The sequence below is a fragment of the Entelurus aequoreus genome, linkage group LG01 (assembly GCF_033978785.1).
Source record: "Entelurus aequoreus isolate RoL-2023_Sb linkage group LG01, RoL_Eaeq_v1.1, whole genome shotgun sequence".
Lineage (NCBI taxonomy): Eukaryota > Metazoa > Chordata > Actinopteri > Syngnathiformes > Syngnathidae > Entelurus > Entelurus aequoreus.
Window position 1 is genome coordinate 24,031,732 of NC_084731.1, and position 72,089 is coordinate 24,103,820.

At 40.1% G+C, this 72,089-nt stretch overlaps 1 protein-coding gene across 1 annotated transcript; it reads right to left on the reverse strand.

Moving 5' to 3' along the window:
* Positions 1-15,530: 15,530 nt before the first annotated feature.
* lrrn1 (leucine rich repeat neuronal 1) lies at positions 15,531-34,301 on the reverse strand. The gene is made up of 2 exons (XM_062046047.1): positions 34,094-34,301; positions 15,531-18,578 (listed from the first exon to the last, which is right to left on the reverse strand). The coding sequence occupies exon 2, from the start codon at positions 18,431-18,433 to the stop codon at positions 16,280-16,282; it is 2,154 nt and encodes a 717-aa protein (XP_061902031.1). The 5' UTR covers positions 18,434-18,578; positions 34,094-34,301; the 3' UTR covers positions 15,531-16,279.
* Positions 34,302-72,089: the final 37,788 nt, after the last annotated feature.

A 72,089-nucleotide genomic window follows, 5' to 3' on the forward strand; every position in this document is an offset into this window, starting at 1 on the left:
TATATATATATATATATATATATATATATATATATATATATATATATATATATATATATATATATAATTTGTGTTTAACTGAGTGTTACCGAGAGTTGTTGAAGGTGCGTGTTGAGCGAGATGTGGAAATCCAGGGAGGGCAAGGCAAGCTTGGAGATCCGTAGGCAAGCGAGAGGTCAAAGGCGGGAAGGAGCGAGGCGTCAAGGTCCGTGTCCAGGCGAGAGGTCGAGATCCGGGAAAGAGAGCCAGAGGGAATTCGGGGAGACGAGACACACAACTCGAAACCATGAAATGGGGGAACGCTGCGGGACGACAACACGGGACACAAGACAATGAGCACAGAGGAGGGGAAACACAGAGAGAGCGAATGCACATAGGGAGAGAGCTAGAGACGTGTAGGCCTACAGTACTGAGACGGGTAGCTACGTTCTGGCACTGGAACGCAGGACGCGCTGGCTTATGAAGGGAGTGGAGTCCTCATCAGCGTCAGGTGTGTTGATTATAGATTACCTGCAGAGGCGGCAGGAGCCTGAGCCATAACAGGCCTCCTGGTAACCTCTCCATGCAGAAGATGGGGCAAAAAAGAGAAGCGGCAGGTCAACTGGTCTAAAACACGGTCCATTTAAAGGCTAGAGCATGTAAATTAGTTTTAAGTTGAGACTTAAATGTTTCTACTAAGACTGCATCTCAAACGGTTGCTGGCAGGGCATTCCAGAGTACTGGAACCCGAATAGAAAAGGCTCAAGAGCCTGCAGACTTTTTTTGGGCTCTGGGAAGTTGTCTACTTGGAACGTAGATTTCTGGACAAGGGTCAATCAGCGAGATAAGATTAATTTAAACACAATTTCATGCAGGTAAGGAAGCGCTGCTCCATCTCAATTTGGGGGTCCTGAAGACTTCTGATTTAGAGTAGAGATGTCCGATAATATCGGACTGCCGATATAATTGGCCGATAAATGCTTTAAAATGTAATATTGTAAATTATCGGTATCGGTTTCAAAATTATCGGTATCGGTTTTGACTTTTTAAAACGCCGCTGTGTACACGGACGTAGGGAGAAGTACAGAGCGCCAATAAACCTTAAAGGCACTGCCTTTGCGTGCCGGCCCAATCACATAATATATACGGCTTTTCACACACACAAGTGAATGCAAGGCATACTCGGTCAACAGCCATACAGGTCACACTGAGGGTGACCGTATAAACAACTTTAACACTGTTACAAATATGCGCCACACTGTGAACCCACACCAAACAAGAATGACAAACACATTTCGGGAGAACATCCGCACCGTAACACAACATAAACACAACAGAACAAATACCCAGAACCCCTTGCAGCACTAACTCTTCCGGGACGCTACAATATACACCCCCCGCTACCCCACCCCTCCCCCCGCCCACCACCAAAACCCCACCCACCTCAACCTCCTCATGCTCTCTCAGGGAGAGCATGTCCCAAATTCCAAGCTGCTGTTTTGAGGCATGTTAAAAAAATAATGCACTTTGTGACTTCAATAATAAATCGGTAATTAAGAGTTGGGCAATATCGGAATATCGGATATCGGCAAAAAAGCAATTATCGGACATCTCTAATTTAGAGCATCAAAAAAAGCAGTTTTGGGGCTTTTAAATGGGCGAGTCCTTTAAAGGCCTACTGAAATGAATTGTTTTTATTTAAACGGGGATAGCAGATCCATTCTATGTGTCATACTTGATCATTTCGCGATATTGCCATATTTTTGCTGAAAGGATTTAGTAGAGAAAATCGACGATAAAGTTCGCAACTTTTGCTCGCTGATAAAAAAAAACTTGCCCCTACCGGAAGTAGCGTGACGTCACAAGCGGTAGTGCTGCTCACAATTCCCCGTTGTTTAAAATGGAGCGAGAGATATTAGGAGCGAGAAAGCGACGATTACCCCATTAATTTGAGCGAGGATGAACGATTCGTGGATGAGGCACGTTAGAGTGAAGAACTAGAGGCAGTGCCGGACGTATCTTTTTTCGCTCTGACCGTAACTTAGGTACAAGCTGGCTCATTGGATTCCACACTCTCACCTTTTTCTATTGTGGATCACGGATTTGTATTTTAAACCACCTCGGATACTATATCCTCTTGAAAATGAGAGTCGAGCACGCGAAATGGACATTCACAGTGACTTTTATCTCCACGACAATACATCGGTGACACACTTAGCTACTGAGCTAACGTGATAGCATCGTTCTCAAATGCAGATAGAAACAAAAGAAATAAACCCCTGATTGGAAGGATAGACAGAAGATCAACAATACTACTATCAGGAGACACCGAACCAAACACTGGACATGTAAATACACGGTTAATGTGTATTCGACGCCTGTCGAAGCCTAGCAATGCTGTTGCGAACGACGCTAACTTAACAAAGGGACCTCGTCAGAGCTATGATAAAAACATTAGCGCTCCACCCACGCCAGCCAGCCCTCCTCAGCTCATCAACACCCGTGCTCACCTGCGTTCCAGCGTTTGACGATGCGGTCGGCGGCCCGGAGACGTAGGAAGTCAAGGTGAGTTCGCCGCTAGCGCGTCTGCTATCCAAGTCAAAGTCCTCCTTGTTGTGTTGCTACAGCCAGCCGCATACACCGATCCCACCTACAACGTTCTTCTTTGCAGCCTCCATTGCAAAAGATTCACCAACACAGATGTCCAGAATACTGTGGAATTTTGTCGAAGAAAACAGAGCTCTGTGTATTGTGTCCAATATGGTCCAAACACTTCCGTGGATCTCTCGACGTCACGCGCATACGTCATCCTCCAAAGGCGTTTTGAACCGGAAGTTTAGCGGGAAATTTAAAATGTCACTTTATAAGTTAACCCGGCCGTATTGGCATGTGTTGCAATGTTAGATTTCATCATTGATATATAAACTATCAGACTGCGTGGTCGGTAGTAGTGGGTTTCAGTAGCCCTTTAATTAGTCATATTTTTTTACACATTCTCAAAGAGTGTCGAAACAAATACGAGAATTTTCTCTATTTCTCATGTCTTTCATGTTCCCATTTACTGGGGACTCATAGAGGTTGAGTGTGAGCTATAAATAAATTAATTGGGACAGCTTTGATCCACTTTACAAATGTAAAAACTGCAACAAAAAAAAACACAAAACAAACCCCACATTAAACATGACAGTACCAGTACAAAAAAATAGTCATACTAATCTATTTCAGTTCCACATCATTGTCAAACACTTGTCCCGGAAAGCTTTATGATCATGTGTTTGCATCTTTTCTTCTGAATGCCGGCATCTATTTTGAGGGAAGGAATTTTTTTGTTCTTGTTCAACCCGTGTTTGCGGCGTCTCCATCAAAGGTGTTGGTGAGACCTAAAATTGAAAGACGCCATTTGAATTTCAAACGCCTGACAGAACACGGAGCTTCTGTCAGCAGACAAAAAAAAGGTCCTCCTGACAAAAGATGCCTTCGGAATGAGTCGTCCATGCTGAGAAGCCGCCTGGATGCTGCTTCCTCAAGCCAGCGGTCGGCTCTTATTTGGACCACACGTGATTTTTATGGCGACATAAAGTCATCTTGTTGACATTGCCCTCTCTAGTCAGGCACCACTAATGCGACTCGGCTTCCACTTTTGCTCACTTTGATTTACGTGCTCAAACATCTCCATGGAGACCATCTTAAGGGCTGTTCAAGGCCGCACACTAAATGATGCCATTAAAGACAATTTATGTCTACTTAGCATCATCAGACCATGTTGGACGGGACACCTGCTTGTTGGGAGCGGTGTCTCGATACAACTTTTTCACTTCGATAACGATATTGGAGCATTACCGTATTTTCCGGACCATAGGGCGCACTGCCGATGAGTGGGTTCAGTCAGGTCTATATTCATACGAAAGGCGCACTGGATTATAGGGCGCATTAAAGGGGTCATATTACAGTTTTTTTTTTCTAAACGTAAAACACTTCCTTGTGGTCTACATGACATGTAATGGTAGTTCTTTAGTCAAAATGTTGCATAGATTGTTTTACAGACCATCTTCAAGTCGCTTTCTGTCTTATTTACGTGGCTCACCTTCGGCAGCGTTTTCTCCCCGAAGTGTCAAAAGAGGTTTTAATTACATTCAGACTTTACTTAAATCAATACCGGAGCAGCATCTCCTCATCCGTGGCTCACTAGCAGGGGCGCCGAAAAGGGGGGGGTAAAGGAGACGGATTCTAGGGGCCCATGATGGAGGGGTGCCCAGAGAGGCCCCTAATGATGATGAAATTATAATACAGGGGGCCCTGTAAAGATTCTTTTCATGGGGCCCAAAATCCCTAGCGGCGCCCCTGCTCACTAGTGCAACAACAACATCGGAAATGTGTCCCGTGAAAAAAAACGTCCGACCGGAACACTCTAATAACTAAAGTTCCTTGGGTGAATAATGTAAACTCACTACACCGGTATGTTTTAGCGCTTTCATGGCGAGTTTACTGACAGATATAAGTAAGAACTTTACACTACTTTATATTAGAAATGGCAACAGCGGAGGATGAATGTCCCATAACAAGAAGATAGAGAAAAAGAAGAAACGTATCGACGGGGCTTATGCGGATCCCAAATACAGATCAGCAGGTACCAAAAGTTAAGACAAGTTGCTTTTGCATAATATTGCGAAACAAAACGCCAGATAATATGCCTTACCTTATATATATACACCATAATAATACTCCTATGTTGAAGCACAGTACAATCCATCAAGCGGTGCGGCTTCTTTGTTTACCAAAGTAGTACTAAAACATTTTGATATATTTTTGAGCGCCGTGTGTAATGTTCTATATTTTCAATGGAACATACACAATTTTTGTGTTTACTTGAGTCATATTGCATTCTACACGTATCTCTTATGTGTGACTGCCATCATATTGCAGTCCACACGTATCTCTTATGTGTGACTGCCATCTACTGGTCACACTTAGCATTTCACCGTGTACCAAATAAAATGGCTTTGAGGTCGGTAAGCACAACCAACATTATTCCGTACATTAGGCGCACCGGGTTATAAGGCGCACTGTCAAGTTTTGAGAAAATGAAAGGATTTTAAGTGCGCAGTATAGTCCGAAAAAATACGGTAAGTATTGGCCTATACGGATATTAAACTTGATACCGTATCAGCACGAGTCATATTACATACTTTTTATTCTTTTGTAGTGTGGAATGCTAGAAAAGGTTTAGACTTAGACTTAGAGACTTCCTTTTTATTGTCATTCAAATTTGAACTTTACAGCACAGATAAGAACGAAATTTCATTACATAAGCTCATGGTAGTGCAGGATAAAAAAATCAATAAGGTGCATATATAAATAAATAAATATATAAAAATAATATATAAATATATATATAAAATAAATAAATATATATAAATAAATAAATAGATTACTGTATGGATAAATATATTGCACTTTTTCACATGCGTCCACACTTATGGATGTATGTTATATTGTCTTTTTTATTCTAGCGAGATAATCCATTTTGGGGGGAGTTGAGGGGATAGTTTGATCAAGTGAACTTAATCAGAGACTAATGATAGGGTTAAAAACACTAACCCAATGACAGATTTATGTTTTTGAGTGTAATTTGTTAGGATCCGCTGCCCGGATCATAGTTTGTTTACGTTTTGTAGTCACATGTGTTTTCAGCACCTTGTGTTTGTTCGTTTCTGTTGTCATGACGGCAGATTATGCTCAGCTGCCTCTGGTTAGTGTTCGAGACGCTCACCTGTTGTCCGGGCACTAATCAGAGGGCTATTTAGTCTTCGCCCGGGCGGCACTCTGCCTGGCTTCCTAATTTGCTTTCACGCAACAGCTAACGACCACTTTGTTTCCTGCTAGCTCTCATGCTATATTATTTTGCTTGCTAGCTCCCACGCTAGTCGTTTTTGTTTTTTCCTGTCTGATTTAGTCCCTGAATAAATCATTTTCCTACCTGCAAGCTGTGTCCGAGCCCGTCTGCATCCTTGGGAGAACACCTCGCACCACGATGCGACCCGGTCGTTACAGTAGGAAGCCAGCAAGAAGAAGTTCTCTCGCAGCGAGCATGTCGGAGGAGATGGTGCGTGGATGGTGTTGCGAGCGATGGAGGCGGAGACTCTCCGCTATTCCCCTTCGGAGCGCCAGGACCTGATATGGGGTCCTAACGGAAGGTTGGTCCCAATCCACTCCGTTTGGCCCGAGGACATCGCCACACCTCCGCACCACCGGACGCGTCAGCGAAGACGGAAGCCGCCCAAGAGGTCTTCACTTCGCTGCAAAGACGCGCCACTCCCACAGACTCCTCCACCGGTACACAGTAAGCAACATTCAGCCCAAGATTCCCCTCCTCAGATGTTTGGCAACCCTATCGACCACTTTGCCAAACATTTCACCGATTGGGCTGTCAGTCAGCGGGAGACCCACACGGATGACGTCATCCCGCCCACTGTGGATGACGTCAGAAACGAAGATTTTTTTTTCAATTCTTCTGCTCCTTTTTGTCAGCCACCTCCTAAGGACTTTAATTCTAAGATAAAACATCATCAGGACATTTTTGTGAAATGTAAATCTAGTCAGTCCCGGTCACCTGACTTTCTAGCTCCACCCCCAGTGACTATTGCTCCGCCCACTGCACATATTTTTTCCCCCTGTGCTCCCACCCAGTCTCAAGTGGGGAGTAAGAAGAGACATTTTGGACAATTTAGAGGAGAGGATTCTGCCCTCCCCCGGACCTCCCTCCACCCACCCTTGAAGACGGTTCCAATCCGCAAGGAGCGCGTCTGGGATCCGCTTTTTGAGGGGGGGGCTAGTACTGGGAGCTGTGCGAGTGGGGTGGCACAACGGCGTGCTAAGCCGCAACCTCCTGTTCGGCCACCGCCACCAGTCCGACGGCCTGCTAAGCCGCAACCACCAGCTAGGCCACCTGCACCTAAGCTAGCGCCAAGGCTAAGGCTAGCACCAGCTCCACCACAGGTACCAGTACCTGCACCTCGGCTGGTTCCCACACCAGTACCTGCACCTCGGCTGGTTCCCACACCAGTACCTGCACCTCGGCTGGTTCCCACACCAGTACCGGCACCTCGGCTGGTTCCCACACCAGTACCTGCTCCACGGCTGGTTCTCGCACCAGTACCTGCTCCACGGCTGGTTCTCGCACCAGCACCTGCTCCACGACTGGTTCTCGCACCAGCACCTGTACCACGACTGGTTCTCGCACCAGCACCGGCTGCCACGACAGCGACTCCGGCTGCCACGACAGCGACTCCGGCTGCCACGACAGCGACTCCGGCTGCCACGACAGCGACTCCTGCTGCCACGACAGCGACTCCTGCTGCCACGACAGCGACTCCTGCTGCCACGACAGCGACTCCGGCTGCCACGACAGCGACTCCGGCTGCCACGGCGACGTCGACACCTACCGCTTCCACGGCGACATCTCAGCGACCTCGAGTGGTCCGGCGGCGCAAGCGGAAAGCAGGTCCCCGCATGCAGCCCTCGAGGTCAGTGAAGGGACGCCAGTGGCGCAAACAGCAGCGACATCCAAGACTTTGCTGCAGGACTCAGAGGCTGCTGAAATTCTGGCGCCACTCACGCCCACCTTCTCGGCGGCCACGAATGTGGCCTTACCGTGGTCGCCCGCCTCGCCCGCCTCGCCAGCGGCGGCGGCGTTCCATTCGCCGCCGCCACCTGACCCTTCCCCGGTGGATTCGGGGACACGTGGCCTGGCGACCCACCACCAAGTCCTCCCCCCGCCCGCCCTTGACTCGTGAACTATTGCTTGTTTTTTTTTTTGGGTTCCAGTTGTTTTTTTGTTTTCAAGGGACATCTGGAATCTGTCCTTTTAGGGGGGGTACTGTTAGGATCCGCTGCCCGGATCATAGTTTGTTTACGTTTTGTAGTCACATGTGTTTTCAGCACCTTGTGTTTGTTCGTTTCTGTTGTCATGACGGCAGATTATGCTCAGCTGCCTCTGGTTAGTGTTCGAGACGCTCACCTGTTGTCCGGGCACTAATCAGAGGGCTATTTAGTCTTCGCCCGGGCGGCACTCTGCCTGGCTTCCTAATTTGCTTTCACGCAACAGCTAACGACCACTTTGTTTCCTGCTAGCTCTCATGCTATATTATTTTGCTCGCTAGCTCCCACGCTAGTCGTTTTTGTTTTTTCCTGTCTGATTTAGTCCCTGAATAAATCATTTTCCTACCTGCAAGCTGTGTCCGAGCCCGTCTGCATCCTTGGGAGAACACCTCGCACCACGATGCGACCCGGTCGTTACATAATTAGTGTTTAGCAATACTTTGTGGTCACAAAAATTCATTACATTAAGCTCATGACGCAGTGAATTTATGATGCGGACACATTTGTTACTTGATACTTTCTAATAAACTTCAGACTTGGAGACTTTGTATATGTAAGTAATATGTAACTAATTTGTTCATAAGGACAAATGTGTTTTCGACTGCAATAATGTTCAATTAAATGACGTATGTCTAGCTTGTGTGCTATTGTGTGCTTGGCTGTTGTGTAGCTGCTAGCTCCTAGTAGCCCATAGCCTACCGTGTTTACCATTTCTAAATAGATTTACTAATTTAGAAGAACAGACTAACCTTGTGTATTTATTGGAGGACATTTAGATGTTAATTGAGTAAGTAAACATGCTATACGACTGCTTGTATCGTACATTTGACATTTTATCAGATACTTGGTTTTTTTTGCCGATGTCAGACCAAAATGAGATATCGATATCAGATCTGGTCACCCCTAACTGCGTGTAAACTGTTGGTGCAGTTTGTTTTAGTAATTGTGTGAAGAGGGGCGCTAAAACAGTATAGAATCCAATAAAAAACAGAAACAGAAAAACATAAGTTCCGGCCTACAAGCCGCTACTATTTTCCTACACTTTGGACCCTGCGGCTTATACAACGGTGCAGCTAATTTTTTTAAATTTTTTTTTCGCTAATTCCCATACTGCTTTGTGTTCAATAGTTTTCATTAAAACTCCGAGCAGAGGGCTGAAATTGTGTGTTATTGTTGTATAGGTGTGTATAGGTGCTGCAACATGAAAAATGTACTTCCTGTTTTGCGTTAAACCGAAAGTAAAACAACACTATGGAATTCAAGAGAGAATTCATTGCAAAATATGACTCTCTTCTCCTGTCGTCTCATTCCCAACATGTTTTCAATAAAGGTAAATGTTCATTTCAAAATGTTGTAATTTGTATATGTTTCACATTGTTGTCTGCAAGTAACACTATAATCATTTTCCTTGTAGTAGTATGTTTGGGTGTCTGCAATGGATTTTTTCGTACGACTGGGATATTGTCAGACCTTTTGGAACTGTACATTTGTCATAATTACAGTACATTCTGTGAAATCCTAATTATGACATCACTTTAGTCAAGATGAGTGCGAACATGCTTCCTGTTTAGTTTGTGGTCGTCCTGTAGGTGTCATAGCTTGACATGCTTTAAAGTCCCATTGAATAGTTATTATACTGTAAGTCGGTGAACAGCAGTTTATTGTATCAGACTATAAAGCAACCAAAACAAGTGTCCTACCCCCAAGTGAGGCGACGGCATTGATTATCCTTGAGTTTACTTTGCATGACTGTGATGCAGTGATCGCTCTCTCGGGTGTACAGCCATGTCCTTGCATCCCGCCGCCATGTACAGTACGGTATACAGTATGACTTATGACAAAACATATTAGAAAAAAACTACAGACGTGCAGAATTTCAAGAGATCTGTATACCATCTGCCATCATTCAGAAGAGCAGCATGGTGGCTAAATAATTGCAACAACACAAGTCCTTGGTTGTGCTGTGGGTTCATATGACCTTGACAATAATTGCTTTCCAGGACTCAAAATTGTTTTTAGATGGAGAGGGAGGCGGATCAGACCTGCTGTTCCTAAAAAAGGAGTAGTTTCTCCGTCCTGCACTAGAAAAAAAAAAAAACAGCTTTGAAAATCAAGAGAAAATGCAATCAAAACTGGTTAAAGCCAACCTAAGATAAGCAAAATAATCTGCCACCATAGGGATGCATGATTAATTCATTAGGACTGTGTTGATAAAAAAAAGAACATTGTTAAATGGATTTTCTTTTCTTATCATGTCTGGCGATACCAATATTTCGGTACCCATACTTTTCTAGATAAAGGGGACCACAATAAAATGTCATTATTGGCTTTATTTTAACAGAAAATCTTATGATACATTAAAAATGTGCTTTTAATTGCAATAAAAGAACAATTTTGCCATTAAAACCTCTGAAGCAGGGTGTCCAAAGTGCGGGCCGGGGACCATTTGCGGACCGCAGGTCATTTTTTAACGGCACCACGGCACATTTTAAAAATACGATTGAAAAAAATAAAAAACATTAAAAGTGGTATTTAAAGAGCAAACAGGTGAAATGTAACAATAAAATGTAGCAATGTTTACTCTAATCACACAAAGCTGCCATGTAGGCTGTTTCTTTCTTTAAAATATAATAATGAATCAAAATCAATGTCATTATGAATTATTGACCTATTCAAGGCTCCAATTACGTCACATTACATATTTTGAGATATTTTGGGGGGAAAATGTTGCATATTTTGTGTTTGCCATGTAAAAAACGAGCTGTTTTTTTTTTTTTAAAGAAGGGCCTAAAACGAACAAACAAAAAACATAAACAACAATAAAACTTATAACTGACAGATAGATCTGAAGTTGATCTCGAGATTATTGTGTTAAAAGTAAACAGTAAAAAAAATATATATAAATTATTTTTTAACACTTTTGGATCCCCTATAATTTTAGTGTGATTAGTTTTTAAGTGTCATTGCTCAAAAAATAATGAATTAAAATCAATGGTGTTATGAGTTATAGACCTTTTTAAGGCTCCAATTATTATATAATCTCAAATATCCCCCTTAAAAAATTTATTGGGTGAAAATATTGCATATTTTGTTTTTTTCATTAAAAAAGGGTTTTCTTTGACAAAAAGAGCATACAATTTAAATCTTTAAAAAATGTTATATTGACAGATAGACCTAATGTTGATCTTGAGATTTAAAAACTTGAATAATAACACAAATAATAATACTGAATAATGACACATTTTTTAATATTTTTTGGACCAAAACCCTTTGGGGTCCCCGGGATCAAGCCTGAGTGGAAGCCTAAATGAATATTTTGTATACATATATTGTATTGGTTTTTAAAATAAAAAAATATCAAAATGGCCCCTGCTAGCTTTGATTTTTCAATGTGCGGCCCTCAGTGGAAAAAGTTTGGACACCCCTGCTCTAAAGGCTTAGTGGCCACATGCGTGGACATCACCTTTTAACTCTTATTTCCAAAATTGTGTACACTACTAAATTGGGGTCTTATGGCCGCTTATGTGGACACTTATACTGCCATCTGGTGGTGTCAGAAGAGTATAACATACAGTACAATGGAATTTGGAAAAAAAGTGTAAAAATAAGAATTAGCATGTCATTAAACATGAAGTACACGTTTGTGTACTTATGGACTAAGTACATCATATCAAAAGATGATTCTTAGTTTTTATTCTAATTAGGGTCCAATAAGCCCAAATAGCAAAGAGAAATGAAAAAAGCATGTAAACAAACAGCTTGGGCCTTAAGAGGTTTTAAATAAGATAGTAAACATACTAGACAATGTCTCTTTTAGTAGTAAATTAGCAAACAAAGGCTACTAATTTGGCGGCTGATGTATGCAGTAACATATTGTGTCATTTCTCTTTCTATTATTTTGTCTAAATCAGGGGTGTCAAACGTACGGGCCGTGGGCGGGATCAGGCCCGCGAACAGGTTTTACGCGGCCCGAAAGATGAGTTTGCTAAGTATAAAATTGAGTGGAAATTGTTTAATGAGAGAAACTGCTGATCTAAATGTGTCCATGTCAGGTTCAAACACTGATGAAATCTATTAAACAAGACAAGAAGCAAAGAATCAAACAGAGACAGAATTCAATTTGGCTCAATTGAGGAGAGACGCCGGGACGCTGTACTCTTGTACAATCTCCAGCACGCTCTGGCGAAAAGATTGTACAACTCCTCCTTTATTTGACTTTCCCTGACCACAGGACCACAGCTGCTTCCAAAAGGGACGTGGGTCGTAAACAGCGTTGCCTTTGGTCACAGAACAGTTCAAAAGAAAAGGTCGTAAGCACTTCACAGAAAAGGTTGTAAAACAGTTCAAAAAGACGTTCGTAAACCAGTTCAAAAAGGAGGTTCAAAAAGAGGTCGCCTGGAGGGGAGTCTGGTCCTGCTTCCTCTTCAATTTTGTCGTTCTTGGGTCAGACAATATCTTTCTGTTTGATAACAATGCTTGAAAGAAACAGGAACACCTTCATCTTGCTTCCCACTACACAGTGGAGTTTTACGAGCCTTACTCTTGGTAGGTTTCAAAGACAGCTTTTGCTTCTCACCAGGCACTCAATTTAACAATGTGATAACTTAGAAAAAAATTATTCTAACAGTCCACTGGGTGTCGCAATAGCAACTCTGTTGGGCAAGCAAACGCTGGATAGCGGGGCCAAGCAAAAGGTACGCAGTAAAGGGCATGTAGCTGTGGCTCCTCTCCTCGAACTAATGAAACGCAAAACCTGCAGTTTTAGGTCTTGTGCTTCGAACGCATTGTTCTTTGGCAAAAATTTCTAAAATGAGAAAAGTGAGTGTAACTCAACCATATTCAACAGTTTCTACCTCCGCGTGTGTAGTTTGTTGAGTTAGCGCAGGATTAGTACCTGGACATGACAAATTTAACATCTAGAAGTTTGTTATTTATTTTGTACAACCCCAGATAGGCTGGGACTTCACATTTATTGGCTTTGTAGCTACACTGAGACAAAGTCCAATTTCATTGTGTTTTTCAAACCTCACATTTTTTTTCTCCCTCAGAATTTGAAGTGTTTTGTCCAAAGGATTATTTGTGATTTGTACATTTTCACAATGTGCTCGTTCTATTTTTGGCCCCCAAAAAAACTAAACAATCTGAAGTTGTCTTTGTTTTTAAGTTATCATGCCATGATTTTACCATAGATTTTCCTCCATGTGGCCCCTGAGCTAAAAATGAGTTTGACACCTCTGTTATAGGCGCATGCTAAGGGCGTACGGCCTTAAATTTGATTTGCTGATGCCTGTAGAAACCCTGAAGTCGTCGGTGTCTCTTGCACAGCAAAACGCCACAGGTGACAACATGAATGTGCAGTTAATGAGAGCATCTCCGTGGTAAAGTCTTCATTTAAATGAGGCGGTCAGCACCACTCGTCAATTGCACACGCAGTCTTTGTAGATCACACGCCCACTAATAGTACACGCTACTTTTACAGATTGCACACACTGTTTAAGTGAAGTGAATTATATTTATATAGCGCTTTTCTCCCGTCACTCAAAGCGCTTTACATAGTGAAACCCGTTATTTAAGTTACATTTAAACCAGTGTGGGTGGCACTGGGAGCACAGGTGGGTGAAGCATCTTGCCCAAGGACACTACGGCAGTGACTGGGATGGCGGAATCATTCCGCACTCCATCCAGCTGCATAATCACTCGCCATACAGCAATAGATGATATCTGTCTATTACCTGACCGCTTCTATGTTAGCTACCTCTCTTTGTTTATAATGTATATTTTCTGCTGGATCTACTCTCTAATTTATGCTGCAGCTGTTACATATACTGTAATATTGTACATGGTAATTGGGATTTGTTAAATATTATATAACAATATAATATAATATATCAGTATATATATAATATGTATGTACACATGTTATGGTCCATTTTTAGTCTACTATATACTGTACCTGCATTATCCTTTCCATCCTTTGTAACTGAGCTACTGTGTGGAACAATTTCCCTTGTGGATCAATATAGTTTGTCTAAGTCAGGGGTGTCCAAAGTGCGGCCCGGGGGCCATTTGCGGCCCGCAGCTAATTTTTTTCCGGCCCGCCACACATTCTGGAAATACTATTGTAAAAATAAAAAAGAACAATAAAAAAAGTGGAATGAGGTGAAATCTAACGAGAAAAAGTTGCAATGTTTACACAAAAGCTGCCATACAGGCTGTTTTTTTTTTCTTTTGTCTTTCTTCATTTTTCTTTTTTTGCCATTGCTCAAAAAAAAAAAATAATGACAAAAAATCCATGTTATAATGAATTATTTTCAGGGCTCCAATTACTTCAAATATTTCACTTTAAAATGTTTTATGTGGTAAATATTGCATATATTGTGTAGTAGCCATATAAAAACATCAAAGTTTTCTTTGACAAAAGCGCATAAAACAAACAAAATAATAGCTCCAGCATAAAATCGACAGATATATCTGAAGTTGATCTCGTAACTTAAGTGTTGAAAGTAAAAGAAAAACCTAATAAAAATGTATCACTTTATGAGTGGGGCACCTTTTGGATCCCAAATATATTTAGAGATTTTTTATTTATCTTTTCACTGTGATTACTCAAAAATATGAAATAATTAAAATCAATGGTGTCCTGCATTATTGATCTTTTAGGGCTCTAATTACTAAATACTGCATATTTCAGTTTTACTATAAAAAAAACTAAGTTGTTTTTGACAGAAAAGCCATACAACATTTTTTTAAATTTGTATTACTTTATATCAACTTGAAGTTGATATAGAGATTTACTGTAAGCGCTAAATAATTTAAAAAAAATAATGATCTGACTTATTTTTAACATTTTAATGACTGAGACCCTTTATGGTCCCCGGGACCCGTAAAGGTAAAATAAATAAAAAATGCATATATTTTGTTATGGTTTGAAAATGAAAAATATCAAAATGGCCCCCACATGCTTTAATTTTTCCGTGTGCGGCCCTCAGAGGAAAAAGTTTGGACACCCCTGGTCTAAGTCTAAGGAAGCAGGTATCGAACCTGGAACCCTGAAGTTGCTGGGGCGGCGTGGCTCGGTTGGTAGGCCCTTAATTTGCACTTCCAATCCCACACTCACAGCCAGATAGATATGCTTGATTAAAAAACAACAACAACAAAAACACAACCCCCAAACAAAACGTACGACTTTGTCAGTTTATCGCTCGTTTCTAGCTTGTTTTACGAAGGTAATCCACTCGTGTCGTCTTTCGGGATTTTTGGAAATGCGGTAAAACACTCTCCCCTTCCCATCTCCTGGTTTGTTGTGGCCTTCTGGCACACCGTAGCTTTAAACAACACGGACAAACTTTCTCAAACTATGTTTTTCCTGTGTTTTTATTTTGCATGATGTCATCTCCCGGAGTTCTATAGCAGTACATTAAAATATTCTGTGGCAAACTCTGCCTCTGCCTGGACTCAAATTTTGATTATTCTTTGATAATTGCTGTGCAGAGGCGTACATAGTGTAGCCCGAGTTCTCAAGTCTCAATCAACACTTGGGTTGTTTTTCTAACACCTCCAGCTATCATTTCAACATGAATAAATGTAAAACGTGTGCGCTCATCCAACCATAACCCAAAGAACCTTATAACTAATCAGCAGTGTGGTGCATTCGGAACAAAAAGTCATGTTTTCAATCAGGGTTTTTAAAAATAAGCTGAAAGATTTTATTTAATTTGCTCCCCAATAAACAACATATTTGTGTGTAAACCACAAAAAGCAAGTGATTGTAAACATTCTAGTAAGGTAAGAAATATCAAAGAAATGTAGAAAGCCTTAGATTACATCAATTCACCTAATTTGGAACATTCATGTTTCTATTGCTGGTTTACAGTAGTTGCTTTGCAAAGTCTAAATCAAACATGATTATCAATGTACAAAAAACGAAAGGAAATCGTTGATACAACATTACATTAAAACCCGCTAACGTTGTTCGATAGTATATAAAGTCTAAACATACTTTGTCAGCTTACATTTGTATTGTTGGACAAGTCAGTGTATATATTTCAGTGCACAACAGTGAAACTGCTTTACAAGAGAAAGATAGCTTCCTAACACTCCTGCTAGGGAAACGAGTTAAAAAGTGTGTGAATTAGCACATGTCTACTGAAACTGTGACAATACTCATGCTGTGTTCTCATAACCTGGACTAAAAATAAAACAGAGTGTCTACTTTATTCAGTAAGACAAAGAAAGCTGCCAGTGCCTGTCATTAAAAGACATGGTTTGAAAAAGGCAATGTGTAGAACTAAGGAACTGAAATGTTTTAGAAACCAAAGAAAACAAATCAAGTATGAAAAAAGATAAGGTAGTTTACTTTTACATGCACATATACCCTATGTGCTTTGACGAATGTCTGTCGGGGAAAAAGGAGTGGTGGCTCTCACCACATATAGTAGCTGCGTGTGGTGTCCACCTGGCTGGGTTTGCTCTCAGAGGAGCCTTCTTTCTCTTTTTCATTGTCCACTTCCCACAGGTTGATAAGCGGAGGGTACAGTTCGTTTAGGGGTATTGACGAGGTTTTCTGCATGTACTTTTTTAGGGAATGGTGGTAGTTTTTCCTTTTCCACCTCTTGGCAATGTACACGCACAAGGACGCCAGGCTGATGATCGTGAACATCGTCCCCATGACCGCCGCCAGAGCGTTGTTGGTCACTTGGTCGGACACCTCAACAGCAAAGGTGGTTTGTTTTGTCGTCACGTTCACGCACGACTTCTGCGTTTGTTGGTGGATGTTGGAGACGGTGAGGCAAACCTCATACTCTGTTGCTGGTTGCAAATGTGTCAGGTTGTACTCGTGTACATCCACAGGTACCTTAGCGGTGTATGTGATGTGTGGGTTGTCTATTTTCATGGTGGCAGATGACCACTTGAGGTTGGAGGTCATCACATTCGAGTTTACCTTCCAGGAGACGAGAATTGAGTGGGACTCTGCCTGTTTGACATAAATTTTCATAAGCTGAGTGCTGTCTAACAGAGTGCCGTTCACCCGTATGGCTGTCACTCTCGTGTCGGCGCCTTCTGAATTCTGAGCCACGCAGGTGTACCTGCCAGAGTCCTCAACTTGAATATGAGAAATCCTTAAGGTACCTTCACTGCTGAGGCTGTACCTATCAGATTGCGTGCCGATCATGACCTTGTTCCCTGTCGGTGTCACCCAATAGATTTCTGGTCCAGGCTGGGACATGGCTCTGCAATCCAAGTCTATAGTCGTACCAATGTCTATGTTGAAGTGACTGGGAAAGGTATCATGGCTGATCATTGGCAAGCACTGGTTTGCAAAGTTCTTCTGCAGAACCTCCTGCACATGCCTACCCCTGACCTCTGTTGGCATGGCACAAAACATGGATAAAGGCTCCATGAGACGAACAGTAGTCTTGTTGATGGCCATCCACTGAATAACGCAATCACAACGAAAAGGGTTGCTGTGGATGCTGATCTCACGCAAGTTGGGGAGAGAAGCCACAGTGGTCTGATAGAGGGCATTCAGGGCATTATTGTTCAGCATTAAACTTTCCAAGGCTGGGACATCATGGAAGGCGTGACTGTTGATAAAGGAAAACTTGGGATTGTTTGTCGCCTCCAGTTTAGTGAGCTCAGGAAGATTATCCAGAGCGTAGCGGTCCATAGAAACCAGTTCACCCATGTTGTTTATACCCAGCTCTTTTAGCCTTAGCATGTTCTTGAAATCTCCCTCCTGAATCTTGTGAACTGGGTTCTTGTTTAAATCCAAGAACTTGAGGTTAGGTAGTTTTTGAAGGGCTTTTTGAGGAATTCTAACCAGCTTATTATCATAGAAAGAGAGACTTTCAAGGTTATCTAGTCCCACAAACGCATTTCCAGGAACTTCTGTCAAATCCATCCCTGCCAGGACCAGGCTTCTTAGATTACCCAGGGGCTTGAAGTTAAAATCTGTAATTCCACTAATAGGATTTTCCCCAATCATGAGGATCTCAAGATTGGGCGTTGTTTTGAACCACTGGCTGTTGATGGTCCTAAGCTTGTTGGAGTTTAGGTGAAGCCTCAGCAAATTGTGGAGTCCAGAGAAAGCTTTTGCAGAAATAGTATTAATCTGATTGTGGTTAATATAGAGTTCTTGTAGATTGTTGAGGTCTTGCAGACAGTAATCAGGCATTTCTGTGATCTGATTCTCTTCTAAATGCAGTGTGGTGAGCTGGGACATATTGATGAGGCCAACATCCTGAATGCTACTAAAATTATTCTGGGATAGGTCCAGCTCAGTTAAATTGAAAAGCTGCTCCAGTTCCTCACTGGTCCTTCCGATGTAGTTACTTTGCAGAAGAAGAACCTGAGTATCACTCGAGAGGTTTCCTGGGATGCGTGTCAAATGCAGGTCATTGCAGTCTACAGTGATAGCTTCTCTGTATGTTGATTGTGGGGTGAACCAAGGCCGGATCTCACACACACAAAGCTGGGGGCAATCATTGCTTTGGACAAAGGATATCCTTGTTGATACCACAATCAGTACGGCCAACATCTGGCCTGGACCAAAGCAACCTAACCTCCATTCAGCCATGCTGCGGAAGGACGGTTTAAGGGGCAGATGACTTCGGGAAAGAGGACCTAACAGTCATCAACCAGATCTTTTACTGGATCCTGAGTTGAGTGAAAGTACTGGGAGCTGAAGCCAGATGAAGAGAAGGATTATGTAGCAGAATAATCTGAAAAAGAAAAGACAAATGCTTGTCATTATAGAACATTGTGTCAAGCACACTGTGGTGATTTTGCTTCAATTACACATTGAATGAATAGGCAAGCATATAATGTGTAAATCAGTAAATCATAACATATCATTAGGTACCAAAGAGAACAATTACTTTCCCTGTTTCCTTGTGAGTCTATAAATTATATGCAGCATCAACAGTTTTGAAAGTGCAAGTTAGCTCATTACGACGCAAGCACAAAACACTGCTGTGAACTACTTGGAAAATGAATGAAATTCCTTGGAGAGCTTTCATCTATCCAGCAGGACCATACAGACTTGATCATTAACTTTTCGAACATCATTAAACAAAACAAGGCATTAGTGTGAACCACAATGAAGAGATGCAGATCTACGATTTTTTATGCAAGAACTTCAGTGTCTGGAATTCAGGACAAAAAGTTTTTAGCAGAGAACAGTTGTTACAGAAGTAACATTTTTAAAACCTTCCACAAATCTAATTCAGACTCAATAGTTCACGATGAGGTTAGGACTTCAAATACTACATCGAATGTCAGGTAGTTGGCACAAATTGTCTGATGTGTAATACACATTTAAAATAAAGCTAAGGTAATTGGAATATAACAACTGGGATTTGGGAAGTAATTGGAAATTTGGAAACCTATCACTTACAGTAAATAATGTGTAGTGTGAGATGTTTTCATAAAGTCACACTTTCATCAGAGCCAAATACTAAATCTCCAGCAAATATTTGTTTCCCCCAGGCAAACACTCAACAGACACACTGTATCTATGCAACAACGTTATCCTCCCAAATTTCTAACAAACAGGATTAGTTTACCAGCACATCATTAACAAATCCATGTGCTTGTATTAACAGGAGCAACACTTAAGAGATCCCATTACTCAATTAGGTGTATTTACTAAAGGAGGCGAGCCTTCACAGGCCCATGTCTCCATTGTCAAAGCATTATGGTCAACGTAATCAGCTAGACCCTAATAGGCTTTCCAACAAGAGAGCTGACCAATTTGTCTGAATGGAACCTGCCTGGCAACAGCATAGAGAAGACAGGAGTGGCCACCTCCCATACTCGGGATTCCCTATGGCACTGGGTACAGGAGTGGCACTGGTGATGCAGGGATGTAGTGATCTGTTTTTCTTCAAGCTAAAGGACTGTACAAGACATTATGATAGCTACTGTATTATTCTGGATTAGGCAGTAAAAGTAGCTCAATTTAAGGCAGTTTTGAGATAGGAGCTGAGACCTACTAGAATTGGAGCCGTGTTTGCTTCTGTAAACACTGCAGCACGTGTGACGTCATGACATCATATGTCTGCAGCACGTGTGACGTCATGACATCATATGTCTGCATGCGGGTCAGATTGTGCTCACATTTGACATCGCATCTTTTTTGCAATGTGAACGATTACCGTATTTTCCGGACTAAGAGCGACATCTGTTAATAAGCCGCAACCACTAAATTTTACAGGATACATTTTTTTTTCATATATTAGTCGCACCACAATATAAGCCGCAGATATATACCGTCCGCTATGTTGTGAAATTAGGTATTTACATAGACTTTGTAAATGTTTATTTACATACCTTAATTGTTTCAAAAGAGTGCATATAACATGGTGGTAAAACAGCTGATCAAACAAAACAGAGAGGTAATTGATGACTTTATACATTCTTTGAGATGATTACCGAATTTTTCGGACTATAAGTCGCAGTTTTTTTCATAGTTTGGCCGAGGGTGTGACTTATACTCAGGAGCGACTTATGTGTGAAATTATTAACACATTACCGTAAAATATCAAATAATATTATTTAGCTCATTGACGGAAGAGACTGGACGTATAAGATTTCATGGGATTTAGCGATTAGGAGTGACAGATTGTTTGGTAAACGTGTAGCATGTTCTATATGTTATAGTTATTTGAATGACTCTTACCATAATATGTTACGTTAACATACCAGGCACGTTCTCAGTTGGTTATTTATGCCTCATATAACGTACACTTATTCAGCCTGTTGTTCACTATTCTTATTTATTTTAAATTGCCTTTCAAATGTCTATTCTGGGTGTTGGGTTTTATCAAATACATTTCCCCCAAAAATGCGACTTATACTCCAGTGCGATTTATATATGTTTTTTTCCTTCTTTATTATGCATTTTCGACCGGTGCGACTTATACTCCGGAGCGACTTATACTCCGGAGCGACTTATACTCCGAAAAATACAGTAAGATGTTCTCCTTTTTTAATAAGGTTCAAGATGTTTATCAGGAGTCTTCTTCCTTGTGCTGTGTAGACACAACACTGAGTTTGAACAGTTTCTTAAAGTGGATAATTTTGGTACATTCTTTGCTTAATCCATTCCATAATTTAGCTTTAGCGAAGAAAAATCCATAGATTAGCTGCACCTTTTGTATAAGACATGTATAAGTCATGTCATGTCACGTCTGGGTTGCGTGGTAATGCGTTCTCCCAAAATGCAGACGGAACTCCGGAAAGCGTGCAGGTAAGAATATGATTTATTCCTCATAAATCATATAAAATACACGGGGAGCAAAGGAACTATCTAGTGCGAAAGCTTAGCATATAAACCGGAATCAAGAATCATAGAGATAAGAATTCATCAAACGTAACTGTTGCGTAAAGCAAACAAGACAGCCAGACTGAGTGTGGCGAAAAGCAGGAAATAAGTAGCTCTCTGATTAGTGCCCAGGAGCAGGTGAGCGTCCCGAACATTAATCAGAGGCAGGTGAAACTAGTCTGCAGTCATGGCAACTAAAACACAAACCCAGGGGTGCTCAAAAGAGAACTAAAGGAGTCAAACACTAAACAAAACATGATCCGGGCAACGGATCAGGACATTTCAATGCTCGGGCAAAAAAGTAGTGGGTTATAGTCCGGAAAATACGGTACATAAAAAAAATCATAATAGGACATTCTACCCTGCAGTGTAAATGTAGCATAAGAGTGTCAGGATGGACCAACTAAAGGATACAGATGAGAAATAGTTTTGATCCGCAAAGACATTGGCATTGTTTAGCAATTTACAATTTTTTTTTCGAAATCCTATAATCATTCATGCTGTCACCATCCACTATGTAATCAATAGATAAAGAAAAACAAAACTGCATGGTCCGACTACACACACACACACACTCACATGCATACAGACACCTGTTACCAGAAACCCAACAGCAGCATAGGTAAATTAGCCGAGCCAGATGGCACTGACATATCAAGGTCAAACATCTGCACTCACACACACTCACACACACACACACACACACACACACACACACACACACACACACACACACACACACACACACTGCCTTGAGATTATAAAGTATCATCAGTGTTTAACCGTTTGAATCACTGGTGAAATGATGCCTAAGGAGATCCCTGGTAGTGGATTGTGACTACATCTGTTGTCTCTGAGACCTCTAGCCCACATAGGACAAAGGGGCTAATGCCTTAGTCTTTCTTTTATGAATAATGGTCAGAGGCTTTAGCTCAATATACCAGTCCCCGCGCCCCCGCCATTGTAGTCACTCTATGCCTTACGCCCACACGGACTAAATGCCGCTTGGAGCAGTATAGGTCCCAGCCCCCATGAGCGCCACTGTCTACTTACATTGTGATAAATACAGACACCTGCTTGCTAAGCACACACGTTTCATCATGGTTCAAAGTAAAACACTTCTGTGGTAAACACATTTGGAAAAAAAACATAAAATTTTTCTTTTTGGGGGGTAAAAAAATAACAACAACCGCAGATAAACTGTTGTTGGGTGGCAATCACGTGACCTAGGGTCACTTCCGGGTTTCAGGTGGCGCGCTAGAGTTTCATTAGGCTACTGTTTATTCATCTGCATCCGTGCAAATTTGGCCGTATCTTCAAAGGTTTAGAGCAGCGGTGTCAAACGTATCAGACCTGCGAGCAGGTTTTATCCGGGCCCGCGGGGTGAGTTTGCTAAGTATAAAAATGAGCCGAAATTTTTGAATGAAAGAAACTGCTGTTCTTAATGTGTCCACTAGATGTCATAATAGTAATTATTTGTATCTTTGTAGATTATGCTACATGTGTAAAAAAAATTAACCACATGATGTTATTAGTCGAGGAAAATGAGCAAACTACATAAATAACATCCTGTAATTTGATTTTGATATTTTTTTATCGTGATAGATTGAAAATTAACACCAATGAGTTGACTGATGAACATTATCACATAATGTACTCAGAAAGTATAAATAACGACAAATAAAGATGGAATACTATTAACCGCAACTAGAGATGTAACTAGATAAATGCTTTAAAATGTAATATCGGAAATTATCGGTATCGTTTTTTTATTATCGGTATCGGTTTTATTTTTTTTAATTAAATCAACATAAAAAACACAAGATACACTTACAATTAGTGCACCAACCCAAAAAAACTCCCTCCCCCATTTACACTCATTCACACTCATCCACACAAAAGGGTTGTTTCTTTCTGTTATTAATATTCTGGTTCCTACATTATATATCAATATATATCAATACAGTCTGCAAGGGATACAGTCCGTAAGCACACATGATTGTGCGTGCTGCTGGTCCACTAATAGTACTAACCTTTAACAGTTAATTTTATTCATTTTAATCAATTATTAGTTTCTATGTAACTGTTTTTATATTGTTTTACTTTCTTTTTTATTAAAGAAAATGTTTTTAATTTATTTCTTATTTTATTTTATTAATTTAAAAAAAAAAAAGGACCTTATCTTCACCATACCTGGTTGTCCAAATTAGGCATAATAATGTGTTAATTCCACGACTGTATATATCGATATCGGTTGGTATCGGTTGATATGGGTATCGGTAATTAAAGAGTTGGACAATATCAGATATCGGCAAAAAGCCATTATCGGACATCCCTAACCGCAACATGTAAGTGTAAAAACAACCCAACAACATTGTGATTTGTACATTTTCAGAATGTGCCTGTTCTATTTTTAAACAAAGAAAACAATCTGAAGTTGTCTTTATTTTTAAGTTATCGTGCCGTGATTTTCTCCATGTGGCCCCCGATCTAAAATGAGATTGACACCCCTGGTTTAGAGGCAGACATATAAATGATCATGAACAAAATTGGATGGGGTGGATTTATACACTCTTAAGAAAAATTATTATTGAAAGATTTAAACCATTTATCATCACCAAGACGTTACATCCTTTGAGACTCAAAAGGACATAAAGAAGGAAAGATTAGAGATACATCATGTCTTTACATCTGTAAAGGTCCACAAATTAGGCATTCATCTGTGAAATACAATGTTGGACTTGTTCATGCATCGGTAAGTAACGTATTTGATTGATATCATTGAGTGCTGTGCTGCTGTAAACGTGACGCTAATGAGTTCCTGCTACAAATATTAGTCTCATCTCTGTCAGCAGTTGTTTTCATGGTGTAAAGTTATTGTTATCACATCATTTCGCTAAAGATGTCCCTGTTGTTCAGCAATGTTTGCGAGCGATATCAATATTCAGTATATGCTGTTGAATCTACGAGAGATGTGTTTATCTAGTTCATTAATACTATTAAGGATATTTTATTGACGCTAACAAATAATGTAGCACAAAATACGCTATAATGTGGTCATCTGTGTCGAATAAAACATTCTGGCTTTCCTGCACAACCACAACCAAGCTTTTAGTTTCTGCTGTGAAAATGGACAATGACGATACACTGTACTTTACATGACGTTAGTTTATTTGCACAGCCAGGTCTTCGTAGTTATATTTAGGCATCTTGTCCTTTCTTTACGTGTAGTTCTGGTCTCAAACACTATTAATATAGTCGAGAATAAACTCTAGAGTGCATCACAGAAAGTTTCTCAAACAAATCAAATGTTCAAACAAACATTTTACAAAGTGATCGCTGCAGACACAAACATAGATTGATTATTTGGGAACCAATATTTGGAGACCAATTTTTGAAGCTTTTCAGGTGGAATTCCTTCCCATTCTTGCTTGATGTGCACCTTAAGTTGTTCAACAGTCAGGGGTCTCCGTTGTCGTATTATACGCTTCATAATAGGCAACACATTTTCAATGGGAGACAGGTCTGGACTACAGGCAGGCCAGTCTAGTACCCGCACTATTTTACTATGAAGCCACGCTGTTGTAACTCGAGCCTTGGCATTGTCTTGCTGAAATAAGCAGGGGCGTCCATGATAACGTTGCTTGGATGGCAACATATGTTGCTCCAAAACCTGTATGTACCTTTCAACATTAATGGTGCATTCACAGATGTGTAAGTTACCCATGCCTTGGGCACTTATACACCCCCATACCATCACAGATGCTGGCTTTTGAACTTTGCGCCTAGAACAATTCGGATGGGTCTTTTCCTCTTTGTTCCGGAGGACACGACGTCCACAGTTTCCAAAAACGATTTGAAATGTGGACTCGTCAGGCCACAGAACACTTTTCCACTTTGCATCAGTCCATCTTAGATGAGCTCGGGCCCAGCGAAGCCGGCGGCGTTTCTGGGTGTTGTTGATAAATGGCTTTCGCTTTGCATAGTAGAGTTTTAACTTGCACTTAGAGATGTAGCAACGAACTGTAGTTACTGACAGTGGTTTTCTGAAGTGTTCCTGAGCCCATGTGGTAATATCCTTTACACACTGATGTCGGTTTTTGATGCAGTACCGCCTGAGGGATCCAAGGTCACAGGCATTCAATGTTACGTGCAGTGATTTATCCAGATTCTCTGAACCTTTTGAGGATATTAGACCTTAGATGGTGAAATCCCTAAATTCCTTGCAGTAGCTGGTTGAGAAATGTTGTTTTTAAACTGTTGGACAATTTGTTCACGCATTTGTTCACAAAGTGGTGACCCTCGCCCCATCCTTGTTTGTGAATGACTGAGCATTTCATGGAAGCTGCTTTTATACCCAATCATGGCACCCATTCGTTCCCGATTAGCCTGTTCACCTGTGGGATGTTCCAAATAAGTGTTTGATGAGCATTCCTCAACTTTCTCAGTCTTTTTTTGCAACTCGTGCCAGCTTTTTTTAAACATGTTGCAGGCATCAAATTCTAAATGAGCTAATATTTGCAAAAAATAACAACATTTTCCAGTTCAAACGTTAAGTATTTTGTCTTTGCAGTCTATTGAATTGAATATAGGTTGAAAAGGATTTGCAAATCATTGTATTCTGTTTTTATTTGCGATTTACACAACGTGCCAACTTCACTGGTTTTGGGGTTTGTATTTATACCTATATTATTAGGTATACATGTAGATATAAAATCTTATTTTACACAAAAATCGATTAAAGTTTCGCAGTTTAATAATTTTAATGTTGGAGTTGATTTATTTGCAATATGAAAAGCTACATTTTTGTTTGATGAAGTTCAAGATCAAAGTACTGCCTCCCAAAGGAAGCTCCCTATTTAGTTCGCTGACACCTTCTCCTCGGATCTCCGATAACACATTGATTAGTTACGGCTCCAATAACACTCATTATCGCTCTTTAATTGCCGTTGTTCGCTCGCGTCAAAAGGAAGTTTAGAAACTAACAACGCTAATGGATAGTTGACGAGTAGGGATGTCATGAAAAACAGTGTAAATGATAAACCGCTGTTAAAACTCCTGAAGGTTAGTATCATAGTTTTAAATACAATTTAAAATAAATGAATACAAGAGACATTAAGAAACGTCATACACCAATCTAAACCTATATAAACACATTGCTGACTGAGGAACTAAGCTACTTAATTGTGCACATTGAAATACAGACTGTGCAGGGTGATCAATCTATTCTCGAATCTATTAGAGATGTAATGATAAACAGTATCAATGATAACAGCGGTAAAACTTTCCATGGTTAGTATTTTAAATTAAAATGATCAAAAACTGGAATTGTTAGCCGCACTTTGATAAACTCAAGGACAGACTGGCACTAGCCTGCTAACTTAAATGCTAACATGAATACAAGAGACATTAACGTCTTTCCCCATTCAGAAACGACATACTCCAATATAAACTTGTATAAGAACATTACTGTCTGAGCAACTAAGCTATTCAATTGTACACGTGGAACCTACAAGCTGTGCTCTCGTAGCACAGAGTAATCCATCTATACTTGGAGGAATAAGACAGAGAGGTGTTTTTACGGTGCGTTCAAGGGACTGCTGAACAGAGTAGGACATATTCAGCCCGCCAGAACCCTTTTGATTAGTCATGCATAAGAAACACAAAATATGGAAAATAGTTGGCTTTCCAACAGGGTCCCCACGTCTGCGGTCCCCTCCAAGGCGTCTCTTTGTCATCCCATTGGGTTTAGTTTTTTCTTGCCCTGATGTGGGATCTGAGCCATTGTGGCTCGTGCAGCCCTTTGAGACACTCGTGATTTAGGGCTATATAAGTAAACTTTGATTGATTGATATATTTTAGTTATTTTAAAAAAAACTAAAGATTTCAATGTGTGTACAAGTTCTTTTTGAGCACATTCAACAATACCGCAATAATAATGACAACCGTTTTGGTCACTAACTCTAATATGAAATGTTCATTTAGTTTCATCCCCACAGGAAAATTAACTCCCATGATGTCACATTAACCGGAAATATATAATTATACTATAATTTTTGCCTTTATCATTTTAAAAAAACACTCTAAAACCTTTACAAATTACAACGGAAAAACTCTCAAATAGAAATTATTTGGCTCTTAAGTAGCCAGAACAATATTTTATGTTTCTTCTGCCAAGTAAGTATAATGTATGTCGATGTATTCATTTCTTTTTCAAACTTAGTTAAAATATTTCAGTGTGTGTATAAGTACTTTTCGAGCACATTCAACAATCCCACAATTATAACGATAACCGTGATAATGTTGGTCACAATAACCGTGATAATACGTTGTCCTATCGTTACACCTCTATTTCAACAAAGGATGGTAAAGAACTAGATATGTCCGATAATGGCTTTTTTGCCGATATCCGATATTCCGATATTGTCCAACTCTTAATTACAGATTCCGATATCAGCCGATACCGATATATACAGTCGTGAATTTAACACGTTATTATGACTAATTTTGTTGTGATGCCCCGCTGGATGCATTAAACAATGTAACAAGGTTTTCCAAAATAAATCAACTCAAGTTATGGGGAAAAAAAATGCCAACATGGCACTACCATATTTATTATTGAAGTCACAAAGTGCATTATTTTTTTTAACATGCCTCAAAACAGCAGCTTGGAATTTGGGACATGCTCTCCCTGAGAGAGCATGAGGAGGTTGAGGTGGGCGGGCTTGGGGGGGCGGGGTTGAGATGGGGGGAGGGGGTAGCGGGGGGTGTATATTGTAGCGTCCCGTCAGAGTTAGTGCTTCAAGGGGTTCTGGGTATTTGTTCTGTTGTGTTTATGTTGTGTTACGGTGCGGATGTTCTCCCGAAATGTGTTTGTCATTCTTGTTTGGTGTGGGTTCACAGTGTGGCGCATATTTGTAACAGTGTTAAAGTTGTTTATACGGTCACCCTCAGTTTGACCTGTATGGCTGTTGACCAAGTATGCATTGCATTCACTTGTGCGTGTGAAAAGCCGTAGATATTATGTGACTGGCCCGGCACAAAAAAGGCAGTGCCTTTAAGGTTTATTGGCGCTCTGTATTTTTCCCTACGTCCGTGTACACAGCGGCGTTTTAAAAAGTCATACATTTAAGTTTTTGAAACCGATACAGATAATTTTGAAACTGATACCGATAATTTTCGATATTACATTTTAAAGCATTTATCAGCCGATAATATCGGCAGTCCGATATTATCGGACATCTCTATAAGGAACTAATAACGATAAAAAATAGTCGGCAATGGTTTCTCAAAGGAGTTGTCTCTATGGGAAACACCACCTCCAGTGTTTCGGCAGAGAATTACACGTCACAAATTCAACATTGATTACCATGAATTGATTAACGTGGACCTCGACTTAAACAAGTTGAAAAACTTATTCGGGTGTTACCAGTTAGTGGTCAATTGTACGGAATATTTACTGTACTGTGCAATCTACTAATAAAAGTTTCAATCAATCAATCAAAACGCTAACGAACACCTCCAATATAAAAGGCCATGGCATAGTAACAAATATCCTAATCCAGGATATACAACTAACCTGTTGAAAAAGAACCCATCATCACCCTTCCACTCGTCACATGGGTGCCATTGAAAGTAAGGATACGAGTAGCATTGTATGATATACCATTAATAATAAAGTACCGCAGTACTAATAAATTGAAAAAAGATACTTAACTGCCATTGAAAAATAGTTACTTTTTTTTTCATGCGTCTGACGGCGCGCTGAGACACATGTCGTGACTCAACATCAACACATGCACAGACCACTTGCAAGCAGAAACAGTGTTGAGACAAAAGGAGAATTGACATATTTTGGTTTTAAAACTAACAATAAAAGTGGAGCCATAAACATTGAAGCGCCGCTTTTCAAGCAGTGCTTTAACACATAGCTAGCTAGTAGCTTGCTATTAACTAGCTAGCGGCTAACGTCCGTCCACGCAGTGATTTTAGCTACTTCTAAATCACTATTCCTGGCCTCCATGGCGACAAAAAAACTACGATATTTAAGTATCATCCCTGAAAGGCAGGGAATAGCTAAATATGCTTCATGACACGCCGTAGGAGGAAACAAAAGCTAAACGCTAACAACAAGATAGCACTCCAGAATGTAAAAAAACGGGTGAATATACACAAATATCGATTTTAACAACACCAAGTACAAGACCCGTTATAGTCGACACTACAATAATGACATCGATATTTTTTAATATTACAAAATCTTTTGTCTTTTTTCATTGTTTATAAACGAAGTAATTATGTCCCTGGACACAGGAGGACTTTAATTATGACCAATGTATGATCCTGTAATTACTTGGTATTGGATGAGTAACCTAATGTGTAGTATCACCCAAAATGTATGATAAGTATCCAAACAGAAGAATAAGTGCTTAATACATTTTAACAGAAGTGTAGATAAAACATGTTAATACAGAAAATAATCAGATATTAACAGAAAATGAACAAGTGGATTAATAACCCTCTGCGCACAGCAACTATGCCGCGCACAAAATAAAATCCAATCTGAACTCTACACGAAATTAACACAATTTGTTTTGTAGAATTTTTGCAATGCAACTCTGTGAGTGACAGGTGACAACAAGCGGCCAACAACAGATAAAACAATGTTCGTCAACACCGTTCGATCGTTGTAACGTCTGTTGAGACGCTTCTTATAGGACAGGAATTCCATCGATGACTTTATTGAACAAAACAGTTTATATTCGGCCGTAACCACACCAAAAACATTAGTAAAAAAACACATATCTAGCAAAATTGGTCATTTTCTGCTATATTAACCAGACTTTAACCAACTCAGTCATCTGTCATAACAACAGCAGCTGCTCTCTCTCTCTCTCTCTCTCTCTCTCTCTCTCTCTCTCTCTCTCTCTCTCTCTCTCTCTCTCTCTCTCTCTCTCTCTCTCTCTCTCTCTCTCTCTCTCTCTCTCTCTCTCACTTGCACCAACACGCACTCATGGCACTTAGCTGCTGATGTTTTTACGGCCACACAAAAAGTCGGACACCTCCAACACCACATAAAGTGTAAATGCCAGGTCATTGTACTATGACTCCTCAATCAGATGTGTGCCTATTCTACTGTCATGTATTAAGGATGTAAATGTATGTATATTAATCATGAAATGATGTTACTAGATTACAGAAATGCTCATGAAAAGATATATTTTACAGACAGAAAGTGACATGATTATACACTTTGTCTCATTCCTGGGCAATTACGGTATTGTAAATCGGGGGCCGAATTTAGAAAAAAATTTTTTGTCTGTGGGCGAGTATATCTATTTTTAGGAACACTAATACAAAACCTCAAAATAATGTCTGATTGAATGCCTTAAAAAAACAGAATGGAATTGTACATTTTTTTAACTGAATGAGACACCCAGAATGTACATGAAAATAAAGAATGTTGGATTTACAATATTAAAGTATGAACGATAAAACACTGAATATTGACAACATATGAACGTCACACCCCCTCTCGATCGACATATTTTACAATCAAGCGAAACGCAACAAAAATGCAACAAACACCGCAAAATATGAACGCAAAGGGTAAAGAAAAAACCCACCTACAATCTGATGTATCTGAGATATCACTAAGCTTTAGAACTTCGTTGTAAAAATCTCCTTCTGCGTCTGTCCTTGACACTCGCATTTCAGGCTGGCCGCTCTGGAAACACTCTGTGGAAACGCTTCCCACCCACTGCATGGTGCCCCGTCTGAGCTGCTGTGACGTAGATTACCATAGTATCTAGTATATCATGCAAAAGCACAGATTCAAACCATCAAAATACTTTGTATAGTTCAGAAATTTACGGTAATTTAAAAACATCACTGCACATCATAATGGCAGCTACAGTTTCCATCTTATAGTCTAAAAAAAAAATTGGGCCTTAATTTGCCCAGGTCTGCTTTATCCCATGCTTACATCTCATTGTGCAACATGAGAATGTTTTAAGGGGACTAAATGTGATTTCTGAAAGGGGTATAAATTATTTCCAGACTAGGAACCCCACCCAGACAAACAATACAAGTATATTAGTATTATATTATTTGTGGACCCCAGGAAGACTAGTGGGTTGTTGAGGCAACCAGCTGAAGGGGATCCTTAATAAAAATAAAAATCTAAAATTAGTCATGAAATTGATTTTATTTTAATCATAAAGGGGTCAAAACACTTATATCAGAAAATAATCTCATGAAAATGACTGCTGTCAGTAGAATCCATCCATTTTCTACCACATGTCCCTCATAATTATGACAAAATAATACGGAAATGCTGCAATATACTGCATAAGTCAGCAGCCAAATTAGTAGTTTTTGTAACCCGTTTGCTTACTTACTACTAAAAGAGAAGTTGTCTAGTATGTTTACTATGTTATTTAATGCCAACATGGTTATTTGATTGCAATACGAAACATGTATCTGTTCCTAGTGAAATTTGTTGCGGTGCCCTTTATTTTGAAAAGCATCGAAATACATTTTGGTGCCGGTATTGGTGGATACTAGTCAGCATCCTTGCCGGCGTGTCAAACTCTTTTTCATTGAGGGCCACATCGCAGTTACGGTTGCCCTCAGAGGGCCACTTTTACCAGTGAATAATATACAGTATGAATAGAATAGAAAGTACTTTATTGATCCCTTGGGGGAAATTCAACACCACAGTTCGCTCACAATAGACAATAATAAAAATAAATATAATGTGTATAAATATAAAATAATATAAATATAAATGTGTATATATAAAACGTGTCTTTTTTTACGTACGCTGTACAAAACCAAATCTTGAGATTGTACTGTATAAAACTGGCAGCTCAGTCGCCACAATTTTACCGTAATATTTGCAGGTTTTTTTGTTTTTGTTTTACAGCATAGAAAATAAATAAAAAATACATGGAATTAAATTAAATGGAATGGCAAAACGGTACCAAATTCATGCAAGTTTTTTATACTGTAAAATACACGGTTGTTGTGTTTTATTTGGTTGGAATTGGGGGTTAAATCACCAAAATTATTCCCGAGCGCCGCCACTGCTTCTGCTCACTGCTCCCCTCACCTCCCAGGGGGTGGAACGAGGGGATGGGTCAAACGCAGAGAGTAATTTCACCACAACTTGTGTGTGTGTGTGTGTGTGTGTGTGTGTGTGTGTGTGTGTGTGTGTGTGTGTGTGTGTGTGTGTGTGTGTGTGTGTGTGTGTGTGTGTGTGTGTGTGTGTGTGACTATCAGTGGTACTTTAAAATTTAAGTTTTTTTAGTGTATTATTACTCTAAATTGAAAGTGGATTTTACTGTAAAAAAATATTACTGTAAAATTTTTACAGGAACAGTTTGTTGGATTACTTGCTTTGAAATCATAAGTCAAGCACATATTTAAGTAGTTATCTTTATTTGAATGATAAAATTGTTTTCAAATGTATATGATATATTTGGTTTTATTATTAGAGATGGTTAAAGTGTAAATATATTTAATTCTACGCAGTACATTTATTTTTGTCATACATAATATACATATATATATGTATGTATGTATATATATACACACATCCATCCATCCATTTTCTACCGCTAGTCCCTTTTTGGGATTGCAGGAGGTGCTGGAGCCTATCTCAGCTGCATTCGGGCAGAAGGCAGGGTACACCCTGGACATATACCGTATTTTTCGGAATATAAGTCGCAGTTTTTTTTCATAGTTTGGCCGGGGGTGCGACTTATACTCAGGAGCGACTTATGTGTGAAATTATTAACACATTACCGTAAAATATCAAATAATATTATTTAGCTCATTCACGTAAGAGACTAGATGTATAAGATTTCATGGGATTTAGCGATTAGGAGTGACAGATTGTTTGGTAAACGTATAGCATGTTCTATATGTTATAGTTATTTGAATGACTCTTACCATAATATGTTACGTTAACATACCAGGCACGTTCTCAGTTGGTTATTTATGCGTCATATAACGTACACTTATTCAGCCTGTTCACTATTCTTTATTTATTTTAAATTGCCTTTCAAATGTCTATTCTTGGTGTTGGGTTTTATCAAATAAATTTCCCCCCAAAATGCGACTTATACTCTAGTGTGATTTATATATGATTTTTTCCTTCTTTATTATGCATTTTCGGCAGGTGCGACTTATACTCCGGTGTGGCTTATACTCCGAAAAATACGGTAATATGTAATTGTATGCAGTGCATTTATTTTTTTAATACATTTATTAAAAAAAGATAAGGCACTTTATTTACACATATTATTTCCACTCTTTCGGGGGCCACACAAATGGATGTGGCGGGCCAAATCTGGCCCCCGGGCCTTGAGTTTGACACCTGCGTTCTATCACAATAGTGTAACAGCTGCAGCAAGAAGCAGCACAATCCACAATGGACCCCCTGCCTACACACCCCCATCTCCCAGTGCAGCATCTCCAAGAAAGGCAACTCCTCCTCGCACTTGTTGTGAAGCTGAAGACATCTGCCCATATTCACTTTAAACATTAATATGCAAATCACATATAGCCGATGTTGCGCATGCGTACAAGCCCCCGGCGCCGCAAAGAGATCAAAGTTAGTTTTTGACGCATTGCTGCCTCGACGTATTTCATAATATTCTCTATTATGGCGAACCTTTTGGACTTTCGGTAAGTCTAATTATGAAATCGGATAATGGTTTTATTGACGTAAATTGGTCGCTATATGCCCTTGAGTGTGTCCAAAATAAAAGCACGGGGAGATAAACAAAGTGCTTAGTTACAATAAGCACATTGTGTCCGACACTCCCCGCCATTAGTAACATTTAAAATAAGTCCAAAAAAAGACAAAATGTGTATAAAAGCAGGTGTTTTTCCAGTGGGTCTCACCTTGTTGATGTTTCATGTCAATGTCATTAATAGGCGTAGATCCTTCGTCGAAACAACAATAAATACTGTAATTGTTGTCCAAAAATAAAGCCGGGTATAAACGTGTATTCCTCCACCGCTGCTGCCGGAAAAGATGCACGGTGGTCGGCGGAGAGACGAGCCGACCTGCTGCTAGCCTTCACCGAGCGAATTGACACCCTGCTAACACTTCGACAGAAGCAAAAAAAAAAAAAAAAACACAAAAAAAATGATTAAAAAAAAAACACCTGGCGCTAACCACGCCAGTCAGCTGATTCCCGGGCAGCCTATTGGCGGAGAGCAGCTGTCTGTCAGCCCGCACCAAGCCAAGCAGAGAACCATCTGCTCCCGCTTGGTGGGAGGAGAACAAAGGCAGCAGAGGGCGGCGGGGCCGGGGTGGGGTGGGGGATGGACGGGCGGGTACAACGCTGCTATTAGAGGGGAAAATAGACCCGCTGCCTTTTACGGTGGCCGATACGTCCAAATGCTTCAAACGCAGAAATGGCAATTCATCCATTTTCTACCGCTTGTCCCTTTCGGAGCCTATCTCAGCTGCATTCCGGCGGAAGGCGGGGTACACCCTGGACAAATCGCCACCTCATCGCAGGGCCAACACAGATAGACAGACAACATTCCAGTGACGTGCGGTGAGGTTCATGGCTGGTGAGGCACTGACTTCATCACAGTCAGATTTACAAACATATGAACCCTAAAGAGCAGGGGTCACCAACCTTTTTGAAAGCAAGAGCTACTTCTTGGGTAGTGATTAATGCGAAGGGCTACCAGTTTGATACACACTTCAATAAATTGCCAGAAATAGCCAATTTGCTCAATTTACCTTTAACTCTGTTATTATTAATAATTAATAATATTCACACTTAATTGAACGGTTTAAAAGAGGAGAAAACACGAAAAAAATGACAATTAAATTTTGAAAATAGTTTATCTTCAATTTCGACTCTTTAAAATTCAAAATTCAACCGAAAAAAAGAAGAGAAAAACTTAAAAAAATAATTTATGGAACATCATTAGTAATTTTTCCTGATTAAGATTAATTTTAGAATTTTGATGACATGTTTTAAATAGGTTAAAATCCAATCTGCACTTTGTTAGAATATATAACAAATTGGACCAAGCTATATTTCTAACAAAGACAAATCATTATTTCTTCTTGATTTTCCAAAACAAACATTTTAAAATAAATTCAAAAGACTTTGAAATAAGATTTAAATTTGATTCTACAGATTTTCTAGATTTGCCAGAATATTTTTTTTGAATTTTAATCATAATAAGTTTGAAGAAATATTTCACAAATATTCTTCGTCTAAAAAAATGACGCTAAAATGAAGAATTAAATTAAAATGTATTTATTATTCTTTACAATAAAAAAAAAAAAATACTTGAACATTGATTTAAATTGTCAGGAAAGAAGAGGAAGGAATTTAAAAGGTAAAAAGGTATATGTGTTTAAAAATCCTAAAATCATTTTTAAGGTTGTATTTTTTCTCTAAAATTGTCTTTCTGAAAGTTATAAGAAGCAAAGTAAAAAAATTAATGAATTTATTTAAACAAGTGAAGACCAAGTCTTTAAAATATTTTCTTGGATTTTCAAATTCTATTTGAGTTTTGTCTCTCTTAGAATTAAAAATGTCGGGCAAAGCGAGACCAGCTTGCTAGTAAATAAATACAATTTAAAAAATAGAGGCAGCTCACTGGTAAGTGCTGCTATTTGAGCTATTTTTAGAACAGGCCGGCGGGCTACTCATCTGGTCCTTACGGGCTACCTGGTGCCCGCGGGCACCGCGTTGGTGACCCCTGCTAAAGAGTATCTTATTCACCATTTGATTGGCAGCAGTTAACGGGTTATGTTTAAAAGCTCATACCAGCATTCTTCCCTGCTTGGCACTCAGCATCAAAGGTTGGAATTGGGGGTTAAATCACCAAAAATGATTCCCGGGCGCGGCGCCGCTGCTGCCCACTGCTCCCCTCACCTCCCAGGGGGTGAGCAAGGGGATGGGTCAAATGCAGAGATAAATTAAATGATAAATGGGTTATACTTGTATAGCGCTTTTCTACATTCAAGGTACTCAAAGCGCTTTGACAGTATTTCCACATTCACCCATTCACACACATATTCACACACTAGTGGCGTGAGCTGCCAAGCAAGGCGCTAACCAGCAGCCTTCAGGAGCAAAGGGTGAAGTGTCTTGCCCAAGGACACAACAGACGTAACTAGGATGGTAGAAGGCGGGGATTGAACCCCAGCAACCCTCCGATTGCTGGCACAGCCACTCTACTAACTTCGCCACGCTGTCCAGAGGACACATTTCACCACACCTAGTGTGTGTGTGACAATCATTGGTACTTTAACTTAACTTGAACTTTATACATACAAACTGTAGCACACAAAAAAGCACATTTAATAAAAAAAACGTTATTATGGTCTTACCTTTACTTATAAATGAAGTCCATGCGCCGCTCCTTCTGAACAAAAGCATCGATAACTTGTTTATAGAAGTCTTCCTTATCTTTCTTCAGTTTTAAAAGTCTCTGTGTCTCGATGGAGATGATCCTTTAATTATTACCTCCTGCTTCGATTGAAAGTCCAGTTTAGAAAACTATTTTATTTTAGATATGTAATGCTCCATGGTGAAAGTCCAGGCGAGAGGAAAAAATAAACGCTGCACTTGACTTGCTAACTGTTGCCGCTTGTTGTCACTTCTTCTGCAGCCGAGTAGTCGCATAAATGATCCCTGGGATCACTAGCGCCCTCTACCACCAGGAGGTGGGATTACTGCGAGCCTCACCCAGTGCGTCTTCACAGCCGTTTTATGATTGCTCAGCACAAGAAATAGGTTACACACATACAGTTGCTGACAAAATACACTGTATATTATATACCTCAGCTAACTAAACTATGGAAATGTATAATATAATTCATATAGCAATACAGTCTCACAGCACAGCAGGCCAGCAGTTAGCCGAGTCATTGCGCAATCCATGGTGAGGCTCAATTGGCTGGTGACTCACCGCAAGTCTCTTCTCAGTATTTGAATGGCAAATGTGAAAATTCAGCGATTTTGAATAAAAATAATCTAAAACTGGTGAAGTTAAATGGAAAATAACTTTATAGTATAATCACTGGATACATATAACAATTTAATTAATTTTTTTTCTTTTTACATTTTTTTTCTTTCCATGATGGCACGTGAGGCCCCGCCTCACCTGCCTCCCCTGACTGCACGTCACTGCACTCACATTCACATACTAGGACCAATTTAGTGTTGCCAATCAACCTATCCAGCATAAAGAAAACAAAACACTTAAAACGAATGCCATCCATCCATCCATTTTCTACCGCTTGTCCCCATACTTGCCAACCCTCCCGATTTTCCTGGGAGACTCCCGAAATTCAGTGCCCCTCCCGAAAATCTCCTGGGGCAACCATTCACCCGACTTTCTCCCGATTTCCACTCGGACAACAATATTGGGGGCGTGCCTTAAAGGCAATGCCTTCAGCGTCCTCTACAACCTGTTGTCAAATCCGTTTTCCCTCCTTACAAACAGCGTGCCAGCCCAATCACATAATATATACGTCTTTTACACACACATATATGAGTGAATGCAAGGCATACTTGATCAACAGCCATACAGGTAACACTGAGGGTGACCGTATAAACAAGTTTAACACTGTTACAAATATGCGCCACACTGTGAACCCACACCAAACAAGAATGACAAACACATTTTGGGATAACATCCGCACCGTAATACAACATAAACACAACAGAACAAATACCCAGAACCCCTTGCAGCACTAACTCTTCCGGGACGCTACAATATACACCCCCCCGCTACCGCCCCCGCCCACCTCAACCCCGTCGCCCCCCCCCCCCCCCCCCCCCCCAACTACCGAATTCGGAGGTTGGCAAGTATGCTTGTCCCTTTCGGGGTTACTGGAGCCTATCTCAGCTGCATTCGGGCGGAAGGCGGGGTACACCCTGGACAAGTCGCCACCTCATCGCAGGGCCAACACAGATAGACAGACAACATTCACACTCACATTCTCACACTAGGGCCAATTTAGTGTTGCCAATCAACCTAATGGAACAGGAAAAAAATGTTGCAAAATGAAAGAGTGGGCAATCACATAAAAAAAAGACTGTTTGAATGTTTTATAGCAAATATCAGTGGCGGGCCGTGCGTTTCCCACTTAGGCCTTCAGTGATGTCCGACTTCAATGATTACCTCTCAAAATACCATCATTTATGTCACCGCACGACCATTGCTGGAGAAATACTATACAGCAGTGGTCCCCAACCACCGGGCCACGGCCCGTTACCGGTCCGTGGATTGATTGGTACCGGGCCACACAAGAAATAAAAAAATTAAAATTAAAAAATGTTTTTTTTTAATTAAATCAACATAAAAAACACAAGATACACTAATATTAGTGCACCAACCCAAAAAACCTCCCTCCCCCATTTACACTCATTCACACTCATTCGCACAAAAGGGTTGTTTCTTTCTGTTATTAATATTTCTGGTTCCTACATTATATATCAATATAGATCAATACAGTCTGAAGGGATACAGTCCGTAAGCACACATGATTGTATTTTTTTATGACAAAAAAATACATAAAATACCCACCCACCACTGGCAAATATACACTAGTGGGTTCACTTTAGTTTAAGTTCAATCTTTTGTTTTAAACTTTGGCGTCTTTGACCTTAAGGCACGGCGGTCTACTATTTATTGTTTTGGAGACATAGATGCATGTTTTTGTTATTTCTAATCACTTGTGCAAGGTGCAAGAATGATCACGGTACAGTGGGAGAAGGAGACGGCATGGAGGCAGGGACGTCGTTAGCTTGCAGCATGTTTATTATCCATCCATACATCCATGCATTTTCTAGCGCTTGAGGTCGCGGGGGATGCTGGAGCCTATCTCAGCTGCATTCGGGCGGAAGGCGGGGTACACCCTGGACAAGTCGCCACCTCATCCCTAAATGAAGTGTGTGACTAATCCAAATGTATATGGTGCGACTATGTGTAGCGATTATATGTGGAGTGTTATCGGGTGGTGTTGAAGGTGCGTGTTGAGATCAGTGCGGAAGTCCAGAAAGGGCAAGGCAGGCTCGGAGGTCCGGGGACAGGCAGGTGGTCAGGGGCTGGAGCGAGGCGTTGTTGTCCGGGGGCAGGTGTGAAGTCCAGATCCGAGAAGGCAGCAGGAAGTTCAGAGGGGATCCGGGGAGACGAGACACACATCTAAAAACCAGGGGATGACGAAGGGCTGTGGATGACGACACAGGACTAGACACAATGAGCACAACGGAGGGGAAACACAAAGAGCGAGGAAGCTCATAGGCAAGGAAACTAGAGACATGTAAGGCTTACTGGACTGGTACAAGTAGCTACGTTCTGGCACTGGAACGCACGACGCGCTGGCTTATGAAGGCAGGGATCCCATCAGCGCCAGGTGTGTTGATTGTAGAGTGAGAGGAGGCGAGGCTGCTGCAGGAGAGGAACGCCCGTGGGCGTGTCCCGAGGCAGGTGTTTGAACCGTAACAAATGTAACCTTAAGTAGACCTCAAGCTGTCTTAAATATGGTATAAAGGTCAAATTCTTAGAAAGGAGTATGTAAGTATCATTGTAGCACAGGCATGGGCAATTATTGTGACACGGGGGAGAAAAAAATGTGTCTGAGGGCCGGTATATCTATTTTAAGGAACACTAATACAAAACCTCACAATAACGTCTGATTAAATGCTAAAAACGTTATGACAGACCGCCTTAAAAAACGGAATGAAATTTTACTTTTTTTTTTTACTGCATGAGACGCCCAAAATTTCCATGAAAATAAAGAATTTGGGATTTACAATATTAACTATGAACGATACAACACTGAATGTTGACAACATATGAACGTCACACCCCCTCTCGATCGACATATTTCACAATCAAGCGAAACGCAACAAAAATGCAACAAACACAGCGAAATATGAACGCGAAGGGTAAAAAAAAACTCCACCTACAATCTGATATATCACTAAGCTTTAGAACTTTGTTGTAAAAATCTCCTTCCGTGTTTGTCCCTGACACCCGCATTTTCAGGCTCGCTCTGGAAACACTCTGTGGAAACGCTTTCCACCCACAATGCTTGGTGCCTCGTCTGAGCTGCTGTGACTTAGATTACCATAGTAACTAGTATATCATGTAAAAGCTATACTTTGTATAGTTCAAGACTTACGGTCATTTGAAAACATCACTGCACATCATAATGGCAGCTACAGATGAGGGCAGCCATGACTGCGATGTGGCCCTCGATGAAAACAAGTTGGACAAACCTGTTCTAAGGGTACCTTAAGGGACATGAACTTGTACCCTCCAATAGTTCTGTGCTTGGCAAGTTAGGTATAAACACAAGACTAGCAGTTCAGATCGAAGGAAAAGTGACAGCATCCTAATGAAAATGCAGCCGTGTGAACAAACTCGGTGTGAACACATGAGGAATAAAATAATTATACAGAACTGCACAAACCTTTTGTCGGATTTACTTTCATCGTAAGAAAGTCTCACAAGCGGCTGACTTGAAGGGCTGAGAGAGAACATCAACCCTCGGTCAAAGGGTGAGGAGAACAAAGAGTGGGTGTCTTTACGTCTTTGCTTTTTATGTATAAACTCCTCAACCTTTGCAGTGTGCTATACCGCAACGCCCCATTTACACCTCTTTATTTAGAAGTTCAAGATGCAAAGAGCTTTGACGAGTGTTGTCACTGCCAACCTACATTAACTTTTGGAAGTCTCCATGCAGACTTTTGATCATGCCGTCGACCTGAAAAAGTCAAAAACAACAATAAATCTGGTTGATCCAGGCCTTGCACACAATTGTGAGCAGACTTTGCTTGGTTTTATTTTTAGGGGTCTTTGTATGTTTGAACAGCTGAAGCCACTGATAAGTCTTGCTTTAAAAAGGGTATCACACTGCTATTAATTGTCACTGTTGTCTTTTTTTGTTGTGTCAACTCTGTAGCCTATCAGTCCTTCGTTGTACAAAACAGAATGTATCATTAAAATCTGCATGCATGGAATCACTTCTAGGTGTCTGAAAGGTGCTCGTGGTGCGATGTGGTGTGGGGGACCAGACCAAGCTGCGTTTGGAGCCTGATGTGATGTGAAATTTGGTTTGGGAGCCTTCTGGAGGTCAGACTGTCAGGACAACTGACAGTCAGCTGGACTTCTACCAAGCTACAAGAGGCCAGGCCAGGAGCAGATGGAGATCACTACAACTCTCAGTAAGTGTGAGCCGAGATGTCAATTAACCATAGCTTAGTCCAAGCTAACCAATGAGTGCATTTTGACACTGTCAAAGCAGATGTTTGCATTGTTATCTGATTTGTGCCATCTATGGACCTCTTTCAGGACAATAAGTGAGACACTGATTGGTCAGTCCCTAAATGCTATATGCAAAGAGAGACCCTTAATTATATTACCTAGCTAAAGCAGCGTGGGCTGTTCGTAGCCCACAGGTCTGTATTTTTTGGCCGTCTACTTAACTTTATGGTTTAGTGTAATTGTAGCTAATAAACAAATATATTACGGCAAGTTGAAATCCAATACTAAAAAACACTAAGACGTTTAGAAATTGCAATTCCAGTAGAAATTTTGTGTGAATGCTGAAAAGCCAAAGCCCAACTGAAATGCTAACAGTTAGCACGCTGGGCAGAAAACGTCAGGTAACAGAAATATGACTCAACAGCACGTGTCAAGTACAAAAATATGATTAGGTGGAAACCTTCAAAGAAAGTTAAAAAACCTAACATGCTAATGTTAGCATGCTAACAGTACAAATGCGCCAAGTGTCAAAATTTTGGACTCTGAGGCGTAGATGTGATAAAAAAAAAAAGGTAAAAAGGCTAGCATGCTATTGTTAACATGCGTTAGGTACCAACATATATGACTTTGAGGTGTATATGTGCAAAGTTAGCTTAAATAAAACGAGCATGCAAACAGTTAGCATGTGTCAACTATCAAAATATATGACTCTGATGTTAATACGGGCAAAAATAGCTAAAAAAAAAACAAAAAAAAAAAAAACAGCAGCAAGTGTTAGCATGCAACACTTAACATGAGTAAGAAGTATTTTGACTTTAGGATGGTTTGAATCGGTTAAGACTAGTGTTGTCCGGTACCGGTACCAAAATGTTTTTTGGTACTTTTCTAAATAAAGGGGACCACAAAAAATTGCATTATTGGCTTCATTTTAACAAAAAATCTTAGGGTAAATTAAACATATATTTCTTATTGCATTTAAGTCCTTACATAGAATAGTGAACATACAAGAAAACTTGTCTTTTAGTAAACAAACAAAGGCTCCTAATTAGTCTGCTGATGTGTGCAGTAACATATTGTGTCATTTATCATTCTATTATTTTGGCAAGTGGACAAGTGGTAGAAAATGAATTATCAATCTACTTGTTCATTTACTATTTATCTGGTTACTTTCTCTTTTAACATGTTCTATCTACACTTCTGTTAAAATTTAATAATCTCTTATTCTTCTGTTGTTTGATACTTTACAATAGTTTTGGATGATACCACACATTTGGGTATCAATCCGATACCAAGTAGTTACAGGATCAGACATTGGTCATATTAATAGTCCTCATGAGTCCAGGGACACATTTCCGGAGTTTATAAATATAATATAAATTTTTTTAAAATGAAAGAAGATTTTGTGATGCTAAAAAATATTGATGTAATCATAGCAGTATCGACTAGATACCTCCTGTACTTTGTATCATTACAGTGGATGTTAGGTGTAGATCCACCAATGGCGTTTGTTACTGTAACGTCCCGGAAGAGTTGGTGCTGCAGGGAATTCTGGGAATTTGTTCTGTAGTGTTTATGTTGTGTTGCGGTGCAAATATTCTCCTAAAATGTGTTTGTCATTGTTGTTTAGTGTGATTTCACTATACGGCACATGTTTATGACAGTGTTGGCGTTGTTCATACGGCCACCCTTAGTGTGACATGTATGGCTGTTGACTAAGTATGACCTTAATTCACTTAAGTGTAGTGTATTCAAAGTTAAAATGACCGTCTTAAAGTTGTGTAATCGGATATGATGAATTCTTGTCTTGACTTTGTCAACAGTAGGCAATATTTATCACATTCAATGTCATGACCCTGGAGTGTTGCGGTGAGTAGTAAATCATGTATAGCTGTCACTGATCTTACAGGGGTGATATGTCAACAAAATGTACTTGATATGATTAGTGATTATGAAAGAGTCACACCACTGCTGACTGCGGACAGACTTGCTTGTCTGCATGACACGATGAGACGACGACGGGTGGGGGACCGGTACTTTTTAGAGGAGGTATAGTACCGAATATGATTCATTAGTATGGCGGTACTATACTAATATAGGTATACCGTACAACCGTAGTTAAGACATGCGAGAAATCTGCAAGTTACAAAATTGTCCATTCATTTTGAATGGGAAAAATGTCCTGGGAATTGTGGATTTTCTTTTGAAAATTAAGAAATGGTAGCACGCCTGTCATGAACGAGCCGAACATTTTCAAAGTGTAATGATTTAAATCAGATAAAGAATGTGGGGGACGACAAAAATAAATTTGGATTACAATATTGGCCTGATTTAGTAAAGGTTTGCATCTACTAAAACACATGCAAACTTTATAGCACATGCAGAGCTGATCTACTAAATGTGTGCAAAGTATATTGCATCTCTTGAGTGAGCAAAATAAGGTGTGTAATCAATTTTGCGTCTCTGTCCGTACCAATGTGAAAAATATACATATTTAAATATAATTATTTAGCACACACAATGTGATTTATCAACACTCATCAGCGTTTGAAAGCACTATTTAGCATTTTATTTATCACTTTTCAGAAGGTCATACAAACTGACAGTTAAAGTGCTGATTAAAGCTGATTGATGTGTTTTGGTGTCTGCTGACATATTTTTTACTGTTGTTCATTTTTTTTATTTTTAAGAAATATATTACTATAATACATATTGTACGTAAAAAGACGTCTTTCATTGTGTATTTTCTTGCCTTTGAGTCATTCTTGACGCACGAATGCGCTGGTGATGCGATCCACAGTCTCGCACACAGGATTGTCAGCGTGCATATGTTTCTGTTGTCTAGATTGCGACCCAGAAAACATTTGACGGATTATCGAAGTGTGATGCTAATTGAACACATCGCACACAGGCAGAAGCATAATAACATGAATGTGCAGTAAAGGAGAGTGTCTCCGTGGTTAAAGCCCCATATAGTACACGCAAAGAACCACTCACCCCCAAATCCTCCACTCGACACCTCTGCTCCGGACAGGCTAACCTCCTCCAACATCCGAGGACAAAGCTACGAACAATGGGAGACCGGGCTTTCTGCTCCGCCGCTCCCAGTCTGTGGAACGCTCTCCCTGACCACCTGAGGGTACCACAGACTGTGGATGCTTTTAAAAAAGGCTTAAAAACCCTTCTTTTTAAAAAAGCCTTTTTTTTTAGATATATGCATACTAGTTCTAGCTATTTGGCTGTTCTAGTTTTAATTTTTATTAATTTTTTATTATCTTTTTTATTTTTTTTATTTTTTAATACACTGTAGCACTTTGAGGTTGTTTACTCAATGTAAAGTGCTTTTTACAAATAAAATCTATTATCATAAAATCCTCATTTAAATAAAGCGGTCTGCACCACTTTTCGATTGCACCCGCAGATGCAGTGTTAGTAAATCGCAGGCAACACGCCCACTCATGGTGCAAGCTATGTTGTTTTTTTCATGGTATTTGGATCTTATATAAATCAGGTCCTATGTGTGAATCAAACAGTGCAAACACAAAAATGACAGTACAACAAACACACATTGGGCAACACAAAGAGCAACTTCCTACAAGCAAGCAGATGTGTCTCTGACCATCTCCTGAGGAACTCAACAGTGTCAAAATGTACTATTTTTACATTTAATTTTACCTCTAAAATAAGTAAATTGTGTTTAATACCCCTGCCAAAGTGGTTCTACCCTGAATCCATAAGATTATATGATATTTTATGCAATCTACACCTAAGATATACAAACTCTTTTTTATTAAGTTGCTATTAAGTTAGACTCAGATGGTAGAGCGGCCGGCCAGAAACTTGAGGGTTCCCGTTTGGAATCCAGCTCCCGCCATCCTAGTCACTGCCGTTGTGTCCTTGGGCAAAACACTTGACCCACCTTGCTCCCAGTCTCACCCACACTGGTGTAAATGTATAGCTTAAATGCAGATAATGGTTTTTTAATGTAAAGCGCTTTGAGTCACTATTGAGAAAAAGCCTTGTCCTATACATTGTCAGTGTATTTGTGAAGGTAGGATTTATAATACAGAATGTGCCTCACATTTTATTACATTTTGCATGGCAACAACATGGCTGCTGACTTAGCAGGTCATAGGTGAGCGCCATGCATAGGGGCTTATATAACGTGTGCTTGGCCAATGGTGTGCTTTTACACCGGCAGTACAGTACACAGCCTGATGAAGTTCCCATTTGTTCTTTTTTTAGTCTCGTCATTGTCACAACCTCTCATCTCATGTTAAATCAGTCGAGCATGTTGCATACTTGAAAGGTGTTTCATTATAGCATCGCCTCTTTTTTTCTTCTTGCAATAAGACACATTGGTTTTTAACCCACAGTACCGCTCACGCGCTCATAAGATGGCGAAGAGTATATTTCTCTGTCTGAATGAGAACGGGGTCCGCGGAGTATGCATAAGAAAACACACTGTGAGAGGGTTTCTCTGTAGTCTGTCGACTGTGTGCGACAATAACAGAGGAGCCATATGTCTCCAGAGAAGACGTCACTTATCCCGAGAGAGCGCGCAGCATGCGCACCACTGGAGAAGTGAATTTGCACCATAACAAGTACAAGAATGCCCTCTTTAAATATTAATCAAATCTGCCTAGTAACTAAACGAATGCTCTCTATGGGACACTCTCACCTATTATCCAATCCAATCCAATCCACTTTATTTATATAGCACATTTACACAACAAGAATGTTTCCTAAGTGCTGCACAGCCATGTTAAAAACAATATTAAAAACAATATTAGAAACAATATTAAAAACAATATTATGCTACACCAATGACTGAATAAAAACAAAGAATAAATGAATAGACAATACAGAGACAATATAAAAAATAAATATGATTAAAAACGATTTTAAAGGGTAAAACCAATTAAAACAGTAAAATAGACATCAAAATGTATAAAAAAACACACAGGACAACAGAGGACAGAAGACCACACAACTCACGTAGTGTTAAAAGCCAAAGAATAAAAGTGGGTCTTAAGACGAGACTTAAAACACTCCACTGTGGAAGCTGTTTGAACATGGAGGGGCAGAGTGTTCCAGAGTTTAGGGCCGACCACAGAGAAGGCCCTGTCTCCCCTGGTTTTAAGTCTCGTCCTGGGCACCATGAGCTGGAGCTGGCTCTCGGACCTCAGAGCGCCACATTATTATTATTATATTAGCCACAAAGAGAGGTCAGCTGTTCACAGAGGAGACTCAGTGAGATCATTACCTACATTAATTTGTCATCTTGCTTTGGCACACCTATTAACTTATAAAACCACTAGACCAGGGGTCGGCAACCCAAAATGTTGAAAGACCAATTGGAAAAAAAAAAAAAATCTGTCAAAAATGTAAATATGTATCTATATTAGCCTACTATCAAAATGACTTTAAAAAGTCTTATATAAGTGTTATAATGAAGGCAACACATGATGTAAGTGTCTATATTAGCTATAATAGCCTACTATCAAAGGCTGACGCAAATCTTTGTTGACAGAAATGTTGTATATAAATTTTTATTCTACACATTTTTGCAACATTGGAAATCATTAGTACAATGGAGGCTTCCCACAGGATGAGATAACTTCTGGAAATTTCTGTCTCAGAATGGCCCAAGGTATAGATGTGCGTGTCCAAGTTTAAGGAAACGGCAGGCTGTCTTCTTCTAATGGACTTATTACAATCTTTGCAAGCTGGGTAAGTGGCATAAAACACGTCTTTCTGTGGCAGCATCAGAGAAAGTTGTACATGTAAACAAACAACAATGAGTTAAAGGATCGCTGATATAAGTAGGACAAAACGGTGCTTGCCAAATACTCTCATCAGTGAAACATGTATAAAATAAACGGTGGGATTTCTAACAATTAGGAAGGTTTGCGTCATGTTTGTCTTTCTACGGAAAATATATCAAAACAAAAAAATTGTTTTTTTCTTCATCTTTTTCCATTTTCACATATCTCTGACAGAGGTCCAGGGAGCCACTAGGGCAGCGGCAAAGAATGCGGCTCTCGAGCCGCGGATTGCTGACTTCCGCACTAGACACTGCACAAGAGGTAAATATGCTAATGTAGAACCTCTTGAGAACCAGTGTCCTCTGTAGTGGACGTTTAGTTGGTAATAATACTTAAAATAGTTTCATGATTGGTTGACTTGTGTTTTGTTGTTTCCTGCTTTTTGGTGCAATTTCCTTCCCAGCGCTCTGATTTTCATAATCCACTGATCAGTGATCAGGAGACTTACCTGTCCTTGATCACTAATTAGTAGTATATTTACTGTATGACAGCGGCCGCTTTCAATCAGAACTGGTTTTCCTTGTTTGTGTTAATTGTTGTTTTTTGAGTTGCCCTGCTCATCCTGTGACCTGTGTACCTGTTTTTGTTTTTTTTGGTCATGTTTTGCCTCATCCACGCTGGTGTTTTCTGTTTTTTCCACATTTCAAATGTTTTTTTGAACGAAGGCTGTGAATCAATTAAAATATTTAATCGTGATTAATCGCAATTTTGTCCATAGTTAACGCATAATTTTTGCAATTAATCACAATTATGATTTTTTTTTAGTGTATGGGTTTCCCCTTAATGTAATGATAGTGGCGGACCGTCACTGCATTTTTATTAGCGTCACACTTTGAAAATAAGTTGTTGTTTTTTTACATGAAAACAAATTACAGTAATATAATATATTGTTGCCTCCAGAAGAAATCACACAAAGTCCGACGCTATTTTTACTTTTATTACCAATCTTATGATTATAACAACGACAAGCCCTGGTTCACACCCAAGCTCCGACAGCTGCGCAAGAAGAAGGAGGCTGCGTGGAGAAGCGGGGACCGAAGTACATACAGAGAAGTACCACTTCACCATGGAAGTGGAGAAAGCTAAATATGTGTACTCTAACCGTCTACAGGAACAGTTCCGCTCCAATGATTCTGCGGCAGTTTGGAGAGGTCTAAGGGCCCTTACGAACTATAAGCCCAAAACCCCCCAGGCCCTGAATGACCGGACTCTCGCTCAGGGCCTCAACACACATTACTGTCGTCATGAACGGCCTTCTGCTCATCAAAACCATGCTCCCCCCACAATCACCCTCCCCACCAATGCCAGCACATCATTAAAGGAGTTAAAGGACTCAAATGACTCCAATGACATCCCAGGACTCCAAAAACATCATAAGACTGTAAAGACCCTCTCCATCAAAGAAGAGGATGTACGCCGGCAGTTCTTGAAGCTGAATACGCGGAAGGCCCCCGGGCCGGATGGTGTCTCCCCCTCCACTCTCAGACACTGTGCGGACCAGCTGGCTCCTGTCTTCACTGACATTTTTAACACCTCTCTGGAGCTATGCCGCGTGCCGTCCTGCTTTAAGACCTCTACCATTGTCCCTGTCCCCAAGAAAGCACGGATCACAGGACTAAATGACTACAGGCCGGTCGCGCTGACGTCTGTGGTCATGAAGTCCTTTGAGCGCTTGGTCCTGCCCCACCTCAAGGACATCACCGCCCCCCTCCTGGACCCACTGCAGTTCGCCTACAGAGCCAACAGGTCTGTGGATGATGCAGTGAACCTGGCCCTCCACTTCATCCTGGAGCATCTGGACTCCCCAGGAACCTACGCTAGGATCCTGTTTGTGGACTTCAGCTCTGCCTTCAACACCATCCTCCCTGGACTGCTACGAGACAAGCTCTACCAGCTCAGCGTGCCCGACTCCCTCTGCAGTTGGATTAATGACTTCCTGACAGACCGAAGACAGCACGTACGGCTGGGGAAGATTGTCTCGGACAGTCGAACCACAAACACTGGTACTCCTCAGGGCTGTGTACTCTCCCCCTGGCTATTCTCCCTGTATACAAACTGCTGCACCTCCAGTCACCAATCCGTAAAACTGCTCAAGTTTGCGGATGACACCACCCTCATCGGGCTCATCTCGAATGGCGATGAGTCCGCCTACAGGAGAGAGGTGGACCGGCTGACGTCCTGGTGCAGCCTCAACAACCTGGAGCTGAACACCCAGAAAACAGTGGAGATGATCATGGACTTCAGGAAAGTCACAGCCCCACCACCCCCCCTCACCCTGATTGACTCTCCCACCCCCGTCCCCATTGTGGACTCCTTCCGTTTCTTGGGCACCACCATCACCCAGGACCTCAAGTGGGAGCTGACCATCAGCTCCCTCATCAAGAAGGCCCAGCAGAGGATGTACTTCCTGCGGCAGCTGAGGAAACTTAAGGTGCCGACAGAGATGCTGGTGCAGTTTTACTCAGCCATCATAGAGTCCATCCTGACCTCCTCCATCACAGTGTGGTTCCCCGGCGCCACAGTCCAGGATAAGAATAGACTGCAGCGCATCGTACGTGCTGCTGCAAGCTCCCATCCCTCCAGGACTTGTTCTCCTCCCGGATCAGGAGGCGTGTGGGTCGGATCACAGCTGACTCTTCTCACCCTGGACACACACTATTCTCCCCTCTCCCCTCAGGCAGGAGACTACGCTCCATCCAGACCCACACCTCCCGCCACCTGAACAGTTTTTTCCCCTCTGCCATCAGGCAAATGAACAATAACTCCTAACAGCAGCTCCTTGAATTCCTTGAATCCCTTCGAAGTCTATCTGATAGCTCAGTCACAGCTCTTTTTATACCAAATATGTGTTATATGTGTTTTATGTCGCACGTTTGCACCAAGAAACATTCCTAGTTTGTGAAGCCGTTCTCAAACAATGGCAATAAAAATATTCTGATTCTGATTCTGATTACAAACGGCACAATTCCAAAAGGTTTTACCTCCCGTGCAAACACTTTCGAGGTCATCCAAGGACAGGAGTAGAGTCTCTAAACATTTTATAATAATGTTGCTAGTTGTTTTTAATTAAATAACTCATAAAAGTCTCTAGACACTCGAAAAAAAATCTCAACAAAGTACCTTGTATAATAAGCAGCAACAATTGAAAATATGGCAAAACGATAAAAATGGCTGTTTTTCGCATGACATTGGAAATGTTGTTTGTTTGAGATTTTAAGTTTGAGTTTGGTGCAACATGCTTCCGTAGCCAGTCAGTATATAATGCAGTGAAGCAGCCCAGCTTTACAAAAGTATAACGTCAGCTGTCATAATTTAGCTTCCACAGAGTTTAAAGAATATATGCCTGACTGTTCGTTTAGCGGCGCTTTCATGGCTTCACAGTATGCAAGTACAAAACAAGCATACACAAGTCTCCCATACGCTACCTTTTTTATCACATCCACTGGAGCCTGCATTCTCGTTGTCTCCCCTTCGACAAATGGACGTTTTTCGGTAAGTAGAATCACAGCTTACCTGGACATTCGAAAGTTCTCTTGCCATTCCTCTGGCACAACACACTCGTTGACAAACATATCCCACCAGGCTGCCGTTCTTCCAGGGCTTATACAAAACCGTCGCTCAACATTGCTATGTTGCCGACTGAGGTGTGTTGTATTTGAATTAGCTGCAATCGAATGATTTCTACAAGCGTCTGTACATGTAGAAGAAGGAGAAACACGGGCATGTTTGGATGATTCGCCTCCATCTTTCTAGTGTTTACCTATGAGTGGAAACCGGTTGTTATGAAGCTGGCTGCGGCGTGTTCTTTCTGACGTCACTTCCTTTCCGAACTATATACTTATAAACGATCAATGAGTCCATACAGAGCTAAGACCCTGAGATTCAAGAAATAGATGGGGCACTTACCCATGTAAAAAAATATCCAAGGAGGGGAACCTTAAACGATGGGTTAGTGTGGCTGACACGGGGTTTGGGCTAAATAGGAATAAGGAATTATCCGGCTTAATATAGACAGGGGTAAATCTAGCAGTTGTGTCAGACCTTCAATCCATGGCATAGTAGGCGTGTCGGCCGGGAGGTGAAGAATGCAGATTTACCCTGTATATTTGTGTTGATATTTATGGAGTATTCATTAAAATGTGTTTACTAAAGGGCCCCTGGAATACCATTATGGAGCAGAACAGGGCCCCTTTAACTCTGGGGACACGAACCAGTAGGGAAGACCAAGAGGGTCCAGTTTTATCAAAAGCACGTTGCCTGCTCTACTTATTTTGTTACTGGCAATGTTATACTGAACAGGAGACAAAGCTGTGTCCATTTTTAGTTGCATGGTCTTCATCATACTCTATTTCAAGTGATGGCATCATCAAAAATTATTCCGCAGTTTTCCAACATCCTGTCTGCTTTTACTTGCATTGGACTCATTAGTAAGTCCTTCAAAAAAGACTTTTATCAAATTCACAGAATTAAATGTTTGGATTATAGTACTTGTTAAAAACGATCTGTCGCAGCTTAAACACATTAAAATCACATTTTACTGAGGGTAAATCCTTTTTTGTGGCCAAATGTCATGCTAAAATGTCCCTAATCCATATAATCTGATCAGTACGCTATCATGTCGGCTAATACTCCACTTGTAAACAAACGACATACACTTTGCTTGGCATCGATTTGCTCTAACACACATCTGTGTTGCAATCATTTAAACAACTATATGTTACAACAGTCGTTTCTCAGCAACATATTTCAAATGATAACATCAAACCCGATACAACAAAAGCTCAGTAGTGTACAGATTATAAAACGGAGCCATAGCGAGTGTGTGTGGGGGTTACGCAGAATTAACTAAGCACACACAAAGTGGGGTATGACCTACTACAGTGCTGTACTGCCAGCATTTAAGTGGTATTATGGCTCAGCTCATCAGCTGGTGTGTACCATAACCAAAACAATAAACATTTCAATATCAGTGTCCAGATCTCACTAGAAACATAGAACCCATTCCAACAATGCTCCATCATATTTGTGAGCGGTGCAATCGCCACTATTGTGGAAATGTGTGTTGCTTGGACCCCAGATGCAGAAACAGAAAAACTGACCACAAAATTGTCTTTATTTCCAAACTTTTCAGGGCAACAAAGTGCAAAAAATATGTGACTGAACTTCTACTGTCAAATGATTGTTTTTCAAATCAGATTAACCACGCACCGTATTTTACGGACTATAAGGCGCACTTAAAATACTTACATTTTCTCAAAACTCGACAGTGCACCTTATAACCCGGTGCGCCTAGAGTACGGAATCATTTTGGTTGTGCTTACCGACCTTGAAGCTATTTTATTTGGTACATGGTGAACTGATAAGTGTGACCAGTAGATGGCAGTCACACATAAGAGATTTGTGTAGACTGCAATATGACTCAAGTAAACAACACCAAAGTTTTATATATGCCATTGAAAATATCGAACATTACACACGGCGCTCAAAAATATATCAAAATCTTTTAGTACGACTTTGGTAAGCTATGAAGCCGCACCGCTTGATGGATTGTACTGTGCTTCAACATATGAGTATTATTATGGTGTGTGTGTATAAGGTAAGACATTATCTAGCGTTTTGTTTCGCTATATTATGCAAAAGCAACTTTTGTGTGAGGAACTCGCATGGCTGCCGTTTGTGTGTCCCCAAGATGCAAGAACCACGAGGAGGATTAGCAGGTAAAATGATTTTAATTATCATAAACAGAAAATAAAGCAGTCTTGCATAAAAAGTTCCAAACGTAGAGAGTCTATCATCGAGCACCGAGGAGTGCTCGAGAGAAAACATAAATAGACATATGCTGATTGGCAGCTGGTGTGGACCGGCTGCCAATCAACGGCAGGTGAGGAGAAAACAGTGCTCAGCGGAACAAACAGGAAATATAACAAAATAAAAGCACTGACAGGAAGTAATACAAAAACCAGGAAACAAACTGAAATGAAGTGACCGATCGTCACATTTTGTTTCCTTCTGGTACCTGTTGTCTGTTTGGGATCTGCATAAGTCCTGGGAATTTGCGCGAGTCCGTCTTTGTAGTCTGTGATGACTCCGTAGTCGATAAGCTTCTTCTTTGTCTCTATCTTCTTGTTATGGGACATTCACCCTTTGCTATTTCCATTTCTAATAAAAAGTAGTGTGAAGTTCTTACTTATATCTGTCAGTAAACTCGCCATGAAAGCGCTAAAACATACCGGTGTGGTGAGTTTACATTATTCACCTAAGGTACATGGGGCACATTTCCGACGTTGTTCTTGCACTAGTGAGCCACGGATGAGGAGATGGTGCTTCGTTATTGATTTAAGTAAAGTCTGAATGTCATTAAAACAGTTAGCTGACACTTCTTCCACTCCCATCCTTGCACGCTACACCGCTACAACAAAGATGACCGGGAAAAGACGCTGTCGAAGGTGAGCCACATAAATAAGACCGCCCACAAAACGGCGCATCCTGAAGCGACTGTCAGAAAGCGACCTGAAGATGATCTGTAAAACATCATCTATGCAACATTTTGACCAAAGAACCACCATTACATGTTATGTAGACCACAAGGAAGTGTTTTCAATTTTGAAAAAAATAATAAAAATATGCCCCCTTTAATGCGCCCTATAATCCGGTGCGCCTTTTGTATGAAAATAAACCTGACAAGACCCGCTCATCGGCAGCGCGCCTTATAATCCGGTGCGCCCTATGGTCCGGAAAATACAGTATTTGTATTTTTGATTGATTGCGATTAATCACAGTTGCTACAGAACCATTGCTTATCTTATCAGTGGTTAGATGTCACAATTTGTCATGTCACGTCTGACCTCGTCCTGAATTGAACTGAATAGCTTTATTTAATTAGGACAATGCATATTGATCAACATATGAGCAAAGCATCACAGTAAATATGCTTAGCCTCAATAGCTAAATGTCATCTGCTGTCCTAAGGCAGTCACCATAAAAACAACGTACATTAAAATATGACTGTGGTATCTCTTGCAGTTTTCCATGTCAATGGCACTTTACCTTAATTTATAGATACATTGATTAATAGGACTTGCAAGCACCTCTTTATGAATCTTTAGGACATGGTTTGTGAAACCAAATGCATCTCTTGCTTTTGAACATTTTAAAGATTAAATGATTTTTAAAACCTCAGAGATAATTATATTTTGTATATTAAATATTGACGTCGTATCATCCAGCGGCTTATATGTGATGTCTGGGCACTTTATATGAGCTGTCAGTTCTTCAATGGAAGTGATAAAAAATCTAGTAAAACTATCAATAATGATATCCACATTTCCAGTTAGTGTACCTTTTACTTGGAGCTAAAGGTCTCTTAAATGTGTGTTTGCTTTGCCCTAGTAGTTCAATTAAGTTTTCGCAAATAATTTTTTCATTACCTTTCCCTTTTTTATTGTTTCAATGAAAAAGTTTGCTTTAGCTTTACGGATCTGTTTTACAACTTTATTTCTAAGTGATGTAAAAATCACTGGTAAATCCTGTTTTTAAAGTTTTTTTTAATGCGTTGTCTCTTTCCTTTATTAGTTTCCTTATATCATTATCTATCCAGGGAATATGTTCCTTATTATGTTTGAATTTTCCCATTTTTGTAAACTTAGCTGAGGTTTTACTTAAGTTTTTAATAAAGCTGTTAGAGCTACCCTCAATGTCATTGCTTCCCAGCACATTAAACCAATCTAGTTGTTGCAATTCATTCTTCAAACTTTGTTGCTCACTTTTGGGTATAAATCCATAGCTGCAACCTGTAGTAGGTGGAATTGAATGCTGCCTCTTAATTTTTCTTGTAACAAAATAAGGTTGTGGTCAGAAAGACTAGTCAAGAAATTGAATGTGGCAGTCATGCACAACCATGACAGAACGATCCAGCCAACGAGTGATCTCGCGGCGACACCCGTCTTTCCAAAGCCCAAGCGCCGCCGGTTTCTGCCACCCTGCTTTCCAAAGCCGACGTCCCTGGCTTTGCAAAGTCCAAGCTCTGCCGGTTCCTACACCCCAGCTTTCTCCTGTTCCTGCGCATCGCCAGCTCAAGGCTCCACTCCCTCAAGGTCCTGTTGCTGCTCCTCTGCAACCCACCGGGCTGTCACTTCTAAAGACACGTTGGGAGACAGGACATATTGGTGTCCCTCTTTCCGCCCACCCCTTCTTCCTACTTCAGTGGGTGCTGCTGATCAACAGCCCCTTCCTCCAGTTGGAGAATGCGTCTGGAATCCGCTGGAAGCTCTACAGCTTGAAACACACAGTTCCTCTTATCTCTGGTGGGACTGCTCCAGATGACATTAGGGCTGTCAATCTTTGGGCACCACATGATTCGATGCAATTCTTTGGGGTAACGACTGGATTAAAAATGGATTCGCGATTCAAAATCAATACATTTTTTTTGCACTTAAGATGCGACTTTAAGGTTTTACTACTTACGTATAAAATATTACACGGTTTAGCTCCAGCCTATCTCGCCGATTGTATTGTACCATATGTCCCGACAAGAAATCTGCGTTCAAAGAACTCCGGCTTATTAGTGATTCCCAGGGCCAAAAAAAAGTCTGCGGGCTATAGAGCGTTTTCTATTCGGGCTCCAGTACTCTGGAATGCCCTCCCGGTAACAGTTAGAGATGCTACCTCAGTAGAAGCATTTAAGTCCCATCTTAAAACTCATTTGTATAATCTAGCCTTTAAATAGACCCCCCCTTTTTTAGACCAGTTGATCTGCCGTTTCTTTTCTTCTCTCCTCTTCTCCCCTGTCCCTTGCGAGGGGGAGTTGCATAGGTCCGGTGGCCATGGATGAAGTGCTGGCTGTCCAGAGCCGGGACCCCGGGTGGACCACTAGCCTGTGCATCGGTTGGGGACATCTCTGCGCTGCTGACCCGTCTCCGCTCGGGATGGTTTCCTGTTGGCCCCGCTGTGGACTGGACTCCCGCTGATGTGTTGGATCCACTGTGGACTGGACTTTCACAATGTTATGTCAGACCCACTCGACATCCGTTGCTTTCGGTCTCCCCTAGAGGGGGGGGGGGGGGGGGGGTTACCCACATATGCGGTCCTCTCCAAGGTTTCTCATAGTCATTCACCGACGTCCCACTGCGGTGAGTTTTTCCTTGCCCGTATGTGGGCTCTGTACCGAGGATGTCGTTGTGGCTTGTACAGCCCTTTGAGACACTTGTGATTTAGGGCTATATAAATAAACATTGATTGATTGATTGACATTTTTAATACCTTTGGGTGCCAGTTCTATGATTACCTACATTCCTTTATAAAATAGATAAACAGCTCTAATACGTTTATTTATGATTTAGGAGGAAACTGTTTTTGTTTAATGCAATTCTATCCAAACATTTAATAAAGTCAAATACGAATAAGACAACAAGAGAGGTATCTAACACTTCTCTTTTCTAAAGTAAATCCGTACAGCTGATTTGGGCATCTACATCAGTTTGCCTAAGTATTTAGATTATTTTGAATCGATTAAGAAACGTTACAAATAAAAATAACGATTAATTGGAAAAAAAAAATAATAATTTGATACCCCTAAATGACACCGTCACCTCCAGCGAGGCCGCCGCCCGTCTCCCATGGTTACTCTCGCCCGGATCCGTCCGGGCACAGACCTCCGTGGCTGCTGGAGCTCCGACCCCGCTTACTTCTGCCTCCTCGTCGGCCATGGATGTGGCCATTCCATAGACGCCCGCCGCATCAACAGCATCAATGCCCAGGACCTGGGTGTGGACCTCCGCTGCTGCTGGGGTATTCATCTTGCACTTCCTGTCCTCTTTGCAGCTGCTTCGCGGTTTCTTTTTATACATACATTTTTTACTTTAACATAAATGTTCTGTTTGTATGTGCTTAGCTGCAGGCAGATCATCCGCAATTTCATTGTTCTTAATGTGCAATGACAATAAAAGTCTATTCTATTCGCCGCTGCTACCTGACACTTCCCCGCAGTTTACGGGGACACATGGCCTGGTGAACCTCTATCAAGTTCTCCTTTCACCTTCCATTGATTTTGGACTTTTTTCTCTTGGGTCTTGAACCTCTGGAATCCGCTTTTTGAGGGAGGCGCCACTGTCATGACCTATTATGTCTGGTCAGACTTATTTTCGTCTTTCCTCTTTTATGTCTTTACTTCCTTTCCAGCGTTTTAGTTTGGTTCCACTTCCTGTTTTGAGTTTGTTGTTCAGCGACTTCGCCGTAGCTTCTCAGCGATCTTCTTACCACTTGCAATTGATTTGTGATCAGTGGACACTGACACTGATCAAGGATCAAGAGGGTTTATACGCCAGCCTCAGTGTTGAGTTGAGGCTGGATCGTTGTTTCAAGTTGGTGTCATGTTGGCGTCACGTTCGTTGCATGCCATGCCGTGCTAAGTAAATTATGCTATGCAATGCTTTTTGTGCACCTCCTTGCTGCACTCTCCTTGGGTGTTTGGAATTCAATATAATTCTTACCTGCACGTTGTCTCCTTGGAGCAATGCATGTTTTTGACATTAAGGCTGCAATAATTAATCCATTGAGTCAATACATTTGCTTAGAAACAAGGTTTGATTCTATTTGTTTGCTTCGATTAATCATTTGACGAGTGTCACTAATAAAAACTTATAAAATCCGGACCGCTTGAGGCCATAGTTTCCACACGACTGCTGTTATAGAGCACATGTGAGAGCGTGGTGTGTGGGTGCTATGATCTGTGTGGCAGAAGACAGGTTTCTTTTTTATGTACACATGGAAAAAGTGCAATTTCAATATTTATGTGCATTTATTACATAAAAAGAAGGGTTATCGCAAGCATATTAGTGCCTTAGGCATGGGTAATTTACACATCTGTGGAGGGACCATTAATGCTGAAAGGTACATACAGGTTTTGGAGCAACATATGTTGCCATCCAAGCAATGTCTTTTTCATGGACGCCCCTGCTTATTTCAGTAAGACAATGCCAAGCCACATTCTGCATGTGTTACAACAGCGTGGCTTCGTACTAAAAGAGTGCGGGTACTAGACTGGCCTGTCTGTAGTCCAGACCTGTCTCCCATTGAAAATGTGTGGCGCAATATGAAGCGTAAAATACCACAACGGAGACCCCGGACTGTTGAACAACTTAAGCTGTACATCAAGCAAGAATGGGAAAGAATTCCACCTGAAAAGCATCAAAAATTGGTCTCCTCGGTTCCCAAACATTTACTGAGTGTTGTTAAAAGGAAAGGCCATGTAACACAGTGGTAAAAATGCCCCTGTGCCAACTTTTTTGCAATGTGTTGCTGCCATTAAATTCTGATGTAATGATTATTTGCAAAAAAAAATGTAAGTTTATTTCCACTGCTTCAATACTGTAGCAGTGTCAAAAGGCATTACGGATTTGTTTTGACCAAAACACACACAATGACTGTGCCTCTGCTATCATCTTCTTTGTCATTTTTTTTTGTTTTTACTTGTTCATGTTATGTATTGTTCTGATCTGTTTTTATTAAGCATAGTCTTTTGGAAAAGACGAGACGTACTGTGGTTGTTAATATCAGTGTAATGCCAAAATACTTCACCAATGTGCCTAAATAATAATATAAACACCTTGTAATATACCAAATGAACAACAACAAGAACAAAGGATTCAAAGAAAGTATATATGCTCAGACATAACAGGGAGGCCAACACAGTGTGATGTTGCATATTATTGGATGTTGATGCACAATCCTGCAGCCATTAAGCAGTAAATGCTCCACAAAGGAGGTGATTACACCTGCTGGTCCTCAGTCAGAAGAGTATAATAAAGCGCTTTTAAACACATTAGGGTGACATTTTGAAAAAGAGGATTGTTTTTACATGCCCCTCCCCCCCTACCCCCTCAACAAGCACTTCGGGCAGATGGAGCTTAAAGGCAAACCTCACGGGGAGCCGACGTAAGAGTCCATGTGCTAAGCAGCAGCCTGGCTGGCAGCATGAAATCTCTGCAGTAGCGCTGCAAGAAAGGTCATGTGACCATTTAAGTGCTTTAAAAACCACAAACATAACATACTTTATAATGCTTTGTCACTGTCTGTGCATTACGTAAAAGGGCGTATAGTTATCTGAATGTTAGTTTTTACTGAGTACGTCAGTGTTTGTTGTTAATTGGTTCAAAAACAGAAGCCATGAACAGAAGAATAATTGTGGATTTTACATGCAGAAAACAATGGAAAATTCTTATGAATAACAGAATTTTTTTTTTAATTTAACATTTAACATTGCTTTTACCATCGTACTTTGTACAAGTTAATTTTTTTTAATTCAGTTGGCTAACCTTCTTTATTAAAGCGCTGTCGCCTGTAACTTTTTTGGCCCCATGGTAGATTGTATTTGCAGACATACTTAATAATAGTGTTGTCCGGATACCAATATTTTGGTACCGCTACCAAAATGTATTTCGATACTTTTCGATACGTTTTTTGTTCAACTCTAAATTGGATAATACACACATTAACTACTCAAAGTTACTCAAAGGTTCATAAGTCAAATATTACTCATTTGAGGACTGAAAGTAACAGTTTTTAGCATAGAACCAGCAAATAAATGAAATATACTCACATGTTATTAGGTTGACACTCAGGGCCTGATTTCCTAAAATCCACATATTATCGCGCTAAACAGCATGTATATTATATGAAATAGTGTGTACTAGTGTTGTCCCGATACCAATATTTTGGTACCGGTACCAACATGTTTCGGTACTTTTCTAAATAAAGGGGACCACAAAAAATGGCATTATTGGCTTTATTTGAACAAAAAAATGCTACGGTACATTAAACATATGTTTCTTATTGCAAGTTTGTCCTTAAATAAAATAGTGAACATACTAGACAACTTGTCTTTTATTAGTAAGTAAACAAACAAAGGCTCTTAATTTAGCTGCTGACGTATGCAGTAACATATTGTGTCATTTATCATTCTATTATTTTGTCAACATTATTAAGGACAAGTGGTAGAAAATTAATTATTAATCTACTTGTTCATTTACTGTTAATATCTGCTTACTTTCTCTTTTAACATGTTCTATCTACACTTCTGTTAAAAGGTAATAATCACTTATTCTTCTGTTGTTTGATACTTTACATTAGTTTTGGATGATACCATAAATTTAGGTATCGATCCGATACCAAGTAGTTACAGGATCATACATTCAAAGTCCTCATGTGTCCAGGGACATATTTACTGAGTTAATAAACATAATATGAATTTTAAAAAAAGGAAACAACATTTTGTGACGATAAAAAATATAAATCTAATCATAGTAGTATCGACTAGATACGCTATTGTACTTGTTATCATTACAGTGGATGTCAGGTGTAGATCCACCAATGGCGTTTGTTTACATTATGACGCCGGCGAGCTACGGTGTGTAGTGAAGCATGTTTAGCTATTCCTCGTCCTGCAGGGATGATACTTGTAAGAAACGTACTTTATTTATCGCCATGGAGGCGAGGATTATTGATTTAGAAGTAGCTAAAACACTGCAGACTACGGCTGGATGTTAGCTGCTAGCTAGCTAGCCATGTCTTAAAACACCTCTTCCTGAGGGCGTATCAGTGTTATAGCTTCACCTTTATCTTTAGATTTTAAGCCAAAATGCGTCAATTCTCCCTTTTCTGTCTACACACTGTGTCTGTTTGTAAGTACTCTGTGATTGTGAGTTGCCGAACATGCTCCTCGGCTTGTAAAATCAGCAATGTCATGCCCGTTAAAAAAAAAAGACAGATACTTTTAGAGGCAGTATAGTAGCAAATAAGAATCATTAGTATCGCGGTACTATACTAGTACCGGTATACCGTACAATCTTAATTTGCAGCCATACTTAATAGAAATAAATGCAGGGACTGAATTACCAATGTGTAGGATTTTTTGTTTGGGCACTTGTGTCTGAGGAATGATGCACAGGCAAAAAGACAGAAAATTATTTAAACTGGAGAAAAAATATGGCGGAATTTGTCACCAAAATACGAACTCAATGGATAGTGGAGCGTACCAAAACCAAGATACCCTATACTCTTTAACTTGTGCCATAACAGGAAGTGGCAGGTTGTTCCAAAATTGGAATCAGATGAAGAACAGCTCAGACAGGAGTGACAAATACATTTTCACCGCATGCCACATTGACGTTACGGTTGCTCTCAGAGGGTCAGTTACATTGTGAAAGCATTCATTCATTCATTTCATTTATTTATTTATTTATTTCAGGCAATGACAAAGACGTACAAGTTGACAAAACATAATAATATAAATTAATATAGTGCATTATTGTCCAGTTTTGCCTGAAAGGGAGTGGGAAGAAGATAACTTATTTAATCCCACCCCCAGTTCTCCATTCAGTGATTATTCACATGAGTTTCACTCTCACTTTGTTCAAGGATTATAATACAGACGTTGTATCATAGTGGCATTACCACAGGTAACAATAATTATTACACTGTAACAATCATTTGTATCAACAATGTAGGAATAATGAATATACCAACAATGGTAATAGACATCATAGCAACAATGGTAATAGACATCATAGCAACAATGGTAATAGACAACATAGCAATAATTGTAAGGAAACATTGAGCACATGTTAACACTTTGAGACAGAGTATAGCAGCAGGTCAAATTAAAGACCCTCATCTCTATATTTGAACCAGACCCCATGTTTGTATAATAGTTTAAATCGATTAATAGTTTGGCATTGCTTGTGTTGTAAGTCCAGTTTGTTCCATAGTTTTACTCCGCATACAGACACACAAAAACGTTTACGAGTGGTTTGAGCTCTCGGCAATAAGAAATATCCAAAGCCTCTCAAGTTATGAGCTTGCACCCGTCTTATAAAAAAACGTTGTAGATTAGGTGGCAATAATTTGTTAAAAGCTTTATATAAGATTATTAATGTATTGTATTTAACAAGGTCATCAAATTTGAGCAACTTTGATTGCATAAACAGATTATGAGTATGTTCTAAATAACCAACGTTGTGAATAATCCGCACTGCTCTTTTCTGTAATATGATCAGAGGATGAATTGTGTTTTGGTAAGTATTCCCCCATACTTCAACACAGTATGTAAGGTATGGCAGTACCAAGGTGCAGTATAGAGTACGGAGTGCATTTTCATTGAGGTATAGTTTTGCTTTGTTTATAATTGAGAGGCTTTTGGAGATTTTTGTTTTAATGTGTCTGACATGAGGTTTCCATGATAGTTTACTATCAATTATTACTCCCAAAAATGTATTCTCATTTACGATTTCAATTTGGGTACCATCAATACTTATTTTCTGTTTAGACGTTATGTTGCGATTACCAAACATTACTATCTTAGTTTTATTTATATTCAAAGATAATTTATTTGTGTCCATCCATTTTTTTACTATGTTTAGTTCTGTGTTTACTGTATTTATGAGCTCATTATAGTCATCACTACTGTAGAATAAATTTGTGTCGTCTGCAAAAAGTATAAATTTCAGTATTTTGGATGTATTAAACATATCATTAATATATACATTAAACAGTTTTGGCCCCAACACGGACCCTTGGGGGACACCACAAGCAATGCCAAGAGTATCAGATAAAAATTTACCCATTTTAACAAACTGTACCCTCCCTGTTAAATAACTTTTTAACCAGTCACCAGCCAGCCCCCTAATTCCATATCTTCCCATTTTATCTCAATCAATCAATCAATCAATCAATGTTTATTTATATAGCCCTAAATCACAAGTGTCTCAAAGGGCAGTACAAGCCACAACGACATCCTCGGTACAGAGCCCACATACGGGCAAGGAAAACTCACCCCAGTGGGACGTCAATGTGAATGACTATGAGAAACCTTGGAGCGGACCGCATATGTGGGTAACCCCCCCTCTAGGGGAGACCAAAAGCAATGGATGTCGAGTGGGTCTGACATAATATTGTGAAAGTCCAACACATCAGCGAAAGTCCAGTCCATGGTGGGGCCAGCAGGAACCATCCCGAGCGGAGACGGGTCAGCAGCGTAGAGATGTCCCCATCCGATGAACAGGCTAGCGGTCCACCCCGGGAGCAGAGTAGAAAAGAAAAGAAAAGAAACGGCAGACCAACTGGTCTAAAAAGGGAGTCTATTTAAAGGCTAGAGTATACAAATGAGTTTTAAGATGAGACTTAAATGCTTCTACTGAGGTAGCATCTCTAACTTTTACCGGGAGGGCATTCCATAGTATTGGAGCCCGAATAGAAAACGCTCTATAGCCCGCAGACTTTTTTTGGGCTCTGGGAATCACTAATAAGCCGGAGTTCTTTGAACGCAGATTTCTTGCCGGGACATATGGTACAATACAATCGGCAAGATAGGCAGGAGCTTGACCGTGTAGTATTTTATACGTAAGTAGTAAAACCTTAAAGTCGCATCTTAGGTGCACAGGAAGCCAGTGCAGGTGAGCCAGTATAGGCGTAATATGATCAAACTTTCTTGTTTTTGTCAAAAGTCTAGCAGCCGCATTTTGTACCATCTGTAATCTTTTAATGCTAGACATAGGGAGGCCCGAAAATAAAACCTTACAGTAATCGAGACGAGATGTAACGAACGCATGGATAATGATCTCAGCATCGCTTGTAGACAAAATGGAACGAATTTTAGCGATATTACGGAGATGAAAGAAGGCCGTTTTAGTAACACTCTTAATGTGCGACTCAAACGAGAGAGTTGGGTCGAAGATAATACCCAGATTCTTTACCGAGTTGCCTTGTTTAATTGTTTGGTTGTCAAATGTTAAGGTGGTATTATTAAATAGATGTCGGTGTTGAGCAGGACCGATAATCAGCATTTCCGTTTTCTTAGCGTTGAGTTGCAAAAAGTTAGCGGACATCCATTGTTTAATTTCATTAAGACACGCCTCCAGCTGACTACAATCCGGCGTGTTGGTCAGCTTTAGGGGCATGTAGAGTTGGGTGTCATCAGCATAACAGTGAAAGCTAACACCGTATTTGCGTATGATGTCACCTAGCGGCAGCATGTAAATACTAAAGAGTGCAGGGCCAAGTACCGAACCCTGGGGAACTCCACATGTTACCTTAACATAGTCCGAGGTCACATTGTTATGGGAGACACACTGCATCCTGTCAGTAAGATAAGAGTTAAACCAAGACAAGGCTAAGTCTGACATCCCAATACGCGTTTTGATACGCTCTAATAAAATATTATGATCAACAGTATCGAAAGCGGCGCTAAGATCAAGAAGCAGCAACATAGATGACGCATCAGAATCCATCGTTAGCAATAGATCATTAGTCATTTTTGCGAGGGCTGTCTCCGTAGAGCAGGGGTCACCAACGCGGTGCCCGCGGGCACCAGGTAGCCCGTAAGGACCAGATGAGTAGCCCGCTGGCCTGTTCTAAAAATAGCTCAAATAGCAGCACTTACCAGTGAGCTGCCTCTATTTTTTAAATTGTATTTATTTACTAGCAAGCTGGTCTCGCTTTGCTCGACATTTTTAATTCTAAGAGAGACAAAACTCAAATAGAATTTGAAAACCCAAGAAAATATTTTAAAGACTTGGTCTTCACTTAAGTTAAGTTAAAGTACCAATGATTGTCACACACACTCTAGGTGTGGTGAAATTTGTCCTCTGCATTTGACCCATCCCCTTGATCACCCCCTGGGAGGTGAGGGGAGCAGTGGGCAGCAGTGGGCAGCAGCGGTGCCACGCCCGGGAATCATTTTTGGTGATTTAACCCCCAATTCCAACCCTTGATGCTGAGTGCCAAGCAGGGAGGTAATGGGTTCCATTTTTATAGTCTTTGGTATGACTCGGCCGGGGTTTGAACTCACAACCTACCAATCTCAGGGCGGACACTCTAGCCACTAGGCCACTGAGTAGGTTAAATGATAAATGATAAATGGGTTGTACTTGTATAGCGCTTTTCTACCTTCAAGGTACTCAAAGCGCTTTGACAGTATTTCCACATTCACCCATTCACACACACATTCACACACTGATGGCGGGAGCTGCCCTGCAAGGCGCTAACCAGCAGCCATCAGGAGCAAGGGTGAAGTGTCTTGCCCAAGGACACAACGGACGTGACTAGGATGGTAGAAGGTGGGGAATGAACCCCAGTAACCAGCAACCCTCCGATTGCTGGCACGGCCACTCTACCAACTTCGCCACGCCGTCCCCATAGGTTAAATAAATAAATTCATTCATTTTTTTACTTTGCTTCTTATAACTTTCAGAAAGACAATTTTAGAGAAAAAATACAACCTTAAAAATGATTTTAGGATTTTTAAACACATATACCTTTTTACCTTTTAAATTCCTTCCTCTTCTTTCCTGACAATTTAAATCAATGTTTAAGTAATTTTTGTTTTATTATTGTAAAGAATAATAAATACATTTTAATTTAATTCTTTATTTTAGCTTCGGTTTTTTCGACGAAGAATATTTGTGAAATATTTCTTCAAACTTATTATGATTAAAATTAAAAAAAAACTATTCTGGCAAATCTAGAAAATCTGTAGAATCAAATTTAAATCTTATTTCAAAGTCTTTTGAATTTCTTTTAAAATTTTTGTTCTGGAAAATCTAGAAGAAATAATGAATTGTCTTTGTTAGAAATATAGCTTGGTCCATCCATCCATCCATCCATTTTCTACCGCTTATTCCCTTTGGGGTCGCGGGGGCGCTGGAGCCTATCTCAGCTACAATCGGCCGGGTACACACTGGACAAGTCGCCACCTCATCGCTTGGTCCAATTTGTTATATATTCTAACAAAATGTAGATTGGATTTTAACCTATTTAAAACATGTCATCAAAATTCTAAAATTAATCTTAATCAGGAAAAATTACTAATGATGTTCCATAAATTCTTTTTTTAATTTTATCAAAAAGATTCGAATTAGCTAGTTTTTCTCTTCTTTTTTTCGGTTGAACTTTGAATTTTAAAGAATCGAAATTGAAGATAAACTATGTTTAAAAATGTAATAGTCATTTTTTTCGTGTTTTCTCCTCTTTTAAACCGTTCAATTAAGTGTAAATATAATTAATTATTAACAATAACATAGAGTTAAAGGTAAATTGAGCAAATTGGCTATTTCTGGCAATTTATTTAAGTGTGTATCAAACTGGTAGCCCTTCGCATTAATCAGTACCCAAGAAGTAGCTCTTGGTTTCAAAAAGGTTGGTGACCCCTGCCGTAGAGTGATTTGCCCTGAAACCGGATTGAAAAGGTTCACAGAGATTGTTAGACCCTAAGTGTTCATTTAGCTGCTGTGCGACAATTTTTTCGAGGATTTTCGAGATAAACGGAAGGTGGGACACCAGCCGGTAGTTTACCATGAGGTCAGGATCGAGGTTAGGTCTTTTGAGTAGAGGATGAATAACCGCTTTTTTGAATGCTTGGGGAACAGTGCCAGAGGAAAGTGATAAGTTTATAATATTTAACACTGATGGACCTAATAAAACAAAAAGCTCCTTGATAAGTTTCCAAGGAATTGGGTCAAGTAAACATGTTGTTTGTTTTGTCCCATTTACACATTTTAACAATTCCTCCAATGTTATTTCATCAAAGAGAGAGAAACTATTTTGGAGGGCGGTGTCCGTCGTATATACAGTCGTATCTGTGTTAATAGAACCCAGTTGTAGCTGAGATGCATCGTCTTTAATCTCTTTTCTAATGACTTCAATTTTCTTATTAAAGAAATTCATAAAGTCATCTGCTGAGTGGGTGGAGCTACTGGGAGAAGTCCCTTGTTGGGTTAGCGATGCTACTGTACTAAACATAAATTTAGGATCATTTTTGTTGAGGTGGATGAGATTTGAGTAATATTTAGCTTTAGCTGAGGTAAGCATGCGTTTATAAGTTATTAAACTATCACTCCATGCTTGATGGAAAACCTCAAGTTTAGTCGCACGCCATTTGCTTGCATGCTTTCTACATGATCATTTCTGGGCTTTAGTTTCTTCTGTAAACCATGGGGTACGCCTTTTAGGGGCCCTTTTTAGCTTTAGCGGTGCTACACTATCAATGGTGTCGCGCAGGGCGTCGTTAAAGTTGTTAGTGAGGTTATCAATAGAGCCCACATAATTTGGGAATGGTGCCATTACCGAAGGCAGGAGGTCAGTAAGAGTCGTCGTTGTGGCAGCATTAATGTTGCGGCTGCTATAGTAGTTATTATTATTATTATTAGTTTGTTGACAATGAGTCAGAACTTCGAATTTTATAAGGTAATGATCGGACATTACTTTAGTGTACGGTGTTTATCGTAACTTTGGAGGTGGTGACACACCTGACAAGCACTAGATCTATCGTATCACCGTTGCGATGCGTGGGTTCATTTATTATTTGTGTAAGACCACAGCTATCAATTATAGTCTGGAGCGCCACGCATGGAGGGTCCGATGGGGTATTCATATGGATGTTAAAGTCTCCCATTATGATTATATTGTCGGCGTGCGTCACTAGATCAGCAACGAACTCTGAAAATTCATTGATAAAGTCCGAATAGGGCCCTGGGGGGCGGTAGATGACAGCCAGGTGCGGAGGCAGCGGTGTGACAAACCTCGTAGTAAGCACCTCAAACGAGTTATATTTATTATTTAGGTGTTTATCGTAACTTTAGGCTAAAGTTTTTGTTGTATATTAGTGCAACACCCCCACCCCTTTTAATGGGACGGGCAATATGCGTTCCCGTATAGCCAGGAGGAGACGCCTCATCCAGCGCAAAAAATTCGTCTGGTTTGAGCCAGTTCTCGGCTAGACCAACGACATCAAGATTGTTGTCTCTAATGACTTCATTAACTAATAACGTTTTGGAAGACAATGACCTTATGTTTAAAAAGCCCATATTATAGGTAGTGGGCTGTTTTGAGGCATTTTTGTTGAAAGTATCTAGTAGAATTGAATGATTAATGGTATCAAATGCTTTCTTTAGGTCAATAAAAATACCAACTGCATATCTTTTATGCCCCAGTGCATTAGTAATTTCCTCAATAGCTTCAGTTATTGCCATTGAAGTTGTTCTTTTGGACCTAAAGCCATACTGACCGTCATTGATTATATGATGCTTCTCAAGAAAAGATTCAAGTCGAGAGTTAAATAGTTTCTCTAAGATTTTTGAGAACTGAGGCAAAAGAGAGATTGGACTGTAATTGGTGAAAGCGTGTTTGCTGTCACTTTTGAAGAGCGGAGTTACTTTAGCGATTTTCATTTGACTTGGAAAGCAGCCAGTCTGGAATGATAAATTACATATATAAGTTAAAGGTTTTACAATATTCAGGATAACCTTTTGAACCAATATCATGTTGATATCATGGCAGTCAGTGGAGCACTTACTTTTACACTTCCGCACAATGTTTGTCACTTCCTGCTCATTTGTAGCTGAGAGGAAGAATGACGAAGAATTTTGTTCAATAGTTGATTTTGTAACTCCATTGTCTGGGATATCAACAGCCAATTTAGGACCAACATTTACAAAAAAACTATTGAACTTGTTTACTACATTACTCATATTATAATCTTCACCGTTTTCATCAATAAAGTAATCAGGATATGTCAACTTGGAATATCCTTGTTTTATTAGACTATTCAAAACATCCCAAGTTCCTTTTATATTATTTTTGTTTTCATATAGTTTTTTTTTGATAATATAACCGTTTGCTTGTTCTTATAATATCAGTTAATTTATTTTTGTACTTCTTGTATCGTTGTTCGACTTCTTTTGTTTTTATTTTGATGAAAAGTTTGTAGAGATTGTTTTTCTTTTTACAGGCATTAATTATCCCTTTTGTGATCCAAGGGCTATTTTTATTTTTTCCTTTTATAAAATATTCTTTTACGGGGCAATGTTTATTATGCAGGGAAGTAAAGATGTCTAAAAAATTACAATAAGCACTGTCCACATTAGGTTCTCTGTATACTGAAGTCCAATCCTGAACTGCTAAACTATTGTTTAGGGCACAGATTGTTTCCTCAGTTGTTATTCGTTTAGAGATTTTTGCCATAGTGTCTTTGGTTTTCTTGAGATGACAGTCATATAAAGTAAAAACAGGTAAATGGTCAGTGATATCACATATAAATAGGCCACTGGTGACTTGATTTCCCATAATGTTTGTAAAAATGTTGTCAATGATTGTGGCACTATGTGTTGTTATTCTGCTTGGTTTGGTTATGGTTGGATATAGAGACAAGCTGTACATTGTGTCAATGAAGTCATCAACATGTTTTTGCTTGGTTGAGTTTAACAAATCAATGTTAAAATCACCACAGATAAATATGGTTTTTTGGTTCACAGAGGAAAATAGTTTACCCATCCACTCATTGAAAGTTTCTATGCTTGAACCAGGTGCCCGGTATACACAGCTCATGAAGATATTTCTCTTTTTGTCATTTAGGATTTCCACTGTTAAACATTCAAATAATCCATCGACTGCTATGGTCATGTTTGTTAAAACTTTAAATGTAACAGATTTATGAATGTACAATGCGACCCCTCCTCCTATTTTATTTATTCTGTTTATGTATGTTAATTCATAGTCATTCAGACTAAAATCAATACCTTTATCACTGTTGAACCAGGTTTCAGTGATTGCAACAATGGTAAATGGATGACTAAATTCTTTGAAGTAATCCTTGATAGCCTCAAAGTTAGTGTACATGCTTCGACTATTGAAATGTATTATAGATAGACTATCTTCTGATTTTACACTATTTTTATATTGTTCGCGGGTAAAATAATTACAGTTTTTAACAATCGCAGAGAAAAAATTATTATCAGGGTCTATGTCCATATCAGTCTCTGTTGTGGTGTGCTCTTGATACTCACACATGTCCAGTTCTTTTTGTTGATGTTGGAGGATCTTCTGTAACATGTCCATATTAATTCTTGGTGTGGTCTGTGTTCTTGGTGTGGGTAGCATTGAGATGATGTAAAAGTCACAAGCTACATTGATACCAAGTACTGCATCAATGTCACTACTTATCAAGATCTTCTATTTTCCTTATCACCAAGACTTTTGCTTCCTCCGGCGTCCCATTTAGTTTGGTGAAGATCTTACAGTTCGTTACCCAGGTTTGTTGAATCTTGCTTTGCCTTTTAAGTTGTCGTGCGACCCTTGCGATGTCAGCATTTTTCTTGGTCAAGTGTTCATTGATGAAAACATCTGTTCCTTTGAGTTTGCGTCCTTGCCTTAATAGTGCGATCTTCTTCTTTCTGTTTGCGAATCTCATGATGACAGCGGGTGGTCTCTGGTTCCTCATGGGCAGTGGGTGACAAGCCTCGATGTGCTCCAGGTCCATCTCTATCCCCCTGCTTTGGAGATAGGAGGCCACCTGCTGCTCCACCGACTGTGCTTCCTGCACGCTGGGCTCCCCGCTGTCCGCGGCCACCGCACGCGCGTAATTGCGTGGCTTGATCTTGATCCCGGTGATGACCACATCATTCATGCGGGAATATTGCTCCAGCTCGTCCACTCGCTGCTCCAGGTCCACAATGCGTCGATCTTTTTCCACGTTCTGGAGGCGTAATTGTTTCACCTCCTCCAGTAGACCCAAAAGCTGCTCCTGGTGCTCCCTCACCGCAGTCACATCACCGCACAGGGAAAGGAGTGTGAGCCTCATCTCCTTGAACTCCTCCGATGTGGGGCTTTTCCTCGGTGCAGGCATCACGATCTATCTGCCGACGCATCCAGCAACAGAAGGAAAAATCCACCTCCGTATCTCAGGCCGGTAATGCTAGCCGGCTCCGGTGTGCTAGCTCGCAGCACCGATCGACACAAGCTACAAAGTGTCACGGCACAGTGACACAGCGAAGCCAAAAAAGCACAAAAGTACAAAAAAGTACAAAAAGTGGTACTAGCTTTGCACAAGGCGATTGCCAAACTCAACAGCCCCACTTCGAAAACAGCCAAACACGCGCGAACGAATAACGAATTACAGTAATAACTTCTCTTTGTAATGTTAACGTTGACATTATTAGTTTATTATTATTCTTCGGTCAATGGTCAACAAAATCAACAAACAGTTGTACATTCATAGATTGTACATGCCACTGTATTAAATGTATTTATTTTCTTTATACTAATACTATGTACTTTTGAAATCAGCAGTTATGGTTACATAGTGGTAGGTAGAAAACTATTGTAAGTAAAAAAATATATATATGTATATACATACTGTATATATATGTGTGTATATATACAGTACAGGCAAAAAGTTTGGACACACCTTCTCATTCAATGTTTTTTTTATTTTATTTTCATGACTATTTACATTGTAGATTGTCACTGAAGGCATCAAAACTATGAATGAACAAATGTGGAGTTAAGTACTTAACAACAAAATGTGAAATAACTGAAAACATGTTTTATATTCTAGTTTCTTCAAAATAGCCACCCTTTGCTCTGATTACTGCTTTGCACACTCTTAGCATTCTCTTGAGGTAGTCACCTGAAATGGTTTTCACTTGACAGGTGTGCCTTATCAGGGTTGATCAGTGGAATTTCTTGCTTTATCAATGGGGTTGGGACCATCAGTTGTGTTGTGAATGAGAAGGTGTGTCCAAACTTTTTGCCTGTACTTTATATATATACTGTATATGTGTATATATATTTTATTTTTTATTTTTATATATATATATATATATATATATAACATTTCTTGTCTTTTGACGTATCAAAATGAAGCTTGTAAAAATGATTGATAACCTTAAACTGGGTACTAGTTTAAAGACTACAGCTGAGTAAAAACACTGCAAGATAGTTCCACTAATCAGCGCTCTTTAGCACACAAATGCCCCCTAAATGTTCCTGCA

Excerpts from the sequence above, each read along its gene's own strand:
- lrrn1 (XM_062046047.1), bottom strand. The coding sequence starts at position 18,433 with ATGGCTGAATGGAGGTTAGGTTGCTTTGGTCCAGGCCAGATGTTGGCC.